The 71,829-nt window shown below is 52.9% G+C and overlaps 1 protein-coding gene across 2 annotated transcripts; it reads left to right on the forward strand.

Annotated features, from left to right (window-relative positions):
* The first annotated feature begins 5,508 nt into the window (after window positions 1–5,508).
* On the forward strand, window positions 5,509–34,441 carry LOC105696892 (POU domain protein CF1A). Of its 2 annotated transcripts, none has more exons than XM_012419702.1 (2): window positions 5,509–9,487; window positions 34,234–34,441. In XM_012419702.1, the coding sequence occupies exon 1, from the start codon at window positions 6,179–6,181 to the stop codon at window positions 7,538–7,540; it is 1,362 nt and encodes a 453-aa protein (XP_012275125.1). In that variant the 5' UTR covers window positions 5,509–6,178; the 3' UTR covers window positions 7,541–9,487; window positions 34,234–34,441. The 2 variants fall into 2 exon arrangements, with proteins under 2 accessions (XP_012275125.1, XP_012275126.1); XM_012419703.1 differs by having other exon boundaries at window positions 5,509–8,722.
* Window positions 34,442–71,829: the final 37,388 nt, after the last annotated feature.

Genomic DNA, 71,829 nt, shown 5'->3' on the forward strand with positions numbered 1-71,829 from the left:
GGGGGCCCCCTCGCAAAGCAATGGACCGGCGATACACTTCGGGCCCCGCGGCTCCCGGCCTTCGAAGTCGGGGGAGGGTTTACGGCGAGGAATGTCCCAGTGGCGATTTTCAGCCGTCGGGAATTTAGGCTCGTGAAATTAAACGATTTTCATTATTGGAATTCTTTTGCCGGCCATTCGACCGCTTAGCGATATGCCGTTACAAACGCCGTTGGTCGGGGACGATCGGATTTGCGGGCGTCGCACGACGTTTAAGTACGGAGGCCGGTGCCATTTACCGCGTACCATTTCTGGGATATTCGCCGTCGAAGCAGACGTTTCAATCAGCGATGTTAATGTAAACCGGTCCAAGTTTGCCCCTCCGCTCGATGCGCGGTTTTCGCGCCTCATCGGCCGCAACGTCCCGAAACCGCAGGTTCGATCTCAAACGCAAATTTGCGGGCGAACTTCTAAGAGGGGATGTTGCACCCGGGGCCATTAGATTCGACCCATAGATCTCTCTTTCCGGTAACGAATGCGGCGAGCCGAGTTAGGCCTCGTAGATGCTCCGGAACCGCAGTTTCCGGGGGTAACTTGGACGCTTTACAAATTCCTCGCTAGTTCGGGTAGTTCCTTGACAAACGTAGTTTCTATCCATCGGGGATACAATAAGAACCACGGTTCGATCCTTCCGCAAATATTTATTTAACCAGTGAATGATAATAATTAAGATTTTCAGTTACGCGTAATTGTAAATTCAACCGCAAGCTTCCCATCGCACCGATTCTTCTTCTCCATTCTGCATTTGAAAGTCTGAAAATCTGAAAATAATTGTCACATTCAATTTGAGGTAAGGTTACGAAGGGAGGAGCAAACCGAGCGATGCGTCTATGCGCGGTTCCTCCTTGTACCGACAGATGGCGCCACCGTGCCATGCGCCCTCTCGGACAATAATTCCGAGGGAAACCGAGACCGATCTTTTAGGGGTGGCGGAAAATAACTGCTCCACTGCCATCCGCTGCTGCCGCCTGGCGGCGAAGCCGCGTACTAGCGGGCGCTCTGCCCCCTCTCCCGCTTATAAGCTCTTCCCCCACCACCTCGGCGGCCCTCCCTCGGCGCCGTTCCCCCACTCCTCCGCCTGACCCCCACCACTGCCTCTTCCCTCGCGCCGTGTTGTGAATCGCGCGCGTTTCTTGCCATTCCACTCTCGGGCGCGGGAGTGGGGAGTTCGGGGTCGGGAGTGGGGAGCAGGAAGCTCGCGACTGCCAGACGGAGAGGGCAACGGAGAACCGAGAGAGGCACCTACAATAGGGAAAAGCTATAGGGCACCATAAAATCTCTCATAGCATATTTCGTATTAAAATATTAAAATATTCATTCCAGGCATAAAGGCGGTCAAATTACAACGGTTAACTCCCCATTCACGTACGGCAGGTTTTTATGGGTACCTTGCCCCGACCTACGCCACGTTCTAAATACCCGGTTTACTAAGTTTTCGGGCCACCCCGTAGGATCCTATCCGAGTTCCCTCGAACTTCCAATCTAACCTCTAAATTAAGAACGGACTTTTCTACTCAGGGGGTCCTCTTCCCAAAGGTACATGGCTCCCCTTATTTTCCTTAACATTTTTTTTTTTTCACAACTCATGCCATGGAGTCACTCACTCAAGCCATGGAGTACGCAGATTTTCTTTTCCGATTTCTCCATTTCTTTTTTGAAATTCTAGAAGGCGCCTCTCGTGGCTCTCTCTCTCTTTCTCTCTCTCGAGGAGAGGACCCGGCAGGTCTCGAGAGCGTTTTTGACTAATGTTTTCGTACCCTGAGGTCCCAAGAGCGCCACAAGGTGCAGAGGGTGCAAGGGTACACGTGTTCGGGGGAGCGAAATAGAGGAAGAGAGCCGGCCCGGGCCGGGTCGGGCCTTTAAATTATGCAAGCAAACGTTCAGGTAGTAAAGTGCGTTTCGAGCCGACGACCGCCGGCAAAAGTGCGCGCGCCGTCCTTAAGGCCGTTCCGAAATGCGCCCTCCGAGCAGCTGGCACCGTCCCGCACTTTCGCACCTATACGGCTGCGTGTATAATAACTGCTACCTGTCGGACCTAAACAAATATTCCGGACCGTTCTCTTAACCCGATCCGATTTCCCCGTATACCGACGTAACAGTTCCGAGGCACATGTAAATGTACATACACCGAGGAAAAGGGGTTACATCGAACCAGAGAAATATTTTATTAATTCTAAGGAGAATTATTTCACTCCAACGAACTCGAATGAAATTCCACGCAACGTTTCATCTTTCATTGCGACAGTTTATTTAACTTCATTTTAGGGAAATTATTGACGAAATATCTTTTTGGTGAATTTTCATTCTCACGCCTTGTTTTACTGGAGTACTCCCGTGCGCGGTATGTCTTCCGGAGAAGGATTTCGATCAGCTGATTTCTTTGTATTCATTTCGTGGAACATTGTACTGGAATATTTTTGTATTTTGGAATTATGGCAGTCGAGTGTTGACGCAATTAATATTAAAAGTTAATTTTTTTGTACGTCCTCGGTGGACATTTTAGGGCTTTGTCGATTCGATTCGATGCGACGGGGCTCGAGAAATCGAGTTGAAGACACGTCCAATGCGAGAACGACGAAACAACGTCTAACCAAACGGGGTGTTCGATATTTAAGATCGATTCGGGAGAAGGGAGAGACTAGACTTTAATAATTTATAGACATATGTAGAAATTATATTTCTTAACTTATGAACATGATAAAAATGGACACTTTATTTTTGGTATGAGAAAACACGAGAAAATTTTGTAATATTTTCGTTCCGCTAATTCATTATGGGAGCAAAGCGCGTGATTTTGATTTTAAATATTGTTAAACCCTTTATAATATATTCGGTAGATAATGTTAGAAAAAAAAAACATGTATTAAAGAGAAACGAAATGTTACGTATATCTGGTGGAGAAATATTATGAAAACACATGGAGCTAATATTATATAAGTATTATAGAGATAATATTCTAAAGTGAACGTTTTGCAAATATGTCAAATGTCTGTTAAATATTAAAAAAATGTAGGATATTCGTTAAATATATAGAAAATATAGGAGAAATATTTTGTGCTCTAGGAGGTATCGTTCGCCCTTAAGGACGAGTTATGCCCGTGGTGATTTTTTTATCCTCTCATATAGCGCCGATTCGATCCATGAATCGGTGGATTAATTAATGCAAATGTCTAATTCACTGCTCCGTGATGTATTTCCCATGGCCAGAGGTGCATACGGTTAAATAAAATATCGCTCCTTAGCATGCGAGACGTAAGAACAAACTATTTGCGCGCAATGGTCCGATTCATCCCTCTCCGGTGTTATACATCCGTATTCCACGGTGCACACAATGAGACTGCACGAAACACAATGGAAAATTGCTATTTTACATGTGAGATATGAAATTATACCACTCGGCCTTAACTGAGTGATTTATGAATCGGCATAATCAAAAGCAGGGAGGGGGGGGGGGGTATTAGTACAATAGGCACGCGATCGTCTAACTAGGTCCACGATAGTTTCTATTTACGCGCATTAATGCAAATGTATGGAGAAAAGCTGCATTATACAATGCACTTAAATCCGACACCTTGGCGCTAAGTTTTTCAGATCGCGGCTTCGTAACTTTTCACGCGACCCTTTTTATTCCGCAGTTCAGATCTCAGCATGTTCTAGATCCGATCCAATTAATCCGATTTCATGGGAACGCGACGGAAGGAAAAGCATCCCCTAAACGAAGAAACGAAGCAACGCCTAATGGCCACAAAACATTGGCATCCACGTTTCGTCCACGTAAATCTAGTTTAATTCCAAATTAAACGTTCACCCACCCAGGGTTTTTTTCTTTCTCAACATTAAATGTACATTTACAAGAAACGCCGATTTTACGCGTCACTTTAAGGTGACGTGAAAGTGACATCGAAGAGGCTTTGTTTATTAAACTTTTCTCCCAACTCGATTTACCGAATAGTTTGAAACTTTGCAACGTGAATGGGGAGACTATAAGGAAGGTCCTGAAACTCATGAAATTTCAATTCTTTTCAAATTTGTTTATAGGTATTTTAGAAATAGTTTATAAAAAATGAAATTTCCCGAGTTTCAGGACCTACCTTGGGGTCTCCGTATTCACGTTTTAAAGTATGAATCGATTTGAGACACCCAGTTCGTAGGAAAGTTTTATGAACGATTGAGCTTTCGGATGCCACTTTCACATCCCCTTAAGTCTCTGAGATTATTCGAGCAACATAGTATTGGAATTGAAGAGACATTTCTTCGGTACCGTTTGAAGAAATGTTCCTTTGGTTTAACGAGTTTCTTTTTTTTTTCTCGGCTATTTATCGGGGGTTGATTGTGTTTTTGGTGACCGGCCGGGGCAGGAGACGAACTTCCTGGATCCACGGCGATCCATGGATCGGCCGGAAGAGGGGTAGGTCGGTTTGGTACAAGGTAGCACCGGTAGGTGCGCGATCGTCTAACTCGCCCCCTCCTGGGGGATAGGAGGGGATGGCTGGCACGTACCGCATAATGCTGCTACCTGTGGCTCTCATTTAAATGTAGCAAGCTTCCCTCTCGCTCCATGCCCTCCGCTCGACCGTCTCTCCCTCTCTCTCGGTACCGCCGGACGAGACAAGTTTTTTATTTGGCCGTTTCTATTGATGCCGCTGCTACTGCTCAGCCGGCAATTAATCACCGGAATGAGTACCTGTTGCGCGGACACCTCGGCGAATTGCTCGGGAGCACCCGCGGAATTCCTGAAGAGGTCGAGGCCGGATCGAGCCAATCTGCATGCCCGACAGCGGTCCCGAGGGAGTCGCCCCCCTGGCCCGGCGACCCTTTCGATCCGCGTCGATCCACCCGATGAAACCGTGTCCGGAAATAAAACCGCCGCTAACTTTGTTCGCGGCCTGATTGGACAACCGACGGGTCCTCCGCGGGCCGGTTATCGGCTCGTATCACAGCTCTCCCCTCGTATTCGGCCCAGATTTCCATTCGACCTCTCGACCTGCCTTCTTCGATTCCCCGGATGACCGGATAATTCCGATACCGACCGCCACGTCCGGTCCTATTCCGTAATTCGAATGCCGTCACTTGTACCAGTAGGGACTACTGCTGGAAAAGAACATCCCGGAGATGTTAAAAGTTAGAGACTCTCGGGTGGAATCTCGAGAAAGGCGTCGCATGGGACGGAGAGCGGAGGCCGCAGTCGGGCCGGGGTCGGCGGCGGCGTGCCGGAGGCAGTCGGCCGGCGGTCGCGGTCGGCGGCGGGAAAAGCGAGCGAGGGGCAAAAAGCGAGCGGTGCGGCAGGAACCTCGGCAGGGAGCTCGACAGGGTGCGGCCACGGTTGGGTCCGCCCTCCGGTGACGTGGCGCCGACGGCCACCTTGCCGGGCCGGCCAATGGGGAGCGCGGCTCGGTTCTGGTGGGGTCCGGAGTCGGTGGAGGCGCGCATGACGACCTCGGGGCCTCTGGAAGTCGGGAAGCTCGGGCTAGCTGCGAGGCGAGGCAGTCAGTCGCTCTCAGCTACGACATGCATAACGCATGAGAGCCAGCCGATCTTTCCTCTCTCTCCTTCTCTCTCTTTCCCCCGGGTATCCGCGTGGTTTTCTCGCTCGCGCGGCGGGTCGTGGCAGCCGTCGCGGCCCCGTGGACGCGATCGCGATCGGCGCTCCCGGGTGGTGGCTCGACGTCGACGCGGCCAGTGCAACGAGCGCGGAGTTCCGCGGTGGACGAGAGTGAGTTCGCGCGGTAAGGTGGAGCCGAGGTGGTGAGAGAGAGGAGAGGAGCAGCGCGGCCCGAGTGCGGAGAGACCGGGATCCCGGTGGTCCGGTCGGTGGTCCGGTCGGCGGTCGACCGGTGCGTGGAGGCGCGCGCGCGCGCGCTGCAGCGCGGGCCGGATGTAGGGCCGCGACCCGCGCGATCGGGGGCTCCGGGACGATGGACAGTGAGACCGGGTACCCGGGAGTCGAGAGGACAAGAGGCGCGGCCCGCGGCCAGCGGGACTCGTCGCGGAAGAGGGCCTGAGAGGGTTCGACGGGAGCCACCCGTAGCCCCGAGCTCTCGAGTCGGGAGGGACAGAGGCGTCCGGGAAGCCGTCGAGAGGGCCGAGGCGCCGGACCGGGCCCGGAATCGCGAGATCCGGGGGTACCGCCAGGGAGTAAATGGCTGCTACCACGTACATGCCGGTTAGTACCGCGGTGTCGTCCGAGCTGGATGGTGGTTCGGGATCCGGAATCGGGATGAACATCGCCGTGGGCGGCTACTCCTCGGGCTCGCCCCGCAGCGCGGCGGACGCCGGCGAGATGAAGTACATGCCGGCTCCGCAGCACCATCACCATCACCACCACCACCATCAGGTGTCGTCGTCGCCGTCGCCGAACGGGCTCTCGCACCCGGCGAGCCTGTCCTCGGCGAACCCCTGGGTGAGCCTGCAGCCGGGCAGCGACCCCTGGGCGGCGTCCATGGGGATGCACCACACGACCCACCATCCGCACCATCACCCGCACCAGGGGAACGCGAGTCTGGACGTGAAGCCGCTGACGGCCGCGGCGGCGGCCACGGCGACGGACTCGGTCCAGGGTATGCACCACCGCGGACCTCATCAGTCCCCCGGGATGGCGTCGCCCCATTCGTGGCACGCGCCCGTGGTGCCGTCCGCCCACTACAACCCCAGCGGCGGCGCCGCCTCGCCGACGACGCTGCAGCAGTACCACGCGGCGATGAACGGGATGCTGCACCAGCACCCGCACCAGCACCCGCACCAGCTGCACAATCACCAGGCGGGGCTGCCGCACCACCTGAGGGACGCGCACAACCACAGCCCGCCGGCGGGCCACCCGCTGCACCCGGGCCACCCGCTGGACAGGGACCACAGCGCCGGGGAGGAGGACACGCCGACGTCCGACGACCTGGAGGCCTTCGCGAAGCAGTTCAAGCAGAGGCGCATCAAGCTGGGCTTCACCCAGGCCGACGTGGGTCTGGCCCTGGGCACCCTCTACGGGAACGTCTTCTCCCAGACGACGATATGCAGGTTCGAGGCGCTCCAGCTCTCCTTCAAGAACATGTGCAAGCTGAAGCCCCTCCTGCAGAAGTGGCTCGAGGAAGCCGACTCGACCACGGGCTCGCCGACGAGCATCGACAAGATCGCCGCCCAGGGGAGGAAGCGGAAAAAGCGCACGTCGATCGAGGTGTCCGTCAAGGGCGCCCTGGAGCAGCACTTCCACAAGCAGCCGAAGCCCTCCGCCCAGGAGATCACTTCGCTGGCGGACAGCCTCCAGCTGGAGAAGGAAGTGGTGCGAGTGTGGTTCTGCAACCGGCGGCAGAAGGAGAAGCGCATGACGCCCCCCAACACCCTGGGCGACGGGATGATGGAGGGCATGCCGCCGGGCCATCAGGGCCAGGCCGGCCTCCACCAGGGCTACCATCCCCAGGACCATCTCCACGGCTCGCCCATGGGGCACAGCCATAGCCCCCCCATGCTGAGCCCGCAAGGACTCACGGCACACTCTCTGGCGGCGCACTAGCGTTCGCCGGGGCCTCCCCCGTTAGGCCTCGCCATCACCTCGCAAGCTAACTCCTCCGCAGCCGCCGCAGCCGCCGCCGCCGCCGCCGTCGCTGCGGAAGGATTTCCGACCCTTTCCTACCACCACTACATACAGGCCAGGGCCAGTTACTCGACCTCCTAGCTGACGGACTCGTCCTCGGCCGGGGGCCTTGCGGGGTCCGAGCGAGGCCACGCCGCGGCCGCCGCGACTTGGGGAGGCTGCCGACGGCCGGTGTCCTCGGCGACATCGGCGGAACCCGTCGCGAGTTTTCGGGGCTGACTTCGGGCTCCACCCGGGGACCACCGTGGGTCCCCGAGGCGCCCGACGCGAATCGCGGGGGACCTCCTCCACGTTCCAAAGCTCTCTCCGGCGAGAATCGTCGGACTTTAACCCGGACGCGGATCCGGTGACCGTGACCGGGCTCGCTCCAGGAACCGCTCCATCCAAAACCTTGCGCCGGCGACCGGGACCCCACGTCCTGAGTTCAACGGCTGACCCGGAGATAGCGATAGATTTCCGTTACGTTGTTGGTGGGTCCCAGACTCTGGATGGACCTGGTGCGCCGTCGCGGCGACTCGATGGGCCGCGTCCGGAGGCGGATACCGCGCTATCCGTTGTGACTCTTCATCTTGCGTCCTCCTTGCGACCGCGACGCGGGTAGGATCCGAATGTTGCGGACTTTTGGTGCCGGATAGGAACCGCCACCCAGGGATCGGCTCGTGTTCCTAGGAAGGAGTGGCGACCTCTGGAGACGGACCATCGTCGCCGTCGCGAGACTCGAATTTCCACCTCGAAGTCGGCTCTGGTGACCGTGATAGAGATCTTGCCCGGAGTCCCGGCGTCCGGGGTCGTCCTCGCCGAGTCCACTAACCGTTGCCACTTGGTACAAATCTTCGTCTCGGACTCGAGTTACCGTGACGGGAACCAGCTCCGCGGACGCGTCGTCTCCCTCGCGACGGCCTCTCCTATGTCGAGGGATGTTAACCGGGGTGGCTGGAACAGTGGACACTTGGGGAAACGCACCGTCCGAAGCATCATCGAGAACCTCGTGGCGCGTCCGAGAAGAACGGGAATCGCCATCGCAGGGACCAGCTAGGATCCCGGGAGGGTCGCAGCAACCCGGAGTCGCCGTCGCGAATTACCAACCCCTTCGCAACCAGGGTAAGCCCGTGTTAATCACGGTTGCGATTACCTACAACTATGGGCCCCGTTTCGACCCCGCCATCGGGAGGTTCGCGGGCCGTCGATTCCTCGTTTTGACTCGGTTAATAGACTCGGCTGTCGGGAAAAGGGCCGCTCCCATAGATTCGATCGTTCCGCCGTCGGTGTCGCGAGATTCGGACCCCTTTGCCTTTGGGATTTTTGCCAACGGCCGCCACGGCGGGGCCCTCGCAGTCGGGACCAACCAGAACCACGGCCGAGCAGGCCCATCCCCGTCCATGGAGTCATAACCGGCCCCGGGGCCTGATCGCACCAGAGCCGGCCTGATACCATCGGGGATCACCGCCTCTGCCGAAGGATAACCACCAAACGAGTTCGCCGTGGAATTAAACCGATTTCCGTCGCGAGTGACGAGCACGCTCGCCGTCCTCGTCGCGCCACCCCTGCGCTCCGTGCGAGGGAAAGAGACGGCGCGGACGGGAGACGAGGCCGAAACGCTGGATCAACGGCGCAAGAGAAACGGGTCGGACGGAGGAAAGCGACGACGGAGCGACGAGGAGGACCGAAAAGGTTTCCCGAAATCCAGGGAGGGAGGGAGAGAGAGAGAGAGAGACACGAGCCACCGAACCAAGGAGAGGCCGGAGGAAGGAAGATGGAGAGACGCGCACCCGGAGAGGGAGAAAGAGAGAGAAAGAACGAGGAGGAGGAATACGCAAGCCTGCGGAATTTGCCCCGAGCAAACTACCCGCGAATGATGTAACATAAGTAAATATGGACTGTAAATAATGTACCAGATAAAGCTAGTAAGTTAAGTGAGCATGCGTCGTCGCGCGTCAACGATACGAGGGCGAGAGCGAGAGAGCGGGAGGGATGGATCAAGGAACGAGGCGAAAGGGAAAGAAAAAGGAATATATATATATATATATACACAGGGAGGTATATTTAAATACCTACATGTATACATATATATATATATGTATATGTACATTCGCGTATACGTACACGCACTTGCGGTTCGGCGTTGCGCGAGCGAACGGCGAACAGCAAGTCGGAGCGACAGAGAGAATGAGACGTGCGACATTAGCGACTGCGAACTTTCCTCCCACGAAAATAACCCTTCTGTATAAAGAGTAAGTATATATATATATATATGCATATATGTATACACGCGCAGGCGAAGGAAGACAAAGCTAGAGACGGCCGGTCTGAGACGTCGAGAAAGATTGTAGACTCTATTATTATCGTCGCGTTATTACCGTCGTTTATTAATTATTCTATATTATTGTATTAACATTATTAATACGGCCCCCGACGACTCGTCCGTCGACGATCCAAGGGGGTGGCCGACCCTCCTCCCCGTTTCGTTATTCGTTATATGGAAGACGCGATGGAGAGAGGTTATTCACTCTGGAAATCCTGGTTTTGGTATCCTCGAAGTAACGTGGAAATCGAGAACAAGAATTGCCGTAAATTGTTGGAAATCACGGAAACGCCGTAACGATTTTAAGGTCGTCATTTGTTATGGATTAACATTGCCGGTTGTCGTATGAAGTTAATGGGGAAAAGTTTGTAGAAAAAGGGAATGGTTTTTAATGATTGGTGGGAACAGCCCCTCGGGTTATTCACCCTGCAGATCGTGGATTTAAATCCCCGATGTCACGTGGAAAGGGGATGAACATCCCGAATGGAGAGTCGCTTGAAACGGTTCGGGAACACGGAAGCGTTGTCGGGATTTTAAGACCGATCGTCAATTGTTAGCGAATCGCATTGTTGTTCGTCGTATGGTGCCAAAGGTTGTCGAGAGGAATCGTTTCCACTGATTTCCGAGGGAATAGTCTCCGTTGTGACGGACTCTCGGCTTTCTCGGTGGCGACGGCCGCCATCTTTCTTCGCTCCCGTCCACGTCTCGCCCTCGTCCTTTCCGCGATCGCGCTCTTGTATGCATATTATTAGTTTCCGAGATGCGAGTATTATTGTACTTTGTTTCTCTCCCCGAGTCGTCGGTGCGGTTTGGGGGTGGCGAGGCTCTCGTCCAGGGGCTGTTCACTCGGGAAGTCCTGACTCTAATTCCTCGAGATCGCGCGTAAATCTGGATATCTGGAAATACGAAAGAAAAATCAAGGGTAATCAGTGGAGATCCTCGGAAATCCTTGGAAATCCCCGAAACAATGTCACGACTGTAAGGCCGAACGTCACTTGTCACCGAATCGCGTTCTCTGTCGTGTCCAATCAAAGGCGGTCGATTTCGGAAAGGAAGAAAGAAATCGCTTTTACCGACTTCCGAGTGAATAGCCTCTCGACTTATGTCCGGGTTCCTGTACATAGTAGGTTTAGCCGGGGCGTCGCGGGGGCGAGATCTCGGAAAGTCAGCGGGGGGTCCGTCTAAGGTGGACCGTTTGCGCGGTCGAGGTCGAAAAAGGGAGATATTTCTCATTGACATATATTATCTCTTTTTTTTTTTCAGTCACTTTCCCTGGAAGGCAGAATTAAAAAAAAAAAACATTCGCTCGTCCTTTTTCGACGTCGGCTATTTCCCCCGCGTGGGAGCGTTCCGTCGCCGCGGCCGGAAACGGGCGGAAGGTGGCCGGAAGTTGAGCGAGTCGCGCTCTCCTCGGATTTAGTGCAAAATGGTGCTCTTGGTTGATCTTTGTTCGTTTTTGTTCGTTGGGTCTAGGAGGTCGTCCGCGCCCTCGCTCTGTCTCGAGTCGCGATTTCCGCCGGCGGCAACTCGGCGATTGTGATATAGCACCGCCCTGCGGCGACGACGCGATTCCGCGTTATTATTTATTCCTAGACGCGGCCACGGCGGATCTTCCGGCTGGCCCTGACAGCCATTTCCTTATTCCGTACTCTTCCGGACGAAAGCGCGATCTCTCCCGGTCGTCGGCGGCGGTGTGACGCTCCGCGATCGAGCCGCGTCGCGTCTAAATCATCGAAATCACCGAGATCGTCAAAATCTTCGAAATCGCTACGCCTCGGAACTTTCGGAAATGCCGTCGGGTCGGGATTTTCAAAATCGCGTGGCACCTGGATTTTCCAAATTTTCAAAATCGCGTCGCACCTGGATTTTCAAAATCGCGTCGCACCTGGATTTTCGGGTCGCGACCCGGGGAACGGGGTCGGATGTTGCGGGGAGGGTGCACCGAGTCCACGAAGTCGACGTGTTTCTCGAATCGTTCGTTATTATTAATATTATTGCTTATACTTTGGTTTTTGTTATTTTAATGAAACGTGCGTCGAGGGGGCAGGGACATCGACGTTGCGCGTCAAGGGGGGCGAAATTCGGAAAAGTCGAGGAGCCTAGACGATGGTTCGGCTCGCGAGGAACCGAACGAGGATGATGCAGGGTAGGAAAGGAGGTGATAAACGAGGTGATAAGATTGCGCGGCAAAGTTTTCGGCTCGTTCCTCGTTGTCGGAAATTAGAAGCCTGTACAGCACCGGGACCGCGCCAAAGTGGAGGTACCGATACGACCCGTCGAAAGGGAAAAGGAAACGGAAAATGGAAAAGCGTAAGAACCCTTACGAGCGACGGAGGGCCAAATTTGAGATCGGTAGGGCGATTTTAGGACGAAGTGGCGGTGCCTCCAATTTGGTCGAGAGCGTCTCGTGGGCTTATAGGGTATCGTGGAATTTCCTAGGTATTTGCATGCTTAGTTGTCGCGCCCGTGCGAGCGGGCCGTCGATAGGCGAAAGGATACGGAATAGCTCGAGAGAATTGGGGAAATTTAGCGAGGGCAGCTGCGAGGAATTGGGGAAAATCTCCGAGATATATCGGCGGACCGCGCGAAGGGTTCTCGATTCGGCCCTCGTAAGGAGCGGCCTTAGGACGGAGGTGGCCGAGGGGGCGAGAAAAGGCGAAAGGATAGACACGTGGAAATCTTCCCGACCCCCCGATCCCCCGAATATTATTATATTAAATATTAATTATTATTAACGTAAAGGAGCAAAATAAAGGAGGACAAAGGAGGGAGGAATCTGGCGAGCGGTGACGTTTTATTAGAATGGCAGAAACTAAATTACTACTGAATTTTAATTAAATAAACAAGATGAAAGTATACAAAAGTAACATCGCCTGGAGTTCGCCTTTATTTCTTCACTTTCTCTCCTACACGCCCGGGTCGTCGCGCCTCTCTCTTAGAAATCTCTCCGAAACTCTTGCGTGGCATGAAATCCCCTAGAGGACTGACGGTCGCGACTTTCGATATTTCGATTCGAAATTTACCATTTATTCCTCTTCTTTTTTTTTTTTATCATCAAGAATGGCGGACTCGAAGCCGCCGCTCGGATGATCGTCACGTTAATTCCTTCCTGACTACTCGTTAATCTTGTTAGCTCGTGGTTACCGGTAATCGGTCTTTTTACTTACTCGATGATAGCCTGTTTCCTTTTACCGAGGAATCGCGGGGAATCGATTTAGATCGATTGAATTTACCCGGAATTATTTACCGCCTCCGATAATGGACTCGGTATCGGTGCGCAAGCTTGTCAGTCAATTACCGTGGTTTTAAATACCCTATTCTTCGCATCGTCGCCTCGACTTCCCTTATCCAGGTGGTCTGGACAGGTATTCGAGGGTTGCTCCCATAAGGACTAATCGGCAGATCTATATCCTGTCGTTTAAACGGTTATAGTAATTACACCCCATCAGCCGCGCTCTCTTGCTCCTCGTTTTCCCATACCATCGGCAAGAAAGCGAAAGACAGCCATCCTTTAATGGCTCGTACGCCTTCATACACCGAGAGAAAAAAGAAACATTTCATGGAACCAGAAAAATCTTTTTCTTAACAGTACCAAAGAAATACCACTTCAATGCATTTCGGAATTATTTTCAATAGACCCGAATTAATCCAACGCGACCTTTCTTCGGAATCGTAATAATTCAAGTTTGGGTGAAGTCATTATTTTTTAAGTAACAAAGTACTTTTTTTTTCTCTGTATACGAGTCAACCTGTCGTTTCGCATTTAACGTGATATGAATGTATGATATATACGGTACCAAAAAGTCAAGAAATATTGATAAAACTTTTCTCCAAACTGGGTGCATCGAATCATTTGAATATTCATCGCGAGACTCATGGAGACTCTAAGGAAGAACGCGATTTCATTTTCTCGCAAGAAGAAAAAAAAAAAATTTGTATCTATCTCGAAGAAGAACCAAAAGGGAAATTGTCTTTTCGTTGAAAAATGTAATTTCACCTAGGGCCTCCATAATGCACGTGTTAGAGTTTCAGATAATTCGGTGGAAGTTTGGAGGAAAGCTTTATACCTTCACGTTTTGATAAGTATAGAATTTCATATCACCTTAAGCCGGTGGATTTGCGAGATTTGCCGAAAGCGGAATTTCGAATCGGGACCCAAAATAAGTCCCCTTGAAAAAAAAAAAAAAAAAGAAAAGAAAACAAATCTCGAAGTTGGAAAACTTTCAAGAGAGCCGGTCAAAGAGACGAGCTCGACGTTCGAGTCGAAGATTCGAGGAGTCGACTCGAACTCTCGACCCCGGTTACCCTTGGCGAGGATTTTCGCGGCCCCGACCTTCGGTGGAAACGCTTCCGCGTGTCTCATAAATCGCGGCGGAACAAGGGCCCGGCGCATTATCCGCAGCGGAAAGTCCGCGGAAAGGAGCGGCTGCGAGGGGAGGACCCGATCGTTTACTGGACGGGTCGTCACTTCGGTTTTACGCGCGCCTCCGTACTTTACATGTCGTTAGGTACATATATAACCTGGTGGAACGAGAGGTCCGAACGAGCGGGTGTTACGATCGGAGGGTCTCACGCGACTCGAGACCGGAGAAGGCCCTCTCGACGGGCCCACTTCCACTCCGAAGACCCTTCCGATCCTCGGTCCCTTCTTTTCCGGGCCTTTTCGCGCCCTTCCCGGATTTGCGGGGCTATCCGGTAACGATTCCCTACCTCGAGGAGATACAAGCCCTTACGAGCGAGCCAGGTGAGCGGATTTCCCTGCGCGCCCTCGGAGGGGGTTTCGACCCCGAGATAACTGGGTATCATCGCACTGAGAAAAAAGAGGTCCCCGTATTCCTCGTTCCCCGATTTTCGGGGCTATTTGGTAACGATTCCCTACCGCGAGGAGATACAAGCCCTTACGAGCGAGCCAGGTGAGCGGATTTCCCTGCGCGCCCTCGGAGGGAGTTTCGACCCCGGGATAACTGGATATCATCGCACTGAGAAAAATGAGCTACTTGAAATCAAATAAATTTCGTCTAAATGGAAAATGTAGAAATAAGTGAAAGTCTACTAGGTTCATGTATGGATTTCCCTGCGCGCCCTCGGAGTGAGTTTCGACCTCGAGATAACTGGATATCGTCGCACTGAGAAAAATGAAGTACTTGAAATCAAAGAAATGTGCCTATTTAAATATCGTAAAGCTGACTCAAGTGACATTTTCAACGGTTCTAATAATTATTTCTTTACGGGAATTGAATGTTAAATACTTTCGACTAAACGGAAAATGTATAAATAAGTGAAATTCTATTAAATCATGTATGGATTTCCTTACGCCCCCACCGGAGGGAGTTTCGACCCCGGGATAACTGGATATCATCGCACTGAGAAAAATGAGCTACTTGAAATCAAATAAATTTCGTCTAAATGGAAAATGTAGAAATAAGTGAAAGTCTACTAGGTTCATGTATGGATTTCCCTGCGCGCCCTCGGAGTGAGTTTCGATCTCGAGATAACTGGATATCGTCGCACTGGGAAAAATGAAGTACTTGAAATCAAAGAAATGTGCCTATTTAAATATCGTAAAGCTGACTCAAGTGACATTTTCAACGGTTCTAATAACTATTTCTTTACGGGAATTGAAAGTGAAATACTTGCGACTAAACGGAAAATGTAGAGATAAGTGAAAGGCTACTAGGTTCATGTATGACTTAACCCTTTGCGGACGAGACTTGCCCGAGAGAAATGTAAAATTTTTCTTGAAAAATGAAATACCACGAGCCTCCATAATGACATGTTAAAGTACCGGATAATTCGTTGCATCCAGTTTTGAGGAAAGATTTATCAATATGTTAAATTTTTGGTACGTATATATACATCACACTTTCATATCACCTTAAGAGGATTTCATTTTCCGGATCTGAATTTCTCTTTTTTCTCTCTCAGCCAGGTTTCTATTCGTTGTCATGTTTCTTCGTATACTTTTCCGAGTAGGTGGACGGTCTTTTTTTTTTCTCTATTTAATCGTGGGTGCGCGTTATCGCGCTAACGAGCCCATTCGGGGCGTCGCGACGCTCGGCGGGGAAGTAAAAGGAGAAACGAGTCGCCAGGTGCCAGCAGGAAATCGTCAGACGGTTTCCCCTGGCCGGTGCGTGACACGTGCGAACAATGAGGCACCGAGCTAGTCGCGTCCGAATGGCGAGTGAAGGGCCGGGTCGAAGAGACGGCGTGAGGCGGTCGAAGGGGTGGCGGCGCGCGCAGGCCTCGATCAACCCCTTCGTTTTCGCGACCTGCGCGTTGGGACGATATCTCTGTCTCTGACGATATCCCTGTCTCTCTTTTCCTCTTCCTTCCGACCCCCTGGCTCGCCCTCCTGCCGTATGCACCTCCGCCAGTCGTCTCTCTCCCCCAAAATACGCCTTTCTCCTGGGCGTCCCGGTGCCGCTGCCTCCCTTCCTCTCTACTCTCGCATCTCGTTTATTCCCTTCCTGTGCACCCCCTCCGGATACTTGTCGCGATCGGATACATAGTTCGCACCTATCCTCAGTCGAGTCTAGTCTAAAAGACACCTCCTGGCCGATAAAAATAGAAAATTATCATTTTCCCCCTTAGAAAAAAGAATTACCCGATCGAACGTGGATACCTGATAATGATGGATAACTGCGAGATGGTTATTTCGTTGAGAAGAAAAATTCATGTCATTTTAAACTTTGATCTTAGGATTCTGCCCTTGGGATATATGCATGGGAAAAAGAGTAGAATGGGTTCTTTGGGTGAAATTTCTTTTTTTATGCGCGATGAGATGTTGGATTTCGTTGGGCTGTGTCGTTCGTGGGAGTGCGTAGAGAAATCGCATTCGAGACTTAAGGTCGCTTATTCGCTCCGAATCGATATATTCGGGAATATCGCGGTAGATTAATAGGCTCGAAGGAGCAAGGGAGATGGCTATATCCACGGAGGGTACGTGGGACAAGGAGGCGTATCGTTATAGGCTCTGAAACATTTCGGGCCGCGAGTTCCGTATACACGTCGTTAACTTTAAAGGGCATTAAATCCCAAACCGACCAATGATAAATCATCCTTTGTCGCTTAACGATCGTTAAAATTAATGATTCGGGCATGAAACAGGAGCGATTGATGATCGCTAGACGATGTTGCGCAAGCGATTACGTCCGCCATTAGGACTTTACGATTCCTACCGTCATCCGTCTACCGTCGAGGAGGTCATTTTTGTTCGCGGGTATAGTCTCGGTGATAAAGAGGCAGGCTCGTCCTGATTATAAATCGGGGCATGGGGATGGGTGGTGGCGACCATGGGGCGAAACTCTGTCGATACTGCAAACGCGAGGAACATTTTATTTCTCAAGGTTTTCCGGTGATTTTTAATGATTTCCAATTTCTGCAATATTCAGACTGCCACGTGAGTTTTAAAATCCATAATTTCCTGAGTGAAATAATTCTTCATACGAAGGGAAGCGATATAACTTCTTTAATGGGAAAAGCCGCATCTCCTGTGGTCGATTTCTTTCAGCCATATTGGCGAGGCGCGAACGGTCTAAAAATTCAGAGAATGTTGCAATGATTTCCAATATCTACAATATCCAGATTGTCACTTGAGTTTTTAAATCCATAATTTCCTGAGTGAAATAATTCTTCGTATAAAGGGAAACGATATAACTTCCTTAATGGGAAAAGCCACATCTCCAGTGGTCGATTTTTTCCGCCATATTGGCGAGGCACGGACGGCCTTAAAATTCAGAGAATGTTGCAATGATTTCCAATATCTACAATATCCAGATTGTCACGTGAGTTTTAAAATCCATAATTTCCTGAGTGAAATAATTCTTCATATAAGGAAAAAACGATATAACTTCCTTAATGGGAAAAGCCACATCTCCAGTGGTCGATTTTTTCCGCCATATTGGCGAGGCGCGAACGGCCTTAAAATTCAGAGAATGTTGCAATGATTTCCAATATCTACAATTTCCAGATTGCCACGTGAGTTTTAAAATCCATCATTTGCTGAGTGAAATAATTTTTCATACGAAGGAAAGCGATATAACTTCCTTAATGGTAAAAGCCGCACTCGATTTTTTCGGCCATATTGGCGAGCCGCGGACGGCCTTAAAATTCAGAGAATTCAGGTGATTCCCGGCGATTTCCGATACCCATTTGCGATATCACACGATTTCGAGCATTAAACATAAGAATCTGCCGGGTGAAAAATGTCCAGAGGGTCCATCGGGGGGCTCGGGCGCGGTCGTGCTTCCTTCGTCGGAAAAGCCGCGTCTCCGCGTTGGCCGACCTTCTCGGCCATATTAGCGAGGCGTGAACGGATCCCGACACCGGCGCATTGATTTAATGGCCGATGCCCACACTAGGAGCTGCCAGCAGACGGACGCGTGGACGCGCATAGGTACGCGTCTCTTGCGGCACGCTGGCGCGGAGGAAACGATTCAGCGCCGTCCTCCGTCTCCTCTCTTCCTCTCTTCCTCCCTGCCCCGCCACCTCCGCTCGCCCCGTCTCTCTCTGGCTGAAGCTTAATAAGCACCGCTACCTACATTCCATTTCCGGTGAGCTGACGTCACTTGACACTCCGACCACGAGATCTCGCTTCGACGTTTCCTTCGTTGCGCCTAGCGACGACCTTTTCAAAGGTTTCCACGTGACTTTCAATTGGAATTTGAATTTCCCGCCCGAAATCGGCCCGGCGGTTTTCCGAGTTCCTGAGGAACGCGAGGATATGTACATGTACATATATGTATACGTGCGGAAAATCCCGGAAGTCGGTGGCTAAAAGTTACGAAACGATCCGCGTAGAGTACCCAGCTTCGGGATAAATAATTACGGGATGCAACTGGATACCTCGTTAGCTCGCTAACTCGTAATGCAATTGCTTGACTTGCCGCGGTACAAAGTGGAAGGGCGTTAAGTCGTAAACCCGTGCGTATGTAAAGTGGCCCGTAACTACCACATCCTCGAGGTGGCAACTTCGCGTACCTTTCTCGCGAGCGAGATTTCGAGGCGAGGTAATCTTTATCTAAGACACGTGCCGTTCAAACGGCTGCCAACGGCGTTACGAGATTCGTACCACTGAACGCGAGATCCGAGAAAAGCAAAGTGACGACTCTGCCTCTACGGATTTTAGGCCGGATTGTCCTCTCCACCTGCTATTTCGTTCTGAAATTATTTCGAAAATAGACCGGCATCCACCTGAGGAGACTCTTTAAGGTGATATGAAAGCAATGACATGACGTTCCTTACTCTCCTTCTAACCGAGTATACCGAATAGTTTCATGCTTTACAACGCGAATACGTCGGTCACGAGGTTCACACTTATGAAATTTCATTTTCGTCGGAAATTTCAGACACATCCGTGAGAAATTTCATTTATGGCGCTCGTTATGACGTTCGCCAAACTTTTCTCCGAACCCGGTATACCGAATCATTTCATACTTTACAGCGCGATTACATCGGTCACAAGATTCACACGTATGAAATCTCATTTATGGATTTTAATTCTGGAAGTAGGCAGTATACTGCCATCATCTTATACTCTTCTAGTATTCCTGGAGTGATAAGGATTAATTTTATACAAAATCAAAGGCGATCGACGGAGAGAAATCATTTTCACGGAATTTCTTGGGGTACTTCATCGAAGGGAGGGCATATTACCCCTTATCACTCCAACCATCAGTATACTGCCAACTTCTTATACTCTTCTAATATTCTTGGAGTGATAAGGATTAATTTTATACAAAATCAAAGGCGATCGACGGAGAGAAATCATTTTCACGGAATTTCTTGGGGTACTTCATCGAAGGGAGGGCATATTACCCCTTATCACTCCAGCCGTCAGTATCCTACGAACTTCTTATACTCTTCTAATATACCTGGAGTGATAAGGATTAATTTTATACAAAATCAAAGGCCACGACGGAAGGAATTCGTTTTCACGGAATTTTTTTGGGGACTCCATCGAAGGGAGGACATATTACCCCTTATCACTCCAACCGTCAGTATGCTACGAACTTCATATACTCTTCCAATATTCTTGTAATGATAAGAGTTAAGGTCTCTTTAGACGGAGTCTTGAAAGTGCCCTCGTCGAGGGTTTTGCAAGGGAGGGTAATGCCTGGGGACGACATCGCCGACCCGGTGGCATCGGCAGGCGCCAAGATTCTGATCTCGGAGCATCTCGGAGCCTCCAGATCGGGCGATGGTCGTCCGAGTGACCAGTCCTTGAGTGGCCGAGCGGACCCACGCGCGCCTCCACCAGTCTTGCCTATATACGCCCGAGCAGCACTCCCAGCCAAGCGAGAGACGGATAAATAACTCGGTTATGGCGTTGGCTAAGTAAACGAGACCGTCGGCGCATGCGCGCGCACCTGCGAGTACGCGTCGCGCGAAGAGGTGTGGGAGAGGGCGCCCGCGCATGCGCAGGCTCTAGGCCAGGGATCGTGAAGCAACTCCTCGGTAGCTCTCCTCGTCCGCACCGTGGCGTCGGATGGCGTCGCGACGCCCTGGGATAGAACGGGTCTTTCGAGTCCAGAGGCCCGTTGCGATGGTTCGGCAGGAGAGGCTCGACCTCCGGGAGTTTAGCCAGAATTGAGATTTGACGTACGTCGCGCCGCGCGGCCGGGCATTGCGCGATGCCAACCGAGTGAACGTGTGCGGAGCGACGAACGTACGGGTGCACGCCTCCTTACTCACTTATGAAGTTAATTGAGGGCAAACGTCCACCTCGGCCATTACTGTCTAAACCGCAAACATCGGTTCCTTTCTGTCGAAAACCATCGGACCGGGTTAAGAGTGCATTCCTAGGGAGTCGGGATAGGGTGGAGGGAAGGTGGGAAATGGGAGGTCACTTGATGGTACTGGGGTTTTTGGGGAATATCGATTGGCAGTCGTCGATTTCCAGTGCTGCACACCTGGTATTCGGGTCTTGGGTGGATCTTGTCCTCGGGTACGAGATCGACGACGCGTCTTCGACGTCGGCTTTCTCTCTCCGGTGGCTCGGCCAAAGAGTCGCTCCGTCTCCCTCCTACTCGCCGACAAATTGACGAATAGACGTGACCCGGGATAGGCGGCGATAAATTATAGTAATAGCGTGACATGCTACAAATATTGAATCTAATTATGGTAATACACGGCCAATCTATTTGCATTGCTAAATAATTGGAGAACGCAGGTGGCACGGAAAGATCCCGCCCTGGTGCAGCACGAGCGACGGGGAAGAGGAGGGGCGCCGAAAGTGGAGGCTAGGATCCCGAGGAGGAGACGGGAGAGACTCGTTTCGAGAGAAAGAACGCATACGCGAACTTATGTCTATTCCGTCTCGAGCTACTCGAGATCTACTAAATGAATCGCCTTTTTGCCACGCTCTCGCGGGCTCGCGTTTCTCTTCCAGCCTTACGCACGAGTAACCGCAGCGGACCTGCGGATTCCGCTCGTCATCCGCTACCCCGTGGACCCCTAGACAGGAGTCGCCGATTAATTTATTCATTTTCGAAGGAAAAGACAATCCACCCTTCGAGAATCTCCGGCTTAAGGGGGTGTAAAAGTCGCGTTTGAGAGGTGCGGTCGGTCGTGAAACTTTTCCCTGAACTGGGTGTACCGAATCGTTTCAAATTTTACAACGTTAATCATACCTATGAGGAAATTAAAAAAAGGAAGAATTGAAATTTCATGAGTGTCAGGACCTTCCATAGAATTTGCATATTCCCGTGGGGAAATTTGAAACGACTCGGTGAAGTGGGTTCGGAAAAAAGTTTCATGAACCTTTGGGAAGCTTTCGTATCGGCTTAAAGGGATGTCGTTATCCCCGAGGGGGTGTCCTTCGTTCTTCTGCCGGAAAAGGGCACCATCTACGTTTCTCTTCCTCGTTTCCTCGAAAGTGGGTGGTTTCGGGTGTGGTTTCGGGTGCGGTTTCGGTATCCAAGCCGAAGGCTCGTGTTTGCGGACACGCGCGGAGGCTGATTTGGTAACGATCCGGGACACGGGTCCAGAGAGCGTTGGATCCGCTTTGGGATCAGGGGCCGTTTGTTCTCTTCAGGGAAAAGTCGAGCGTTTCCGCAGCGCGGAAAAACGCCACAATGCACCGTCTCCGGTTTCGACGACCGGCCGGCGTCTATTCAGATTTTCCCTCGAGTTTCGGTAGAACGAGGCTCGGGGCAGCCATTACCTCATAAACGACTCGCAGCTAACTCGGATGTAAAAAGTGCATAAACTCTCGAATATTGGGTTTCCCTCAGCGAGTGGAGGCGCGCAAAGTCGGGCAAGCACGCGCGACGACCCCGCGGTGGATTTCGGTAGGACGATAAAACATATGCAAATTGAAACGTTTTATCTGGCCCGCCGTCCGAAAAGTGTCAAGCTTTCGTTTCCACTCGCGAGCCGTAATTCGACCTAACCGATGGGATCGATTACCCGAGTGGGAGAGCCACGGTGGGGAAATTTATTAGTAAATACGATTCCGTGGAGGTTCCCTGTCGAAAGAGGGCGCCAGGTTTCGGGCGGAGGCGCCAAAAGCCAGCGGGGAAAGAAAAAGAGAGAAAAAAAAAAGACAAGAAGGATGAGAAAAAACGGACGCATACTCGTACACCTGATTCGGGGTCCGACGATCGCGGGATTCCAGGCTCGACGAGTGCTCGTGTATACGCCCGTGTAAATTCGAGAGAGCACGTGTGTACGCGCGTAACGCGTCCCGTGCTGAATGCACATTCCGCATGCCGCGGGAGGGCGATAAAACGTATGCAGATTAAAACATTTTATTTGAATGATAATATAACACTTGTTGATGCAAGCGCGTTGGCCTAGGTTAGCATAATAAACATTATGTAGATCTCTCTAGACACTCGGTGCGCTATTCGCTCCCGGTGTACGTACCTACGAGCCGGCGCGCATGCGTGTGGGGGGCCTCGACACGCGTACGTACACGCGTCTCCCTCTCCTCCGCTGCTCCTTCGGCGCCTCCTCTTCGGCCCCTCCAACTGTCCCTTGCCGCATTCACGAGACGTCGTTCATTCATTAAAACCCGTGCGCGTGCATTCTCAATTTTATAGAGGCGCCGATTCACTTTCGTCTCCTCGTCTCGCGCCTCTTCCGCCTCTGACTCGCCCTTGTCGCTCCGATTCGTGTAAACGGCATCTCGGACTCGACTCACGGCTTCAATTTGTGTAAACGGCGTTTTCGACTTGACTCACGGCACTTTGGACTCGACTCACGGCTCCAATTCGTGTAAACGGCATTTTCGACTTGACTTACGCCATCTTGGACTCAACTTACGGCTACAATTCGTGTAAACGGCATTTTTGACTTGACTCACGGCTTCAATTCGTGTAAACGGCATCTTCGACTTGACTCACGTCATCTTGGACTCGACTCACGGCTCCAATTCGTGTAAACGGCATTTTCGACTTGACTCACGGCATCTTGGACTGATCTCACGGCTCCAATTTGTGTAAACGGCATTTTCGACTTGACTCACGGCTTCAATTCGTGTAAACGTCATTTTCGACTTGACTTACGCCATCTTGGACTCAACTTACGGCTACAATTCGTGATAACGGCATTTTCGACTTGACTCACGGCATCTTGGACTCAACTTACGGCTACAATTCGTGTAAACGGCATTTTCGACTCGACTCACGGCTTCAATTCGTGTAAACGGCATCTTCGACTGGACTCACGCCGCCGACCCGGTTCGCGGCCTCAGGATCGCTACGGCGAGAGATTGGCCAATCTCTCGGCTAAAAATAGCTCCGATTCGGATGTAACTACATCCCCGACCCTGACCCTCGGGTGCTGTCCGCTTCCACGTCGAGTTTCGCTGCAATCGGATGTAAATGCCATGCAAATGGCCGCCGCACACCCCCGCCGCCCCCGGCCGCCCGCCTCGCTCGGTGCCCGGAAGGCCAAAGGGCTGATTTTGATGCCTGGCCGTTCCTCGGTCTTGCGTTTACGAATCGATGCCTCTATAGGACTCTTTATGCCTCTATTTTACAGAGTCTAAGTAGATCCGTGACCCATTGACGAGGGAAGTGTACAATACGCGAGTGTTTCCGGGATTTCCCCTGGATCCCGGCATTTCCCCTAGATCCAATGGCGGCCAATGACCGCTACCGCCGCCCACGCGGGCCCGTTACGTTGAAAACGAAGACCCCACGTTTTTCGGCCTAACGGGACCTAAGACCCGTTTCCATAGTCGTCGGGCCCGCTCCGAAGGCATCGGGTGGTGACTATCGCCCGGACAGGAGGCCCGCCCAATTTCATTGAATTTTTTCTTTCATTCTAAAGTCAGCGAAACTCATACCACAATATCGCTCTCGATCCAACCAAGGGTGCACTAATACGGCAACTACCCAATACTCTTAATACATTGCATATTAATACATTTTCTAATTTTTCTCTTATTTCATCGTGTTACGTTTTTCAGTTACGAGGGGTGTAAAGATGTAGGTAAATTTCCCTGGATTTCGATCAGGGTCGCGACCTCCGGGGTGGGTCCCGATCTAGGGAAAGCCTGGCACCCTGTCTGGGTTTACGAAAGAGAGAGAGAAAAACCCCCTAGAATATCCGCACGTGGACAAATAGTAACGGGTGGCCTATTAGCGAAGGGACGTCTCACCTCCCTCGACACCATGGCCGGGTGATCGAGTATTTTCGGCGGCGTTTTTGGGGCGATTTCGTATGGTCCGCCAAACGTGGGACGTGCGATCGCCATTGTGGGACCTCGTCACAATGTGGCATTGTAGGGAGCCCATAGTCTTTTGGTAGCACGGCTTTTTGTTCAGCCGTGGCACACACGGGCCGGTGTCTCGGTGTCCATGTGTCGGTGCACATGGGGCACGGGTACAGGGAAGGTGCACGAGCTGGGACGTGGGGTCGGGAGATCGGCAGCTGTCCAGGTCGCCCAGCATCCGCTGGGTCGCGCAGAGGGTCGAGAAATGGTCCCGGGTCATGGGCAACTTATTAATCCCCTCCGATCGCAGAAATCGGGGATTCGTCATCGGGCCATGGACGTTCGACGCTAGTCCTTCCTGGCCCTTCTCGTCCTTATCGGGATTCGTCCTAACCGATCGCGATTAAAATCCCCGATTAATGACCAACCTCCGTTTGCACGGTTTAGTCTTGGTCAAGCTAGACCGTGCGATCGGTCCGAGGCATAATTGCATAGGTGGAGGTGAGGCTTAAAGGAACGGAGGCGAGATGCCTTTAGGAATATATAGCCACTAACATGATAATTGCCGCCATTACGTTCTGGCGCGTCGTATTTAACCCGCTAAACGCCTACTTGGACTGGTAATCGCAGAAAATTCTGCCGATCGGATCGACCGGTCGTGGTTCTCTTCTCCCCACGCTCTGCGGCCAGATCCTGCCGATCCTGTCGATCCTGCCGATCCTGTCGCCTTCCGTCTCGAGATCGAGAGATCGCTTAGCGTTCGCTCTCGTTACCTCACGACCGGCTCAGATCGAGTGACACGATACCGATATGTCGCCGGTATGTCGAGGTCGCCGTGTAACGCCGAGAATTTTCCGTTCCATTACGTGGAACTCCAGGAAAAGTTGAAATTGGACGTGCCAACGATTTCTGTTCCGGATTTCCAGCTGACACTAGTTTATTCCCTTTTTGTTCTCCTGATTACCAGGATTGAAATCCAGAATATCAGGGCGCAACTCCTCGGGACGAGGCGCCGGAAGACGAGGGTTTAATCTCCAGCTTCGCTCCCGGAAGTCGCCTCGTTACGTCCCAATAAACGCAGAAGAAATGGGCTTACGTCCTCGAAGAATCGCGGTAATCTTAGGAGTAAATGGGTTTAGAGTACCCAAAGGGGGTTGAGTTTCGGTGGGGTGTCCTTTGGTAATGGGGGCCCGGGTCCTGGTGATCCTGTAAGCGCCCCTTAGTACGCTCCGCGTGCCCCATTGTGGCTCGATCTTAACTTTTTCGGATCATAAGCCGTGTTTTTTCCACTTTTCCCGAATCGGTGTTTGCCCCCCTTCCTGGTCGTCCTTCCGGAGGATTCGGTAACGGCGCGCGCCGCGGGGTGACGGGACATTTCTAAAAGGCCGCTCTTGTGTCTTCTTTTGCCGACCGGCCCCCCCGTTGGGCATCGCCCGATGAAATAGAGGTCCTCCTTCCATCTATCGGGAGAAACGGCCGTTAATGTCGGCCATCGGGCGGCCCAGGGTCCGAGGAAAAAAAAAAAAAAAAAAAAAAAATAGAAAACATCCGAGAAATCCTTCCTCGACTCCTCGCGGTTGCGCAAGGACCCGCGTCCTCCTTAGAGTCTCTAGAAAACCAAGGCGTCGTTTAATTGCCGGCCGAAGGTGCCGTTGATTAATCGAACCGGATTCCAAAATGTCAAGACCTCCCGCGAGTTTGGTGACATCGCGACCGAGGAAGAAGACGAGATCGCATTGGGTTACCAGCTTTCGGAAGACTTTCTCTCCAGATCGTTTTCGTTCGAAGCTTAAGGTGATATGAAAGAGTCATTCTATATATCGAAACGTCAGAGTGTTCATAAAACTTTTGACCTCAAACCGGGTGCGCCGAATCGTTTGAAACTTCAGCAAGTTGATGAGGAAGGCCCTAAGGAAGGACGCGATGCACGTGACATTTCATTCTTCGAAAAATAATGCCTTTTGTCGTCTTTCTCCGAGATAAATGGAGATTCTTCCGCGAGAAATGAAATCTCACGAGCATTGCGTTCTTCCTTAGGGCCTCCACGATCTAGCGATGAAGTTTCAAATGACTCGGTGGCCCCACTTTGGCGAAAAGTTTTCTAATTATTTAGATATTCTATATATACAGATTGACCCTTTAATGTCACCTTAAGGCGATGGGAAAATGACTTCGAAGAGGTCTTGTCCATGAAACTTCCCCAAATCGGGTGTACCGAATCATACCATGAATACGGAGGTCGGAAGGAAAGTCCCGACGCCCATGAAATTAGAACTTCCTTTTCTCATTTTTTTCTGCAGGCATTTTTTAGTAATTTTTCATAACGATCGATGTAGTTATTTAATCCAGACTCGAGGACGTTTCGACTCCTCTTCATGGCAAGGAGGTCCTTCCGGAGTTTGTTGAAGGGAGAGCCCGTTTTCACCTACTTCTTAGGTTCCTACGAATTCCGCAGTTTAGGGAGGTTTTCCTCCTTCGGTTTTTTCCATGGCTCTCGATTACCGATTACCTCTGAGAACCACTGAGAGGATTACTCCAACGTGCCCGGCTCGTATAAGGCGCGGTGCCATGGACTCTCTCGGCGGGTTCAAAGGGAGCGCCCCCGCTCTGGTCTCAGGCCGCACGTTTTACCGAAAGGTCCATTCCTCGCGAGGAAACGGGCTACGCGGAGGAGGGAGCGAGAGGGAAACACCCCGAGAGGTGATTTCTGGACAAGGTGGAGCGAGGTGAGGCGAGCCAGCTTCGGGTCTTCGTCGAGGTCAGGGGAATGTAATCCCTCGGCCGTGGCACCGGGCACGGCACCTCTCTCGGATGCTGCGAACATCTCCACGGGTTGGACACGTTCTAATGCCCGAGGAATCTCGCCAGGGTCCTGCCCCCTTCTGCCTTTATTTCGCCAGCAAGGCTCTCTCGACTTTTGGGGCAAGACATGGGAACTCGTCTCCCTGCGTCCCGGATTTCCAGTCCAGGAACGTCGAAGAGGCGACGCCTCTTCTTCATCTTAAGGGGGTGCGAAAGTGCCATCCTAGGAGTCGATCGTCCGATACTTTCCTCCAAACTGCTGATCTACCTTGGACGATGATCCAATGAATCCATTGGAAGGGTGATTTCCGATGGATCGAAATCGAATCGAAAATCATCTTAAGGGTGTGCGAAAGTGCCATCCTAGGAGTCGATCGTTCGATACTTTCCTCCAAACTGCTGATCTACCTTGGACAATGATCTCTGAAAGGGTGACCCGATAGATCGAAATCGTCGGTATCTGGACTCGGGATTTTCGGTGGAGGGATGCATCATCCGCATGCATCCTTTCTGGAATCCCAGGGTGCTCGAGTAATTCTCAGCGTGACACGCCCTTCTCACGCCCGCTGATTTCGAAGGGGAGTGCCGATACAAATGGTGACGGATCGATCGTCCGAACGATTTCGCGCGATTCCGTAATCGATCCCAGCGGGCTGCCCAACTACCGTCTGTCGCGTGTGCCGACCTAACCGGAAAGGGTGTCACACCAGTTCGTCGAGTCACGTGGCGTTCCCTTTCCCGTCGTCGCAACGGTTTGATTCGCGGTGAGAAAAGGTAAATTGGGGCGACGACGAAAAACCGAAACCAGATTCATAAACCCGCGAGAAACGTACCAAGCGAGCAGTCCAGCGTGCGTTTCGCTTATGCAAATCGAGACAACGCATCCTCCAACGACACCCGATGCGTCTTCTCAGCCTTAAGGGGAAATTTCATTTGTATGAAAAATTTAAGTTTAGTTAAATTTCAGTAGGACCTCCATATTAGCGCGATATCATTTCTAATGGTTCGGTACATCCAGTTCAGAGAGAAGTTTCACGACTGACTAGACGCCACTTTCGTATCACCTTAAGTCATCCATGTGTACCTGCCGTGGACATGTTGGCCTACCTAGGCATAAGGCTCATCCGACGAGTAGTTTCTCATTAAACACCATTTGTAACAGCAATACGTCTCATCGAGCGTAACCATTGCATCGCTCTTGCAGATTATGCCTACCGGGATGTCATCACTCTTCCTTCGGGCAACATCGTCCGTATGCGCATACCCACCCGGTTATTTCCTACCAATCTCGGACCATTGTTTGCGCGAACGAGAATAACCCAGGCCGTCGTTACTGCGTTATTGAGAGCGAAAACGGGCAGGTTTGATCACCGGAGAGATTTCCTGCAGATTTCCTGGAGAAAGATGACGCGTCTTTCGTACAAACGAGCCGGATCACCTTGCTCCGAATCTCTTTTTGCGTCGTCCTTCCTTTAGCCTTGCAGGCGACCACTGAAGTTGGCGTTCCTAGCTGAAACGAATTCACGTCGCGTTTCGCAGGATAGTTTCTGTGGGGTAGCCTACAGTTAAAGTCCCCTTTCGTGAATCGAGATAAACGCCACGAAGGCGTACGTCACTCGGCTCCAGTTTCGAGCAAGTCCTCCGAGGATCCTGGAGAATTTGTCAAATCGGCACCAGGACCCTCTTTCGGTACCTAGACACTCGATTCGTCCAGTCGGTGCCCATTTCGATAGGCTTGGCTCGGTCAGGCATTAAGTTTGGATAGTTTCAGGAACGAGGAGAGAGAGAGAGAGAGAGAAATAAAAAAGGTGACCAGGTAGATAGTCGAGGCTGGACTGGCCAGCGGGTGCTCTCGATCCGACTCGACCGGTTTTCCCTGAATTCCCTAGGAGTTCTAGCCTTTGGGACTCGGGGAGTCTCTCCTTCTCCGTTGTTGGTCACCGGTTACTGGTCACTGGTCACCGGTCACTTCGGAACCAACCGGACCAGCGTGGCCTCACCTCTTCTCCCATTAAACTAGCCTCACCTCTCCTCCTATTAAACTAGCCTCACCTCGAGCGTTTTCTCCTGTCTTCTCCGAGAACGGGCACTCCAGCAACGATTTAATCAGCGAACGATTTCGGTCGTGGATCCGCTACTTCGAGCGCCGTTCTCCCTGGACATCGATGATGGGTCCTTGGAGTCCTTTTTCACGTCTCCGGCCGTGAGAAACTCGGAAGAAGGGTGAGATCTCGATGTTCCCCGGAAGGGATCAGCCTGGAGACCCGATTGGCGTGGACTCTCCGACACGTTCCTTCTCTTCCTCGAGGAATTCCCGATCTCTTGCTTACGGGACTGAAATCCAGTTTTCAGCGTCTGGCTCCCTTGCCAACAAACGGTCCAGACTCGAGGACGGCTGCTGGCTTCTCGGTACCAGTCCGAGAGGAACGAGGAGAACGCTTGAGAGCAACGGTCTCTGGGTTTTGTGTTTCTCACGTCGTATCTAACCCTAACAGAGAATCCAATTTTGAAACTACTCGGCGAATCTCTGGCAAAGTGAAACGAAATCGATGATTCCTGGCGTTGAGTCGCCTTAATGGCTGGCCGTCGTCCAGGATCTTTGGGCAGGACTAGCAGGCGGTTTAATTCTCGTCGGACAACCGGGTTCCATCCTTGGACATCGTCCTGACTAGTGTCGAAATGGAAAGTTCGGGTTATTTTGAATATTCATGGGACGTTTAGTAACGGGGAAGAGATATCTAGCTCGATGGGTTTGCAACGGTCGGCTTGCCTACGTCCGCTGGAGTAAGTGGTCCAGAATCTACGGTGGCTGCTGCAACTTTGTTGGAGGGAGAGTGCAAGACCGAGGGAGAGGAAAGAGGCGAACGCGTTAGAGCAATGGTCGCGGGGTTTTGTATTTTCCTGTCCTGTCAAACTGGACCGGAGAGAAGCTGATTTCAAAGTCGCTGCGACGGGTTTTCGAGAGGCTCCTGGAGGGGTGTTCCGCAGCCGGAAGAGACGCATCCTCTTCTTGGATGGCGAAGACCAACGGTAGAAATTGGAGCCTTTCAGCAATTCATCATACCCTGGTTACTCCTCTGAAAGCTCGGTAACCCTTTATCGGCTTCTTCGAATCTCGCGCGACTGACTAACTTCTACAAGCAGCTCCATTCCCATCGGCAGGAAACTGGTGACTCTCAATTAGTGCTCAGGGAAGCTGCAGAACGTACGAGTCTCTATGACTTCTGATGTGTTCATCGTTAATCCCATCCGATGGATCCTCTTTCAGCGCCTTCTTCCGATCTTCGTTCTGGGTTGAGGCAAGAACGAGTTCCCTGACGTTTCGAGGTAGCTTCGATGTCATCGGGGTACTCGATCTCCTGGATCGATCCAACCTAGGGATCGAAGGGATCGTTAGCGTTCTCAAGATCCACGGCAAAGGGTTCACGAATGTCGGGCGGATCGAACGCTCATCGATGGGGTCGTTAAGGGAAACGATCGCGATCATTAAGCCTTGGAGACGCCATTAAGGCGGCACTAAACACTTATTAAACCGTTCATATAGGGAGAACCTCCTAGGGAAAGATTTCTTTCCCTCGATGAAGTTCTTTTTCTTAGAGCCTAGCCTTCGCCAGGATGTCCTGCGGATTCGGATCGATCGAGTCGCAGCTGGAGGCGATTTAATGAAATCGTCCATCGCGAATCCAGAGCTGATGATGCCGTCAGGCTGTCAGCGATCCCAGGCCAATTATTCCCTGGATCGGGACGCGTAAACCCGACAGGATCTCCTATCGCGGACATTATTCCCTGGATAATCGGCCAAGGATCTGGAAGTCCGTTCCCAGCTGCTGAGGTGGCTCTAATGGCCGCGATGCCAATCTTGAGATCTGTTGCAAGGTGCAGGTGCCGATTACGACGTGTCGGGATTTTTCCTCGCATTCCTGCCGGTCCACTCTTGCCCGCGCTTTCCGCTTTCCGCAGGCAAGTTAATTCCGCCCGAGAATAAACTTTGCAACGTGTGTCGCATATTACCAAGGACGAAATCGGTACGACTAGATTAGAATCGATAGTAGGCGTCGCCGAACCTTCAGCTCAGTTACCAGATTCTACTTCATCTCGATATTCTCGAGAGTTTCGCTTACGAAAAAATCCTGGATCCAAGGAATCCCGAAATCCAACAATTTTTCACCTCTAGAGTTAAGGCGGGACGAAAGTGCCGTCGAGGAGGTCTCGTATCTGACTCTCCTCCGAACTGGGGGTACCGAATCGTTTCAGACTTCATAACGTGAACATGGAGGCTATGAGGAAGGTCCTGACACCTGTGAAATTTCATACAAAATTTCAAAAATATCTATAAATAAATTTTTAAACCATTGCAATTTTATGGGTATCAGGTCCTTACTTATAGCCTCCATATTGACGCTGTTCAGTTTGAAACGTTTCGGTGCACCCAGCTCGGGGAAGTGTTTCATGAACGAGACCTCTTTGACTTCGTCTTCCACTTTCAGACCACCTTAATGCCTTTGCGGGTCGAGACCTGGGATTTGTGAATTCCCTCGACCTCGACTTACTCCGAGATGGAGGCTGGGTCGGTGCAGCAGCGATGCACCGCCAGTGCACCGGAGAAGTTCGCTCGGCAGAGGGGCAGCGCATAATGATATTAATCAGGGCGGCGTTCAGCTTCCTTAAAATTGCCGGCAGGCTCAATTTCTCACTTAAAATCTAATTAGACCTTCCTTCGAACCTGAGCTCTGCCAGAGCCGGCCTCTCTCTTTCTCGGCCTCCTCCCTCGTCTCCTGGGCCAACGATCCGTACGCGCGCGTAACGGGGAATAAAGCCAGGGCGGATTCGACCTCAGGATAAAAAGATCAAATCCGCGCAGTCCGCGAGATTGCCGTTTCCTCGATTATCAAATTGCCGCGTGATCGCGTAAGGGGACGGCCGCAATTCCCCGTGATGAGCGTTCGTCGCCTCGTCCCTTTAGCTGGAGTATCGTACCGAGATCTATTTTCCCAATTTAGCAAGATTAATTGGTCACGGAATTGGTAAGCCGTAGGTTTATATCAAATCTGAGGATCCGTTTAAAGTGATCCCCAGGGGGAGCAGTTTCCTCAAGGGCCTCAAGAGATGCGAAAACGGTCACCGAAGAGACTCTTTCCGTCCACGGGCCGAAGAGGCGGCCGCGACAGACGCTGCAAAAAGCAGCGTCGATCGTTAGCGGGGTACAAATTTCGCCATTTGCCGCAATAAACCTTCGAATCCGGCTTGTAACTTCTTCTTATGGTGGGCATGAGTAATCGCCTTGTTAGCCCTTACGGCCTATAGCTCCGGCTCGTACTCACTTCGGTGGTGGTGGAGGAAACGAGAGGAAGGGAGGAGAAAAAGGCCGGAGCATTACACGATACGCCATCGACACGGCGTAGGTCCGAGGTAAATTAAATGCCCGACCTCACCGAGGTCCGAGCTGGATACGAGCTCGATAAAGAACAATCATAATAAAGAAAAAGTACATATCCAGCCGATACAAGGCTTAATCGCCGGACCCAGGGGCCCGGAATTGAATTATGCCTCCGGACACATCAGGGACGTTGTCAACCTCTCGACTCGGAAATTGACCTCTTATCATTCGAGGCCCCTTCGGTCGACTTTTGCCCTAGTCAGCGATTCAAAGAGGATTTCCGTATTTGGGCGGGTCTGGGGTGGAATTATAGCCCGGTATCAGGCCTGATACCATGTCACCGTGATGCCTCCCTGACGGTCACCCATCCGAGGAGGAGCCGCACCTCGTGTTGCTTAACTTCGGGGATTTTATAGGAATCGGGGTATCAACGCGCTTGGGCTTTTACGGTTCAAAGCGAGGGCGGTACTACCCCGGAAATCGGTGGAAACGATTCCCGGGGGAATACCGCCGATTTCATTCTGTGGCAACCGATTTGCCTTTGACGTCACACGACGTAGAATTTGCGACGTCGACCTCGGTTCCGCCAATTGCGAGATTCGACCCGACCCGACATCGGGGACGTCTCGAGTCTCCATCCGGGCGAAAAGAGAGGAAGGGAAAAACGCATTCCGCGGCTCGGCTAATGCGCGAACACGCATACGGATGCGTCGAGAAGTCGCGTGGCCCCATATCTTAAGGAACCGGAGGGGGTCCTCGGCGATCCGCCCGATGGGGACTAACACCGTTTTATCGTGTAGCCAATTAATAAGCCTCTCCTCTCTTTTCCTCCCCGTCGCCTCCCCTGCCCCGGAGATCGCCTCTCTAAGATATCCCCCAGGAGCGAGATCCCCGAAGAACCCTCCAGCATCCGGAGCCAAACCGAGGATCTCTCTCGGTCTTCATCTTCCCACTGCTTTCCTAACCTCCACGCCTCGTTTTGGAAAAAGCTAAATCCAATCGAGCGTCGAAAAAAGAATGTTACAATTTTATAACATTTTTCTTCAAAGTTATACTCGGGCATGGTATTCTATTGTCACCTTGTTGACTAAAAGTCCGTGGATTTTATCAATATTTCGAGTGTCGCGCCAAATCCAAATCCGCCTCCCGGGGTCGATTAAGGCATCAAATTTATAATTTTACTGCAATCTTATGTACTATCAGTGTATGAATTTTTTTTTTTTTAAACGGGGCGTACTGTCATCTTGTCGACTAAAAGTGCATGGATTTGATGAATATTTGGATTTAAGGTGTGACGTAGTTAGGATGTAGGTAACGAGTAGTTCGACGGCGTGCGAAATCCTCGCCACGTTGGCGACCTTGTCGGCCATTTTCCCTCCGATAGTCGACCGAAGGCTCTATATCATAGTTACGCTCGACTCGGTCGACTATGAATATTTATCTGTGCGTTTTCTACTTTTTGTTCGCAGGTTGCGGCATTAGTGGACGGCACGCCGGGCTAATCCAGGAGCGAGATTAGCGTTTCCCTCCCTCCCTCCGGCGAGGAGGCCGAGCATTACGCCAGTGCGAAACTATTATGATTACCCGTAGTGGATAATACGATCGAGTTGTAATTAAATCAATGTTAAACGTTGTAGCCGAGTAAGTGGGTAGTAATAAAGACTCCTATTTTATGTACCAGACTCGCCATTATGTAGTTCACATCGGGGCCCGTTTACGCGGCAGTTTCCACCGAGCCGGAGGATCTCGCCTCTCTCTCCGCCCCGCGACCCCCGCCCTCGAGCTGTCTCTTTCTGGCTCCGTAATGACGCCTTGTCTTCCTTTTTCTCGGAACCAGGGCGTAATGTCCACGGAAAGAGTTACGGGGCCGCTTTTCCGCATTGTTGGGCATCGACGAGCCGAGAACCCGAGGGTGGAAACGCAGCGTCGGGAACGAGGAACCCGACTTTACGGGGGCATAAAGGGGGCAAACTTTGTCAGGGGGAAAAATTAGCTCGTCCCATGGTGGCGGGACAAGGGAAGGCCCTAGGTTCTTCCTGGCAACATCGGTAAGGTTCTAGACACCCTTCCGGTCCCGATGGAGACTTCCTTGCACAGTGGAAACGGCCGACAGTCGGATTAACTAAGCAGCCATAGACAAATCATCCAGTCTGTTGAAATATCGCTTGAAAATAGACCGTGGAGCGGGAAAGAAAAACTTAAAGAAAGAGTGCTGGGCCGGCAAATGGACGCCGTTGTTCGCATCTGCGATCCGCAATTAACGCGGAAGGGTTGAAGTTTACCCGGCAGGGGCCGAAGGACCTCGCGACGTTGGGTTGACAGTTTAGCTTGATTTACTTCCGAGATTCGTTTTTTAATTCCAGGCCGAGCTCCCGGGAGCTTTCCCAACCCTCGAGTGCTGTAAAAGTCCTGGGCAACGGCTGCTGCAGATTTCTGCACCGACCCTGGAGACTCCCCACAGACGGAGAGCGCGCAATGTCGACATAATGGATAAATCGTGGCAAGTTGGTACGTTATCGCGGTAGTTGGAAAAAATATCGATGCAATGAGTAAACTTGCAAGAATGTGAGAGTATAAGGTAGGGGGAAGAGGGTGGGAATTGCTGAAGCGAAGCAGATATCGTTCAAAGGGTCACACCTTGGATAGCGATGGAGCGACAAGTGGGCGCGAATCTTCGGAAACGATTTCTCGAATTTCCAGGGAAATATCGGAAGGGCCAATGGGCGATCCCGGGGAAATGGGGTTTCCGACGTCCTCGTCGACGTCGTTGTCACCCCTGCGAGGACCGCATCCCTCGCGCCCCCGTAATCGGCAGACCATGGGGTGGAAGTGCAACCCCGGTCGCGCGTTACGCCCTCGTACCCCTTTGCGCAATCTAAAGCAAGCCTCTGATCTACCATAAAGTCATTTCATAACCCATCCCGAGGGTTAACTACCCCCGAGTCCCAAATCCCGAGTTAAGTGTGAGGCGACCAGTCCTGCGTCCCATGACACCCTCGGCCTCCCGCTTCTCGGTTCTACCCTTCCCGGCCCCAGAAATCAACCCCCCATGGTTCGACGTTGCGTTCTCGGTCACCATCGAACACAACCGACTAGGAATTCCTCCATTTTCAAAACGCGTCCCTTGTCGTTCGGCGATTTCGATAAAGAGCGAAGAAATCAACCCCTCATAGGTCGACGTTGCGATCACGGCTGGTATAGAGCCACGTTGACGAGTTCCTGCGTTCCCCGTCGTTTCGTGGATTTAAACGGATTCGGCGATCGAACGGGGTCGATGATGCTGTGCTTGGATCGCTTTGAGCACCCCTGAGTAATTTCAGCTCGCTCGGGGTGGCTAAAGCCACGGCGGCGCGGGGTAGGTGGTCGGTGGTATGCCCAGTAGCCAATTCCCGGCTCCAGGCTCGACTCGGCGGGTCCATTCATCGAGCACTACGTGACCGGTTTACCGATCCACCGCATCGCGTATCCATCCTCGTGGCTGTAGGCACGGCGTCGAAGGAGGCGACGACCACCGTTACCTGCCCACCGCGCAACGAACAACCCCCTACAAAGAACACAGGATAACTAGGCAGTTACCCCTCGGCCCTCAAATCAGACCAAAAAAGCCCTGGAAAAGTTCCGAACTTGACTCGAATCGAGTCTTCCGACGAGCAACCGATGCACCACGTGTATCCTTCGCGTGGCTGTAGGCACGGCGACGAAGGAGGCGAGGACGACCGTTACTTGCCCTCCGCGCAACGAACAACCCCCTACAAAGAACACAGGATAACTAGACAGTTACCCCTCGGCCCTCAAATCAGACCAAAAAGCCCTGGAAACGTCCCGAATTTGACTCGAATCGAGTCTTCTGACGAGCAACCGATGCACCACGTGTATCCTTTGCGTGGCTGTAGACACGGCGCCGAAGGAGGCGAGGACGACCGTTACTTGCCCTCCGTGCAACGAACAACCCCCTACAAACGACACCGGATAACTAGACAGTTACCCCAGGTGTCAGCGTCTCAAATCGGCCCAAAAAAGTCCTGGAAAAGTTCCGAATTTGAGTATTCCGGCGAGGAAACTCGAATCGAGTCCGAGCAAACTCGGGAAGAAGGATGATGGGCCGGATCGTGGGGGTCCTTCGTCTTCTGGCCAGGACCTTGGTCCCGTCGATCGCTCACGGTTACGGCCGATGACACCTTAATGTATGAGCACGTGGTACTCGTGGGTTAAGCGAGACCATATACATAAATGTCCGTAGGGGGTGCCAGGGAACGTGCCGGAGATGGTGCTCGACGGGGAACGGTGTCGGGGCACCGTTCGCGATTGGTGGATGGTACAACCATATACCGGCGGTACCGAAACCGGCGTCGCCGTTGAAATTATTCCGATACCACGTAGCCATGGTCGATGTCTCCAGCGCGGCATTCCTACGCTGAAGAAGGAGAAACGATGTCGGAGAGGATAGGAGGAGAACGTTGCGTCTGGAGAGAAAGAGTGGCAAAAGAGGGCGCCCCGGGTGGACCCGCGTAGTCATTGTCGCCCTGCCTTCTTCATCTGCATACAATGAGCCGAGGGACACTTTTGCTCCTCGGGGACCTCGTATCATTGGAGTATCGTTAATATGGCGGCGCGTCAAAATTACCAAAAGAGAAACTCCCCGTGATCCTAGACGTCGTTCCAGCCTCGAGGTCATGATCGATGGTCAAGCGACGTGGTATCAGAAACCTCCGTTTCTCTGGTTATAGGTTTTTCCGTAAGGAAATTAGCGATTTAGCGTTCAGAGATCGATATAGATCCGAAGGTGGAGGTCGAGAAGCGGTGATAAGAAGCAGAGAGCACGAGGTCTGCGTTATATCGGTCGAAAAGGCGAGCCAAAAGCTGACTAGGAGTTCAGGAGCTTCCCTTCGCCGGTAATCCACCCTTAAATTGAGAAACGCCCGAGGGGTGCGGGGTAGGTTCCGAAATGGAATGGAGCATAACGGTTAGTGCCGGAGGACCGAATAGAGGCAACAGTTGCGGTTTATGAAATTAAATCGGTCGCGACGAACGCATTTGGTCTCCCCCTTCTGGCAGTCGCGGGGACGTTTTAAAGAGTCGCCCGAAATTAATCCACCCCTCGCGAGATTTACCGATTTCCCGAGGCGGGGCGAATTTTGGGTGAATTTCGGGGCTTTCGGGCGTCCCGAGGAACCTTGGAGCCTGATTCAGGGGAGGGACTGTTTAGGGGGAGGTGGTCGAATCGTTAATTCCACGGAGACCTGTAGGAGCGTCCCCTGCTGCGAATATTATACCCGACTCTCGGTCGCAGTCACTTTTATCTCCTCTATTAACCCCCACGAGGTTATTAAATTAAATGATTCACGGGCCCTCGATCATCCGCCACTGGGCGTCCATTTGCGAGGAGGCGCACGTGCCCGAGTCAAAATGTACAATCCCCTCCCCCAAGTATTCTAATCGGACGTTCCCTTTCGCTCCATTCTGCCCCTTTGGCCGGCTATTTGCCTCTCGTTTGGACGCCCGAGATCCGTGGGCAGGCGATCGATTCCCGGGATCGCGGCCAGGAATCGAGCGTCTTCCCGTATATGCGAGAAGCACCCGCGGAGACGCGAAAAGAGGAACGCGAAGTTCTACATCTCACCGCTGGAGGTCCTCGCTCCTGGCAGCTCGTCTCCACGAGGGGTTTGGTGCGTTCATCCCGCCTTCCCATCCAACGTCGGGTGGAGGGCTGCCCCAGGAGCTCCCTCGGGAGCCGCGTACCATTTTGCATAAATCGCGAGACACCCCGTCGCAGCGGAACCTCGGGGAGATTCCGGAATAGGTCGGGAACCCTGTAGCTGTGCGATCTCCTTGCCGGAGAGGGACGGAGGCGAGGAAGCCAATAAAAAAATCACTATGTTCGCCGGGCGCGTATTCCTTTCCCCGGCAGGAACACCTCCGCTTTCCCGTTCCTCGAGTCGAGTCCCAGAAGTGTACCTTCGCCTCCTTCCTAAAAGGATTTCGTCCCGATACCCTGCAACCCGGCTCGTTCGACAGGGCGTTCCGACCACTGTCAATCCATCGTATCCGTCGTCCAAAGGCTCGAGACTCGAATTTCAGGACTTCCGATCGCCTGGTGCACGGTTAGAGGCAGGATGTCCAGAAGTTGGCCCATTGGGTGGGGTTTAACCGGCGTAAACGCGAAGGGAGCTGATGGCATTGGGCAGCGGGCGAGGATCTAGATGATGGTCGGCGGTTAAGGAACTCCGGTTTCCACGGTAAACCGGAGAAACATCGAACCAGCCGGTCGGCCTGCTGGAGCTTAAGCTTAACAATAACCGCAATATGCTCTCTCTCTCTGGGTAACAGGGCCGTATTGTTTTATAGCCGACATGATAACTTCTACGCTCGGGATCCTGCGCGGGGATGTAAGGCGGGGGTTGCTCGGGGAACGAAACGAAACGGAACAATAGCTCAGGGTGTAGTTAATGCCCCTGCTTTCCTGGCTCGTTCCCGACTTCGGGAGCCGCCGAGCCTGCACCTGGGAAGCTCACACCACGTTTCGACGTCGACCTCAACGACGATTACCGCCTTCGGGATTACTTCTAAGGATACAGCTGGTTACGTTTCACGGTGGCAGACTTTTCCCTGGAGGTGCACTGGCGCGGCAAGGTGATCGAGTGTAATTGTAGTCCAACGTGTTAAGGAATTCCAGAACCATGAGATACGTTATCGGTATGAGCGAAGGAGCCGTTGAACGTAGTCGAGGGCGACTCGGCAGAGATCGACGATCCCAGTGATAGGGAATCGTTCCGTTTATCGTCCACGGCATGGAGGTCGCTGGTTACCCGGGAAGGACCCTTTGGCCCCGGGATTAGAGATTTCGTCTCGGCTGGTCCCCACCAGCCAAAATTTCAGAAACGAGAGGTTACGACAGACCGCGCTATAACTCGAGGTACGTAAACGGCGATTCAGGAGTGCCAACCGGAGTTACGACTCGAGAGTAGAACCCGAAGACGAGGGCAAGGCGGCCGAAAGGAGCCGGTGCCCCATTCTGACTGGCTTACGCAAGCCTCGTTCCTATAAGTAGAGATTAACCTTGCTTAGTCTCTCTCTCTTTCCCTCCGACAACCGGTAGGCGTGTATGGACCGTTGTCCTTGTCCTTTGGCCAGGAACCGGCGACTACCCAAGACCTGGGTCCAGTCGTAACGAACGAGGACGTTCGACGGGATGAATCCGTGTCCAGTTTGGTAATCGAGACTGGCCACCGATCGCCCAAGGCTTGGTCAGCGAAGACCCTTGGCTTGGAGAAAATAGGCAAAGTGGAAAGAAGAAGAGACTCGGAGAGATCGGTGCTCATGACCAGAAATAAAGTCTTCCGCGGATTTCTCTTTTCACGAAGGATCCACATAGGCGAACTTCGAAACACGGGGAGACCCGAGGTTTGCAGCTACTTCGCTTTTCGATGCACAAGAGACGTCGTGCCGCGAATGGCAATTGGGTCCCGAGTTCATCGAACGGCGGAGTCGAGTCCCAGAAAGGGAGAGAAAAGGGACGAGGGAAATTAAAAGAAAAATTCCGTGGCAGGACCGAGCGAAACTCCAACCATGGCGCGCCTTCCATCCTGGGCCTTTCATAAAGTTGCATACATTGGCTCTCTCTCTGGGCATGCCATAAATACACCGCGGCCATAACCGCCTGCATCCGGCGATCCCGCGATCCGCAGGGGCAGCCCCGATGATCGATAGGGCCTCTTCGGGATATCGATCCCGGCAGGGACCCGATCCACCTGACGTCGCCCTAACCGGTACCCAACGATCGCTGATTGGCTCTCCTTCAGCGGTTATGGCAGAGTACCGACATCGGAACCGACCCGAGACGCGGCCGAGACGCCGCGGAACCCCCGTGAACCCATTATCCGGAGGTGGCCAGGGGCTATCGACGGTCCTCATCTCCGCGTGGGTGTCTCTCTGGGCGTCGAGACGCCCGGGGACCCCATAAGTCGAGGAGGCCAGCCACCCCGCGGAGAAATCCGCCCAAAGTCTATGGCACATCCGCCATAGACACCTCCTTAGAGGAACACCCTTTCAATTTCCTATACGCCTCGATAATCATCTCCGGTTCTGCCCTTCGCCCGGGGTGGCGGGGGTTGTCTCGGGCCATCTTCCCCCGGGGCTGCATTAGGCGGTGGAATCCTCTAACCGGAGTGACGAGGGCAATTCCAGAAAGGACTCCGCCACCTCTTGACGCCTCTTATTTTCCGACAATTTCTGGCCCGGGACCACCCACCCCTTTCGACGGGATAATCGAGTCGCATCTCTTGTCCCCGATCAAGATGGGCGCTTTGCTCTGGAGTACTCCGAAAGTCGATCCTCCAGACTGCTCTAAACAGCTGATGCTGGGTACATCACTAGGAGCGGTTCCAACGTATATTCGAGGCAAGAGTTTGGGCCAAAGACGCGTTCAGAAAAGCGTTCTTCGGTAACGGTCGGGTCCAACCATCCGAAACGCAACAATGGCGGGCAAGGCGTCGCCTTTGCCTACGGTCTCTCATTGTTTCGCCCATGGTGGGTAATCTATAGCACTTAAATTTTCTAAAGTACCCAATCACTCTGTATTTTTATGCAAAGCCGGTCCCCGATCGTCCGTTTCGCTCTCGCCCTCTCTTGCTCTTGATGCACGGGGTCCTCGGTGTCGTACCTTAAGCCGCATACAATAAACCGTGACGTATGAATTGACGGACGGAATAAACTTTGCACGCATATCATTAGACGCAAGGATCCCTGAGAATTATTGGCGACCTCACGGGACGCCCAGCCTCCGGGGCCTCGTATTGTTTACACTTTTCCAAATTTATAAGCCGAAAAAACGTTCCACCATCTCGAAGCTCTTAAGGTGATATGAAAGTGTCATATGTACGTACCGAAAAGTCAAAATGTTGATAAAAGTTTTCTCCTAATCGGGCGCATCCCATCATTTGGAACCTCATCACGAGATTATGGAGGCCCTAAGGAAGGACGCGATGTAAAATTTCATTTCTCGCAATTGAAAATTTGTATCTATCTCGAGGAAGAACCAAAAGGGACATTTTTTTTTTCTTGAAAAATGTCATTTTACGAGTATCGCGTTCTTCCTTAGGGCCTCCATAATCACGTGTTAAACTTTCAGATCATTCGGTGCACCCAGTTTGGAGAAAAGTTTTATCCATATTTTCACATTTATATATATAATAAAAATATATATATATATATAAAATGACCCTTTCATGTCACTTTAATTCTTGCGGAGAGTCGCGGTTACGGAAACGAGGAGGACCCAGGACGTCGCGTCTAAGATTTTGGGCGCTCAATGACGCTCGTTGGAGACCCTTCGAGGAAAGTAAGAGTCGTTCCATATTCCGAACGTCCTCCTTCGGAGATAGGTGGAATTAGGCCCAGGAATAGCCTGAAAAAATCGTCCTTGGATCGGTCCCGGAGCGAAGTCCTCCACAATCAGAGTCCGTCATTTCGGATGATGCCTCGTGTCGGACCTTCCCCGGAGCCCGTCGGGCCCCAGGCTGGGGCCCGTCTGGGCCCGAGTATGTCGTGAATATGGAAACGGCGTGGCGTGTAAACTGTCCAATAAGTAAGGCCCCGAACACGGGCCCCCACTTGTACCGGAGCCAGTTGGCCTCTCGTACTTCGTACAGGCCGCTTTTGCGTACATAACGTACAGCCGAATGGGGGGCCCACTGTCGGGGCCCGCCAGGGGCACAGGGTCTGCTATAAAGAATATCCGTGAGGCAAGAATAAAGCCGGGTTGACTTATTCGAGCCACCATCTTGGCGGAGTGTAGAGCTCACCATGGGCCCTCGTTGGTGGTTTCGGGCCCTGAACGGACCCCGTCCGGAAGCGCTGCGGAACCGATCGCTCCTCCACCCTCTGACCCGAACGGACCTCGAGAACTTCCTTGGTCCCGTTTCGGGAAAAGCTTTCAATAGGACCCATTGAAATTTCCTTCGCTAGCTTGGCCATGGGACTAGTTAGATCGCAGCTTCGGATTCGTCGAAAGCTAGGGGGCCGTTTCCCTGCAGCTTGTTTAACCGGAGAAGTTAATAGGTGATAAAAGATGTGATTTTTCACGCTAGCGATGAGGACTATTTTTAGCGACTATCTCACGTCGTTACGAGTTACTCATAAAAACCTCGTAGCGAGTGCCGAAGGCGAACGGTAACGTCGAGATACGTTTTCCTGGACCCACGGTCTCGGAGCTCCACATGACCGTCGATACCGAAGATAATCGGAAAAGAGCCCGAGAAGAATCTCTGCCTTTCCAGGCGATAATTATTGTTTCCTTTGTATGTAGGTGACGGGAGTTCGGGAAAAAGATGTAAACAAAAAAGAAAAAGAAAGAAACGCACCTCACAATACGTCCAGCCTTGGCCCGTCTTACGGCGACTTCGTCGCTGAGGTTAACATCGGTTGCACTTGCAGCGTCTTCTACTTTTTCTTTTTTTATGGCGAGAGTCCCCCCGTTTTCGGGTCATCCATCCATCCACCCGATCGGTAATTAAATTCGTCGATGAACAATTTCGTCGTATCGGGAAATAAGCGTGGAGGATTCGCGGAGGAAAGGGGAATAAGTGGCGACACCAACGGAAGACTCGGCGAAGGAGCGGGACAGGCAACACAGTGGACCCTTTCAGAAGCAAAAATATTTATCCACGCAATATTTGCCCCTACCGGTACGCACGGCCGGCGAGCCTGAACGCCGGGATTTGTTTAATTTGTTAAGTGTTAATTTTATATAATTCGAAAGGCAAACACGGCCGCGTCGCTTGGCGTCGCGCCGCCGAGGTGGAGGCGCGGCACCTAGGGCCCAGGCCCACAGCGTCGCCTAAATAGCTGGGCAAACAAGCGCGAAGAATCCGCCTCGAAACTCGTCCCCGAGACTCCGGGTCTCCTTCCCCGCATCAATTCTCTAGACATCTCGATCCCGATCCCAAGAACCGTCGAAAATCCCGTCCGATTCCGCGCAATCAGTCCTAAATACGCCCCTCCGTAAAAAACCGCGATCGCAACAGGGTCCAAGATTTCACAGGGAATTCCACCCAATAAACCGCCTTTATCGCGCACCCGAGTGGCCTGATTAACCCATCATCTAATTCTGCCAAACCAGTCGGGACGTTCCAGTTTAATCGTGAAACCCAATCGACAGGGATTTATCTCCGCGTTCCCATTTGCTTACGGCGAGGCGTAAGCTTTTCCCCTTTCCCTCCTCCTGGAATTAATTCCCAGGAAGGGGGAATTAATTCCCCCCTCCTGGGAATTAATTCCCCTGGTAGGTGTTTCCTTAAAGAATTGCCTCGGCCGGGCGATGCGTGCACGCGTGTAGTTACACGGGGAGCAAAGGTGGTCGCGGAGCGCCAAAGTTAAAGTCCCGCCGCTCGGGCCCGGAGTGGGAGTAGGGGCCCGACGTGGTGGGGGAGCCGAGTTTCAGCTGGCCCCGGGGCTACAGACGATCATCAGCCTAGGCTGACCCATACACGCGAGGACCTAGCTGACCTAGCTTCGTCGGGTACGCACACGCGTGCGCCTGGCTCCGCACCTGCAGGCCCAGTAGGTAGTCGCGAGGGGCCCGAAGACACGCGTGGCCTTCGCGCCGCTTCTCCAAAGTGTTTGCGCGATCTTCGGCCCTCGGACCGCTTTGGCCCCTGGTCTTCTGGTTCCTGTGCCAACGTGGGAACGTCTTCTCCTTTGGGGTCCCCTCCGATTTCTCGACACCCGTAATGGGTGTTGCGTCGGTACCGGGAGTAATCCATAACCTCCGATTCCGAGTCGCGCGCCCCTGACGGCTCGTGTACAGGAGGCTTAAATATCCTGGCATAAATAACCGACTACACTATTTAACGCTAATGAGTCGGTTACACGCTCGTACCTCCGCGGCGGAAAGCGTAATCCGCGCAAAAAGTTGAAATAGTACATGGGTAAGTGCAAGACCGGACGCATCCTCCGCGCGTAAATCATACCCTCGAGGCAGCTACCGCTCGTATATGTTGGATGCAAATAATAAATCCGCTAATTAACATCCGTACGATTACCTTCTTGCCTTGTCCTTTTAAAGAGACACTTTGTACGGTGGCTCGGGATGTCGTTCCGCGGTGTAGATGGAATTCAACGAGAAGGAAAGCGGTCAAAGTGCGGACGATCTAATGCGTCTAGGTGTTAAAGTCCTCGGCGGGCGTACGAGAAGGAATGGATAATGAATTTGCCAGTTAACACCTAGGAGTCAATTACGTACGCTCTCCTCCGGAAACCTTAATCGGTACAAGAAGTTGAAACGCCAGAGGAAAACTGGGAATCATTAATCCCCGGCTATTACATCCTTGCCGAGTAAATCATACCCTGGCGAGGTGGCGATAACGCCTGAAATTATAAATAACAGGAGGAGGTGTAAATAACGAATTCACTTCCACAGTTATATCCATCCTCTGGGTAACAAGCCGTAGGTAATGACCGCGAAAGCGGGGAGATCCAGAAAGAACGTTGCCTTCGCTTCTCCATTGAGAAGAGAATTTCATCGAACTAGGGAAATATTTCCTCGAAAAGTGGCAATTATTAATTCGAAGAATCTGACTGGAATAAATCGGATCCAACGTTCCCTCGAAATTCTGACAATTTGTTTTTCACTTCTGAAACGACCATTCATTGAATTAAAGTATCTTTTTGGTGCTGTTTATTGAAATGTTCCTTCGATTCCATGAATACTTATTTTCTCAATGCGGTATTCCTTTGCTTTGAGCTTTCTTAAAAAGTGTTCTCCATGGCGGAAATTGAAGGAAGACCATGGTCGACCTCAATCGGTCCGTTCTAAGCAGGGTCCAGAGACATAGTCTCCAGGAGAGGAGACGAGTGGCTTCCGCGGTCCTTATCTTTCCTGATAAGTCTCCAAGACTTGATTTTTTCAAGAAGTGTTCCCCATAGCGGAAATTGAAGGAAGACCATGGTCGACCTTAGTCGGTCCGTTCTAAGCAGGGTCCAGAGACATAGTCTCCAGGAGAGGAGACGAGTGGCTTCCGCGGTCCTTATCTTTCCTGATAAGTCTCGAAGACTCGACCGGATAGTCGTGGCGGTGCAAGAAGAGGAATTAATTCCCAGGTGCGCACTTGCGCAAGCGCAACGGCATCGAGACGACAAGTTGGCGGCAACATTAGCATAGCTCGGCATGAGCCGCAACATCGGCGTCATAGGTTGGTCGGCACGCGACTACAAGGGGAACGGACGAGGAGGAGACTTCGGGAACTTCTTTCCAAGGATCCACGCAAACGTGCGAGTGCGTGCCGTTAGGTCGGTCCGGCCTTTAAGCGGCTCTAATGACATGCAAGGATTCCTGGTGCGGGGCCTAACGCGAGCGAGAGTGGTGGTCCTCGCCCGCGACCTTCCTAGGGTGCTCGTCCGCTTTCTCTCTCTCTCCTCGGTATACTAATGAGCCAGGAACGAGATGGGTATGTGGCTTTCCGTTCCGTCAGGTGAGGCGGAGTACCCCGACTCGCACCTGTGCGGACGGCGAGGTTTGAATTCCGGGCAAAAAACGGAATGCAATTAGGCCTCCCGATGCAACAGGTGACGAGGTCTGGGTGCATGATTTTTTTACCGTCAAACGATGGAAGAACGACCTCGGGATGACCAAAGATCACCTGAGGTCGCTGAGACTTTCCTATCGATACGTATCAGGGTGGCGTTAGTCGGTTCGAGTCGAACCCAAAGAAGGTTTCATGGGGTCCTCGAAACGCGGGATTTAACCAACGATTAGCGGTCGATTAAGCACTTAGCACGTCCAAAGCCCACAGAGTCCTCCCAGAATGAAGTCTCCAGGACGCCGGATCTCCATCCTGGCTCCACTTTGGCCGGCAGCCGTTAAAAAGGTGGATCCTGCGAGAGCATCGTCCCACGTCCTTTGGCCGCCTCGCTACCCGAAGTAACGTACGTCGAAACGTGAAAAAAGACCGACGGTTGAGAAAAACTCGCGAGGGCACGCGCGAGGTGCCGTTTTGCGTGACAATGGGGCAGAGCGAGACGGAACTATAGGAGGTTACTTTGGAGGAGGGAGACGGAAAACCTGGTGGGTCGTCATCGGATATGCACGGCCCAGGATCGGGCAGGATCGCGGTATGAGAATCCAGGGACAGACGCTCGGAGGCTTTTTACGCTTTGCCGATTGTCTCGGGCCGGTGGGCTAGGAAGAGGAAGGAAGTCGGGAGGGGAAGGGGTCCTGCGCGTCTTTCGCCTGGAAGGATAGGACCATCTATCTACGGGGCATGATCTCTCTCGCGGAGGCAAGGGTCGCGATGGTTTGCATACACTTTCCCATAGGGATGACACCGGCCCTCTCCCTCCGGTGCCTTCCCCTCCCCACCTGGACCTTTAAACGCTCCAACGTGCGCCGGGATAACGTATGGAGATGTATGCAAAATCGCACTTACCTGAGGTGCAAGCCGGAGCCGAGAAGGATCCGCGCCACCGGCCAGGGCCGAGGCCACGGGGTAGCTCTCCCTTTATTGTTCCAGATCGAAGAAGGGTTGCGCCCGGAGGACCCCTAATTTAAATATGCAACGCGGACCCGTGCTGCCGGCTATATTCAAATGGGGGGAGAGAGACGGGGCATTACCTGCGGCTCTTCCTATTCAAACGTTCGACCTGGACCGGCTGATCATCCGCGGGTTTCTATGAGACGGGGCCCGCCGCGACACCTTGCCGCCGGGACGTGGGAAAGTCGGCAGGGGATAGCTGCTTTGCCTATCAGGACCCTGGGGGGAGCCTCCTTCCGCCTGGATGTTCCGCCGAATCGAACCTTTCCCAGAGAGTTCCGTGTCCGAGAGGAAGGACGGTTGCGGAGATAATTGCCCAACGGATTTTCGCTCGTTTCAACCCTTCTCCCGGGGTAGATCCATCTTGGCGAGGCAGCGTCGAGCGACTCAGCCCGCTGCGCCTTCCCCGAGAGCGCCCAAAGGCGAGCAGGGCTCGAATCGATGGACTCGGGACTCATTTCGCGATTCCATTCCCGAAGGAACACTAGGGCAGACGCCGAGGGACGCGAGGTACGCGACCAACCACGTGGGCAATGTTTTGCTCCTTCCGTAATTGGATGCCGAGGTCGCAATCCCGCTTGTCGCGCGGGATCAAAAATTAATGCGATGCACCGGGGCGTCGCGTGGACGGCTACCATAATGTCGGGACTAGACGTAATATGCAAATCTGGCCGGCGCGCTCGGCCAGAGGACCGGAGGAAGGATCCTTCGCCACTCGGAGAAAAGGACCACCTTTCGATGGTACACTTGTAGGCCGCCCGTTTGTTTCTCGCTCGCCTTTTTTTCTCCTGCCGTCTCGCTCCGGCCGCGTTTCCCTCGTCTCGGCACGCGCGCTTCACCCGGACAAATAAATAATTCATCGCGGCTTTATAATGATTATGCTAATCCGAGATATGAACCTGTTACGCGCGCCGCGACGCCACCGTCCGGCCGAATGCGCCCTCGAGATGGACCTCGGGTGATCCCGACGGGACTTCCGGTTTCCGTCGACCGATCGCACGCACTTATCCCGCGACTCTCCCCGGGAATTAGGCAGGCTTTTTCCTCGCTCCATTATCGACCGACCTCCACCGATTGTCTGCACTTTTTCACCTCGGAGCCCCGGGCTCCTTGCCGATGATTTCATGAAAGGAAACGCGGGAGGTTCAGTGATTTACGAGGCAGTTCTGGTCTGAATATTTAGCGACTGATGTCTATTTGAATGTTAGAATATTCAATGGCTATTCAATTTGCCTAACCGGTTGCTCTTTAGGTGTCAGTACTCGTGACAATGCCTTAATTCACGGAGGGAGACGCTCCGTGCAATCGGCACTATCTCACCTGTGCATCGGCTAGTCGCGCATGCGCGACCGAAATATTGCTTGGGGTGTTTACGCGTGAAGGAGTCACGGGACGCGTTCGAGTGACCCAGTGAACGAGAAAAGGAGAATCCAGCATTACGGGAGAGGGACGTATTTCGAAACGACGCGGTCGGAAAGGTGCACTTTTAGGGACCGAGTCGGGGAGAAAGAGGCACACAGGTGCCAGACAAGGAGCGCCATTCGAGGGGTCTGTCCTTTTCTCGAAATGTGAGAAAATTCGAAAACCTGCCGTTTGGAAATCCCGGAGGAACGGGTCGGGTCTAGGCCCCAGGGCTCGGTACTTGCGCGTCCTTAAAAAAAAGGAAAGAAATTCCAAAAAGGACGAACGATCGCCTGGGTCGTCCTTTTCGAGTCTCTGGGTGTCGCAACGTGTCCAGTGTCCCATGAGTCGAGTTGGAAAATCGGCGAAACGCGGGCGTGCCCAGGGACTGGTTTCTGCGGGCGTCCTTCTCGCGGCATCCTTGGGCACGCCGAGTGTGACGAGTCGTCGAATAAGTGGTGACACCGGTGCGGAGGTGGCGACCATGGTGGCGGAGGCAGAAGAGGCCAAGAGAAGGGAGAGGGAAGAAGAGAAGAGAGACGGTCGTACGCGGGCCACGCGAGCGTCCACATTCCTGACGGTTGGCCTCACCGGGACTCTCGCGGGCCGCTCTAACCGTTAACGCACACCTTGCCACACGCACGCACCCACTTACGCGCCCGCTCCTCCGGCCGGGACCAATTTATTAGACGCCAGGGGATAACCACCAGGGCCAATAACTGGCGGAGAGTCATCGCGATAGCCGATCCCTCCACAAGGAGGCTTCCTGGTGCGGAGCTTTCCACTTTGATTCCTCGCGAATCGAGCGACTCAACCTCGTGGCCGACGGGCAGCCGTAGAAATTCCTGGAATCGCGAGGACGCAGAAGCCGGTTGATTCCTGGAGGGAAATCCAGGTTTCCGGATATTGGGACGGCTCTCAAGGGGAGGGGATGCAACGATCGAGGTCATCGGCCGTGATACTCGACTCCGGATTTTTATCCAACGCAGGGTGCATCCAGGGGATAACCACCAGGGCCAATAACTGGCAGAGAGTCATCGCGATAGCCGATCCCTCCACAAGGAGGCTTCCTGGTGCGGAGCTTTCCACTTTGATTCCTCGCGAATCGAGCGACTCAACCTCGTGGCCGACGGGCAGCCGTAGAAATTCCTGGAATCGCGAGGACGCAGAAGCCGGTCGATTCCTGGAGGGAAATCCAGGTTTCCCGATATTGGGACGGCTCTCAAGGGGAGGGGATGCAACGATCGAGGTCATCGGCCGTGATACTCGACTCCCGATTTTTATCCAACGCAGGGTGCATCCCCTCCAAGCGCACCCCTGGAGGCGCAGCCCTTTCGGTACAACAGGTAGAGCAGGTAGACCACTACCCGGGTCACCCAAAGTACCCCTTTCGCCCCTTCGCACCTTCCGTCCGCGTCGGACCGGGTCCGGATGAACCCTTTCGGGCATGGCCCGCTCTTCCTGCCGCCCCCCGATGGGGCCCCCCGAGTCCCTGGGAGACCCCGACCGGGCCCCGGCGGAGCCGCCCCACCGGGACCCACCTCCTACCACGGAATACGCATCCGCCACCCAAGGCAGCAGCCGCGGTTAATGTGTTTCTTTTATTATGCAATATTCAAACCAGCCAGACCTGACCCCGCGGGCCCGGAACCGTTTAGGGAAATTTTTCAATGTTATTCAAACGAGGGTCCAACCGAAAACGCACCCATCCGCTCGTTCGGTGCATCTGCGAGTGCGAGGTCGCGGCCAACTTAATATCGATCGTTCTTCGATCAGTCAATGCGCGAACGAGAAAAACCCTTTCGTCGCGGTGAGTTCCAACGGTTTCCGGGTGCCGTTGACGAAAGCTAGCTAAGGATATCCTTAAAGGTACCAATGGTCGCATGGGTGTCGACGGGATAGGAGTCGCGGGCTCAGGATGCTCGATCTTGGATTCGTCGAAGATCCAACACCTAGACGGCAACCCTTCGGGATGAAGGACCTCCCTCGGGGGTGGCGGTCGTACACGGGCCCTGTAAACTCATTACGGAGGGGTTCCCGTTAAATGAGCGCCATTCATCGTCGGTCGTTCGGCGCGTGGGCGCGTGCCAAATAATGCTATCTCGAATTCGCTTATGCCACCGCACACGCACGTTGGTGCGTGCGGGTTGCGGGCGTCTCGACGCCACTCGGCGAATCCCGTAGACGGCATTCCGTGCTGTTTGTGTGTCGAGAAGTAAATTACAATAATTGAATAGACCACTAATTTCCCGGGCCCTGCTCCAGCTCGAGCGCCACCAACACGTGGACGCCGCCATGGACACCAGAAGATATCGGGCCATGGGGTGCGGCTAGCCGCTAACCGCCCACGCACTTTTGCGCCTCGTGCTCGTATTAGCTCGATTCGTTCGGAGCGAGATCTCGAAGATGGAGGCCCTTCCCTACGGGGCTCTAAAACCACGATTGGCGAAGGAATTGGTCGGTGGCCCTGGAAAAGTGGGACGCAGCGTACCTCGATGAAGATGGGACGGAAGAGTGCGTGAACGGAACGATATTTAACTTACTAGTCGAGAACTCCGGTTCGGCCGTTCTCCGTGGTCTTGGGTATTGTACACAAGTTGTAGAAGCTGAGTTGTGGGTAGAAGAGAAGTTCGACGGAGAGGCAGAGGGAGAGAGAGAGAGAGGCGGGCGGAGAGAGAGGTTGAGGTTGAGGTGAGCAAGCTTCGTGCCACGCACGGTACTCTTTCCACACACGCTTGGGCATGCCTCCTCCGTTGTAGGAGAGAAAAAGATGACCGGCCGCCGCGAAGACGGAGATTCGTCTCAACTTCCACGTATTCGTTATTTGTTTGCTCGACACTCCCGAGGCCTCGACTATTTTACGCGGCCTCGTCGGCCCGACTCGACGCTTTGGTCGGCTTGAGACCTCTAACCGTCATCAGGAATCAGGAATTATTCCGTTTGATCCTGGAAGGACCAGCAAAATCGTGTAAACGCGCAATTCGTTCCGCTGGAACCCGAAAGGACGAAGGAGACGCGAGGTTGCTTGGAAGAAGGTTGGTCTGTCCGACTCGACGCGTTTTTCGGCTTGAGGCCTCTAACCATCATCAGGAATCAGGAATTATTCCGTTTGTTCCTGGAGGGACCAGCAAAATCGGGTAAACGCGCAATTCGTTTGGCTGGAACCCGAAAGGACGAAGGAGACGCGAGGTTGGTTGGAAGAAGGCTGGCCTATCCGATGTCTGGACGTCGGAATTCCTGCAAACTAGGACCTCCTCGAGTCCTATCCTTCGAGATCGAGTTAACCTCTCCCGTCGACGTCGGGACGGGCAGGGGAGAATAAAAATGACAAAATAGCGTCGAGGAATTCTCCTTCGCCAGGGGCTAGCCCAGGGTCCATCTCTGGGCGATTCGCCAGCCTCGGGGTACGCGCTTAGCTGGGAGGAACAGGCGATTATAAAGAAGAGTAAAAAAGGAAGCTGAGAGGAACGGAGTGTAGCCATCGTCGTTGGCTGCGCTTAAAAAACCAGTTGTGCGAGCCGAGTCGACGGAGTCGCGACGAGCCTTGCCAGCCCGAGGAGCTCCTCCAAGAAGGAGCGAGCAGGACGCACAGAGGCCGAACGAGAAGAGTTTGCGTGGGCAGCACGTGGATCCCGATGGAACCGGGACGCATTCGGGATCGTCCCGATTTTGAACAAGGACTTTGATCCCCCGAACGCCTATCCGACGAAGAAACAAATCGGGTAAATCGGCATCGACACAATTGTCAACGACGAATCGCACCTTTCGGCTAAAATCCTGTCTTTGGATTTAGTAATCAGGATCCCAGGTCGTCGCTTCCCCGTAACCCAGATTCCACTTACGATTCGAGCTTCGGGAATAATTCCTCGAAGCAAAGAAGTATCCCGTCAAATCTTCTCGACTCCAAAGAGACGACTCATCCAATTAATTCCGGTTTTAGTGGAATATCTTCAACTATATATATGTTTTTCCACCACCAACCCTACATTTCGACTCGTCCTAGTTTTGGGGCAGGACCTCCACCGGACGTGGCCCACGTGGGACCCGAAGCGTGCGGTACCAGTGACGTCACCCCCGTGTCGGAGCCCGGAACCTCGAGTAGGTGCATCCGAAATTATGCAAATACCATGCAAATCCTGCCGCGCCGTGACGCTAATCCGCGTCACAATATTGGAGGTAATTGGCCGCGAGACGCGCCTACTATGCCGATGCACCGGGGGCCGAGAAAAAGGTGACTTCCCTTTTCCTATCATGTCCTTTGAAGGATCCAGATAACGAGGAATTCCCGATTCGTGGTCGAGGCGAATGGAGATCCAGAACGAGAGTCCCTTCCAGCCTTGGTATTCCCGTAGTAAAGTGTAAAACGATTCGGTACCCCCAATTCGGAGAGAAGTGTCACGATCGACTCCTCGGATGGCACTTTTGCACCCCCTTAAAGCCTAAAACGAGTCCTCGGCCGAGAAAAGGGTGACTTCCCTTTCCCTATCATGTCCTTTGGAAGGATCGAAATAACGATGCATTCACGTGGCGAACCGAAATCCAGAACGAGAGTTTCTTCCAGACTTCGTATTCCCGTAGTAAAGTGTAAAACGATCCGGTACCCCAATTCGAAGAGACGTGTCACGATCTCTCGCACCCCCTTAACGCTTTTGACGATAATCTAGCTTCCTAGCCCTAATATTTTGACATTCTAGAGAAATTATTTTGTGTTCTGCCATGTTTTCAATGATACCACGTAGAAAGTAAATGAAAAGTAATTTCATTAAATCAATAAAAACTGTATTTATTTCTTCCTTTTAGCTATACGAATAGAATTAGTTATAAAATATATTCATGTAGAATGTCAAAATATTGGTGGTAGAAAGCTAGGTTATCGTCAAAAGCGTTGATGGGCTACTACCGGGTCGCGAGATATCTCGCCAAAAGCGTTGATCGGCCAGTATTGGGTCGCGAGATATCTCGTCCAAGGTAACGAAAGGGTTAAAGCCCAAAACAAATCCTCGGCTGCAGCGAAAGTAACCCCCGGAGCGGTCGTCGGGTTCGTCGAGTCGAGTTCATTCATGGAGCTGGGTGAGCGAGTACGGTGCACCGTGACGGAGCATTATCTCTCTCTCTTATCGCGGACCTTGTGTGGCTGGTCGAAAGGTAAGCCAGGGAGAGAAAGACGCGGGGTCCGAGGGAGCCAGAGGGAGATGGAGGGTCACTTCTATTGGTGCATCGGGACTCGGTTACACGGGCGGCGTGTGCAGTTGCAGTCGGGCGCGGTGGGGTTGATGAATGATGGGCGGTCAGCCGCGACTCGGTTAAAGTTATCATTGGGTAATCTGAGAGAGAGGACGTGGGTCACCGGCGTCTTGCCGGCGGCAGGCCTTATTACATGCTCGTTCCTACTCGGCAAGGGCGAGGTCGGCCGAGAGTTAAGGCCTGGTAACGAGACTGGGTCAAGTCGGTTGCATCAGACCCGAGTAGCTCACCAATGGACGGTGCTTTTCTTTTAAGACCGGGGCCTTGACCTGCATCCCGCGCGAATCGCTCCCACACGGTGGAGGTCGACAGGCCCCTCCGCCATCCTGGGACCAAAGTCCTCGATAAGGGTGACTTGGTCCTGGGGTATCGCGTCATGGACCCTTCCGAGTCTTTCGGGGCCAGACGACCGGCGATTCGAGATTTCGCTCCACAGTCGAAATTTACCAACGAGCAGCTCCGTTTATCACCATCGAGTCCGCTACGCCTCCACGACGGGTTAAGGTGGGGTGAAAGTAGCGTCAAAGAGGTCCCGTTTGCGAAACTTTTTGTCCGAACTGATTATACTAAATCGTTCCAAACTTTGCAATATTAATACCGAGGGAATAAGGGAGGCCCCGAAACCCATGAAATTTGAATTTCTTCAAAATTTCTTTACCGGTATTTTAAGCGTTCGTTATAAAAAATGAAGTTTCATGAGGGTCAAGGCCTTCCATAAGGTCTTTACAGTTACTTTGTGAAGTTTGAGACGATTAGGTACACCCAGTTCGGATAAAAGCTTCATGAACGATCGACTCTTCGGATGACACTTTCACATCCCCTTACGATGGGGTGAAAGTAGCGTCAAAGAGGGCCCGTTTGCGAAACTTTTCTCCAAACTGATTATACTAAATCGTTCCAAACTTTGCAATATTAATACCGAGGGAATAAGGGAGGTCCCGAAACCCATGAAATTTGAATTTATTAAAAATTTCTTTATAGGCATTTTAAACATTCGTTATAAAAAATGAAATTTCATGAGGCTTTCCTTACAGTCTTTACATTTACTTTGTAAAGTTTGAGACGATTAGGTACACCCAGTTCGGATAAAAGCTTCATGAACGACCGACTCTTCGGATGCTACTATCACATCTCCTTACGGTGGGGCGAAAGTAGCGTCAAAGAGGTCATCTTTGGGGAAAATTTCCTCCGGGGGTACCGGATCGTTTTCCAGTGTACCCCGTGATAATGGAGGCTGAAGGGAGGTCCTAGGACCCAGTTACAATTTTCTTTTTTCTTCGAATCCGCTCACAGACAGATTTCCGACTTCTAGGCGAGAACCGGACTCGCGGCGGCGAAAAGTGAGGAAACGTTCTCCGAACGGTAGGTAAAACCTGTCGAGCCGTCCGTAGAAACTTAACCTGGCGAGGTTAGGCAAGCTTTGGAGGTGCCCAAGCGAGACAGGCTGCTGACGCTCGTGGGCGAACCTACGACTTTTAAGGTTCGCCTCGTCGTCGACACCGTTCATGGCCTACCGGTATCTCGAAGCTCGCCTCGCGGAGAAATTTTCCTTTCCTCGCTAGGAGAAATGAAGACCCGCCGATCGACAAAACTCGGCCGTGGCGACATCTTTGGGTCCCCGGAGCCTAGTCCTAGGACCCGCTGGGAGGATCGGTAAAATCAGGGTCGAGACTCGGGTTAGGAATTCGCACCGACTCGGCAGATGTTCCGAGTCCCTGGTAACCTCTCGGTAAAGAGGAAGCCGGTTAAGATGAAAGGGTAGTTTCGGAAGGGGCGACCATATACCCCTTCGCATCCCGCCCGCCATTTTGAATCGACGCCAAGGCTCTCCGCCGGTCGAATGTTCCTTTTAAAAAGGATCGTCACCTCCCGACCGGCTAACTTTCCGCCGCGGTACCGTTTCCGCCGTCCTCGAAGACGTCCGAAGTGACGCGGGACCTGTGTCGCAATCACGTGGCAAGCTTTTCCCGTCTCGTCGGAGAAGGTTGGCAAAAAGTGCGGCAGACCAGGCAGCGTTAAGAAGTTACGTGCATCCACTTATAAGGAGGTCAGGCGGAAAAGGGGGGGCCTGAAAAAAGTCCCTTGCAAGCCTTGACGTCACGACGTCTTCTCGAGGGAATTCGTTGTTTTTCCCGAAGGAGGCTGCGGACTGTGTCGAAAATATTTCCAACGGACGTCGCGGAAAATCACCGGAATCCGGCCACTGGGGTACGACGCGCTACCGAACGAACGATACCGTCCCGTTCTCGGGACCGAACGAAAGGACAAAATCGAGGGGGAAAAAAAAAAAGAAATAACCAACCGCGAGAAGAAATCGATCGAAGAGAAAATAAAGGCCCGGAAGACGTCCCCCGCGTCGCGATTGGGCCTCCTTTTCCGTCGATAGCCGTATCCTTCTCGGATAAACGGCGAAACCGCGAGGTGGCTTTTTTACCCGGGCAAAGAGTACACCTCTGGGCCTTTTTAGAAGAGGCCGATCGGTTTCTACGTAGAGACAGAGAGAGGGCCCGTCCAAAGCGGACTTAACGCCAGCCACGTAGCCAGCTGAACCGTCCGGGGCCCGGCAGGAATGCCGCGTGTTAAAATGCCCGAGCCACACGCGTGCGTCGAGTCGTGCGTGCGCCTGTACGCGCGGGATGCGTCGATGTGCGTCGCGCTCCTCGTGCTCGGGGCCCAGCATCACCTGTCTTCCCTCTCCCGGGGACCGGCACCCCTTTCCCGCTCAAAACATCCGAGGAGGGCCGGCCCGCCCGCCCGCACGCACGTACTCACGCACGCACGCACAGGGCCCACGCACCGGCCCCGACTGGACGCAGGGCCCACTTCAAGTGATCCACTTATCGACGCTCTTCTCGAGGGGAATCTTCGAATTTTTGCATTTTCACATTTTCATATTTTCGCATTTTCGCATTTTCACATTTCCGGATTTTCGCATTTTCGCATTTTCATATTTTCATATTTTCGCATTTTCACATTTTCATATTTTTCTCGACATCGTTATTTTCTACAAGGGGAACTTCCCGATCGTCGGGGGCGGAACTAGAGCGCCGACGACGGAGACGAAGACGGAGCCGAGGGCGAAGACCAGGGTCAAGACGAAGAGGAAGAACCGGAAGAGCCGGTCCTTCGGAAGAGGCACGCGGGGAGCCCATCCTCGCGGAATGTACGCACTCGAGAGCGCGTCGCAAATCGCGTGTCTCGCGTACCGCGGGAATTACGACATTACTATGGCGCCCTATGTTGGCAAGTCGAATTGACTCGTGGGCCTCCTCTTCCACGAGGCACCTAAGACCCCGCTAATGGCCGGGGAAGCGATCGTCCCGCTCTTCCGCCTTCGATCTTTACTCCTCCGCCTTCTCCTCCTCATTATACGCCTCGTTATTTTCTCTTATTCGGCGGTTCCGTGTTTTACGACGGCGTTTCTTGTACCCGGGCCGCTGGTCGGCCGACTGACTCCCCGTAGTGGCCCCCACGTCGGAGGAGAATCCTCGCGGAGAGAGGAGAATCTTCGCGGAATCCGGGAAATCCTGCATCTCGGGATAAAGGAAGGTTTCTGAGATTACGTAACGAGAGGTCGTGGGAGGAGGAGGACGAGGGCGGTCGGGGGAATTTCTATGTCCACTTTGGGTGGATTTCGATGGACAATTCGGTCACTTGGAGAATTGTTGCCTATCGTAGGCAATCAATGGCGATCGGGTCTCAAGGAAAATCGGCTTTCCACTGATTTCCCGAGTTTTTTTATGTGTACCTGCCGGCGGAAACGCGGCCCAGGGGCCGCGACAGATTTCCGCGGCTGCGGGAGCCGCACGTAAGTGACGCGTCCGCGCGGGGAGTGTCCGACGTTTAACGGGGTGCAGTTTTGCGGTTTTGCGGTTTCGCGGTTTCGCGGCGGGGATGCTTCTTCCGCGCTACGGTAGACGCAAGGGCGTAGACGCTGTTATTAACGCCACTTTCTTCTCTCGGCAGATCACCGTCTCCCGACGGCTGTGCCAACCTGGTGTCCAGTTTGAGGCACAAACAAAATCGACAGGCTTATTGGAACGTTTCCGTGATGTAGTCGTTTGTGCCATGTTAAGTCTTCTCTGTGGCACTTCATTTTTTCACAAAAACCAGAGCTGTTAAAAAGAAAATAAACAAATTCCAAAAGTCACAATGTGAATGTTTTCGAGGTTCTGGGAGGCTCTGAATTTTCCTAACGTCGGAGAAGCGATTAGAGTCGAAGAATCCAAATTTCCACGATTGCGGAATTGGTTTTTTTTAACAGCTCTGGTTTTTGTCGAAAAGGAAAGAGAACATGCCAGAAACAAAACTCAACACGACGCAAACGTCTACATCACGGAAACATTCGAATAAGCCTGTTCATTTTGTTTGTGCCTCAAACTGGATTCCAGGTTAACACAGCCTCTCCCGACCGCATCCGTCCCACCTCCGGAAACCGTATCTCGTCGATCCCCATTCGCGTATATTAAAACCCCGATATCTTCCGTCATCCCGATCCATCCCGACCGGTCTCACCGACAGAAAGGGCCTCCTCCACAAAAAGGAACCCAAAGTCGAGGCCCCAGAATCTTTTACCCTATTGCGGTAGGTACTTCCGTCGAGGATTGCTGATAATCAGTTAAAAATCGGATACAGTGCCAGGAGGAAGAAAAAATGATTCCATCATGGGTGTCACCCATTTAGACCGATATCGCAGGATGGTTATCGCAACGGAAGATGAATTAGAGATGTCCAGTCCCATAACCACCCTGGACTTCTTGGGGCGACCCTTTTCCGCTCTTACGATGCCTCCACGTCGTAAAGGGTTCGACGCGAACGTGCGTTCCGTAAGCTAATAATCAGGTAATTATGAATGAGCCGCTCTTAACGAGTTGGCACGAGGCACGTAAGATCGCTCGTTAACCGCAGCGATGATTACGGAGCGAAGTAGAACCCAGACCACTTACGAGGTCCACTTTTCCCATGAGCGAGTCCGCGACTTCCTTCCGAGGTCGGCGGTCGACCGATCGTTGACCTCCCCTCCCGAAGCCGCTTCGAAGTCCTGGAGGACTCGTCAGTGGGCCAGAGTCCCAGGACTCGCCGGTGGCGCGCTCTGGCGGCGCGGGCGCGAGTCGCCGTTTGGGCCCGTCCTCGCCGGTCAGGAGGCGAAGGGCCCTCGGGGGCCAAGGGCCACCAGGCTCACGGACTTCCACTTCTTCTCGAGCAGCGCCTTTCTCGTACCCTTGACCGAGCGATCCTCGTCTTCCCGTCTCCTCGACGTCGACTTTACGTCCCGACCGAGGAAATCAGTGAAGATGAATTCCTTATCTGATAACCGATTGCCTTTGATTTTACGCGACAAGCAATGCAATTCGGGGATCGGATTCGATCAGACATCGACTACGACCGAGGTAGACAGGGCCTCATGTAGGTCCGATAAGGTCCGTTCGGCACGGATAATGGCAAGTTTCTTAGGATGCGATCACGGAAAGTGCGCCCTTGGAGGAGAGGTCCAGGGGAAGGCGCCCTAAATCCTGGAACACGATTACGTGGTTGGGCCCACGGCGGTAAGCGCGACTAAGTTATGGTGCGTCCGTGGCCGGAGCTCTTCCTTGTTTGGTCTTTATGCCTCGAAACCTTCAGCGGCCTTCGGGCCCCGTTTGCCCGAGTCAAGGGGCCCGGTAAGACCCGGGATTTATCGACGATTTTGCCCGAATCTCTCATCCGGACCCATTCGAGGAGAGAGGGTGGTCTAACGAACGCAATGGGCATCGAGTGGCGTTCCCCTGGGTCGTAGGACCCAATTGAACGAGAGGAGACGAATCGGGCCCAGGGTCCGATCCCATCGGGGGATCTCGAAGAAGGGTTGATCGGCGCGTCGGGTGAAATTCCGGCGAGGATCGATTCGGGTCCCGATTCGGGGCCCGAGGCGGTAAGGCCCCGCGGACTCCCCATCGCGAACGGTGGCGAGTTATCCTCTTCTGGGACGTAATTCACGTCTGCCTATCTGGTCGGCTATTCGGGCGCTCTTCCTTCCTTCTCTCTCCCTTAGTTTCTCGGGGACTGGTGCCCCCCTCTCTGTTTATTCCGTGGCGGCGAGGCGCATTGTCCCGCTGGTGCCGGCCTCCTCTCTTCGCTCTCGGAGGAAGGCCCGAGTCCTTTGAGGCGCGCGGGAGCTCCCGCATTCTGCGTAGCGTCACTTTATAATATTTACAGCCCTCCGCCAAATTCCTCCTGCGCCATTTTATCCCGGTGGACGGTGGGACGGGAGGGGCCCCGGGGCCTCACCCCGGTGCCCCTCGCCGCGGCGCGCCGGCCAGCTTTTGCTCGGTTTTCTCCTTTTGCGTCTGACTCCGCAGGCGCGTATGTGTGCCGAGGGGCCCGTGGGCCCCTCGAAAGGTGGAGGCATCCTCTATTTGTTAGAGGAGCCGCCGACTTCTAGACCCGCCACCCCGGCTGGCCCATCAGCCCCCGCGGGCCCCGATCGGGACACATGAAAGCCCCCCGAACGCCGAAACTGTCGTTGATCTAGTGCCACGGCCCCACGTTAACTAGGGCCCGATACCTTCGGATGAGCTACACCCCCGTCCCCTCCACGATCGACGACCTTCTCTACCCCGCACTCGTCATCCTCTGGGCACGCTCTCTTCGTTGAATTCCACCGGATACTCCTTTCCCCCTGATCTATATACTAACCGGATAGCCGATACCTATTTGTTCTATACGGAGAGGACTGAGACGAATTCAAAGCACCCCAGCGCAAACTACATATTGACAGCGGAACTAAAGAAGTAACGTCTGCACATGTGCCAAAGTTTTCCACTGTCAATTCCCCACGGTAAACGTCTAAGGTATAAAGGACGGAAAAGACATAATTCTCGGATAAAATGGTGCGTTCTAAATATCGTGAGAAAGCTTAGACTAAAAGAAAACGGTTACGTTTCATCTCGTATGTACTTCGATAGAAATGGCACGCGCAAGTACTGCAATATTGCAATTACTGCAAAACGACACGCCATTTCGTAGGACATCAGCTATACAGTTAGTTAATGGATCAGGGTCTTTTTCTCTCCATTTTTAACGATACTCTCGTGCTCCAAGGAATACTTGATACCTATGATCGTTTATATGACGTGGTTGACATTTTTCGAAGGATTTCCATTCTTGAGACGAGGAACTCGATGACGGTACCACGGAGCAGAGCTTCCAGTCGTTGGCAAAGAGCCGAGACTCAAAGGATCCGTGTTGCAACGTTCTTCTTCAAGGTTCCGGGACTACGGCCATCGGCGTCCCGTAGGCGTTAAGCGTTAAACGCATTCCTTCATAGAGGTTATTGCGAAACTAAGAGAACGAGCGTGCGTGCGCTCGAGCGAGCTCCGTCCACCGAGGCGAGATCGGTCTCGTTGGTCGCAACCTGCGAGCTCTTGGTTCCGAGTTCTTGGCCTTCTTCGGGGAACCCGAGAGGGAGGATACGAAACCGAGCCAGAGGAGGATCGGCGTGTTCAGGGTCTAGCCGATCCTAGGAACGTGGGACGCGGAACCGATATCCTCCTCCCAGAGGCTTCTCTTTCGACCCTCCGATTCGTCCAGGCGGTTTTCTCACCGGGTCCAATTATGCTTACTTACGCGTGTTTTACCCAACTCGACGATCATCCTCCCTAGGATATCCGAGCGTTGGAAAGGAGCGGGTTAAAAAATCCGGCGCGAGGGATCACCGGCAACTGCCAGACGAAGGCCGTAAAAAGAGTCCAGAGGTGGACGTAACCTCCATATGGGAGAGACGCACCTGCATAATTCTGGTAAGGTAACATTAGCCGGGAGAAAAAGTGCTGCCCGAACGGCAGTGACTTAGAAAAGGAAGACACTCGACTTAGAGAACCAGGTATCCCATTTTGCAATTTCTAATTTCCGGGCCCAGCAAGCTCCGAAGTACGTCCGACTACCCTGCTCTCGAGATTCACCTTTTCCTGCAGCTGGACGTCGCCCTTTTCGTCTCTTTTCGACCGGGGAAGAGCTTTGCCGTTCTTTCTTTTATCGGCCTTGGGTGTTCCCTTTCGGCCGTGGCTTTGATAGTGGAAATAAATTTTATCACATTTAAAGGTGATGTCAAAGTGGCGTCAAAGTGGTTTCGTTTATGAAACTTTTCCTTCAAACTGGGTTTACCGAATCGCTTCGAACATTAGAACGTGAATGTGGAGGTTATAAGAAAGGTCCTGCCGCCCGTAAAATTAGTTTTCTTTTCCTTTTAATTTGTTTATTGATATCTTCAACATTTTTTGTGTAAAAGAAATGAAATTTCATCAGGGTCAGGAGGTTCCTTCTAGCCTCCATGTTCACTTTGTCAAGTTCGAAACGATTCGGTACACCCGGTTCGTAAAAAGTTTCATGAACGATTGAGCTTTCGGATGCCACTTTTTACATGTCCTTAATGCAGTTTATTCGCGGGAGTTCCGCCTCCTCGATGATACGTCGGGATCCCGTCAATAGAAGAAGATCTGCTTCTTTTAGGATCTTTGAACGGCAAAGCAGGGTCCATCGGAACTTCCAATTAACGCCGCTGAGTGTCGTTGCCGCATCCGTTCGATTCCTGAAAAAAACGAGGAGACGCGTGGCGACGCGCTCGACTGTCCCCGGAGCGACGTCCAAAGTGTCTGCAAATTCCCACTCGTTCGGTCGTCCAACCTTTGTACTTAGTCCCAAGTGCACTTGGACACCTTTCAACAACAGTGCGAACGCAATATCGTCGAACGATTACGCACTGACTCTGGATTCGACATCCAAAGTCCTCGATCCAGCTCGCGGGGCAATTCATTCGAAAATCAAAGAAAACGAATTCCTTCAATGTTTAATTTCTCGTGATAAACGGCAAAGTGATTCGATAACCAAGACGATCCTCCCTTAAAATTGAGAACGTTTCGTAGGTTGAGTTAGAACGACGGGTTTGCGCTCGGCAGGAAGGAGGACGTTTTCCCAGGAATCGAGCGCCTGCTCGAGGATCGTTATCCCCGGGGCATCTAGAAGAGTCCGGGAAGAATTCGGCGCCTCCGCCATCCGGCTCGCGACCTGTCGCACTTTGTACCTACTACCTCGAGCTGTACGTGTCAGAGGAGGACACCTTCTTACGCACTTCTCGCGACATTTAGCCGCGACGCAAAGTCGCGGCCGACTCGTTTCGAGCCGCCTCGGTTCGGTCGTACGCAGGTTCATTGCGTAATTCCGAAGGCGAGCGGGACGGCAGTCCGGTCGATGTATTTTTTTTCCTCCGTCGCCACTCGTTCCACGTAATACACTTCCGATCGCTACTCTCCGTCCCTCTCTCTTTCTGGCCGGCTCGGTCTCTCGCTCTTTTTCGAGATTCCGCTCGCTCGCTCGCCTTTTGCGCGGCTTGGAAATTTCCAGCCGACCATCTTGGGCGCCACTGGGTGTCTCGTAATCGAGAGAGACCCGTCCTAGGTGACATTTCGCGTCGGGTGCCCGGACTAATTACCGCCGAGGGGACTCGACTCGTTGGGAGGCGTCGGGACGCCGGGCGTCCTCGCGCCCATCTCCGATCCCGCGTTGTTTTCGCCGACTCGAGGCGACTCGATCCGCCGATCGGTATCTTTTGGGACCTCGCAAAGCGTCCGAGACGCTCGAGGAATCGACGTCCCGAGAGATGTCGAGAGATACATCGGGAGTTCCGCGGAAACGGCCGCGGCGACTCGCGCCTGCATTTCAATTCCCGATCGAGCCGATGCTTTATTCAGGCCGATCGGACGGTCCGGGATTGCGCGCCGGTCGACGCGCAGTTTCGAGACGGAAAGGTCGAGTTTTGTCGCGCTTAGAATCTCGGACTAGGAAGATCTCTCTCGTTCTCGAGTCGCGAGAGAAACTCCGCTGATCGGATCGACGTCCATCCTGGTAACTTCGACTTTCTCGAAATCGGTTGCGTCGGATCGATTCCTGATCCAGGAGCGTCCGGGATGCCTCGCATCGCGGCTAATTTCCATCTATCTTTTCCGCGGAGGTTGGAAAACCTCCGGTCGTCCCGGCGAGGGCATTCTCCAGCGGAATGTCTTCGCCGAGAAATTCTAAGCCCCACCGCACAAACGGCTGAAAGTCGAAGGCCGGTCTCTCGACGTTAATAAAACAAACATAGCGTTTGACGCAACGCTTTTGCATCATCCTCCGCGCCTCTCGCCGCGTCCGCTTCGGACAGGTCCAGGACGGGTGCGACGCGTCTTGGAAACCAGGAAACGACTCTTGGCACACTTTCGAAAGCCAATCTCAAAGACCGGGCCTCCGAGAGCTCGTTCCAATTAGCTAAGATCAATATTCCTGCGACCCCATCGATGACCCATCAAGACCAACTCCTGTCCGTTTTCAATTTTCCAATTTTCACGGGGAAATTCGATGGAACCGATCGAAAGGCATCACCATTCGATGCCTTAACTTAAGGGGATGTGAGAAAGTGGCCACACAGAGGTTCATGAAACTTTTCTCCAAACCGAGTGCACCGAATCGATTCAAACCTTTCAATATAAATATAGCGGGTATAGGGAAGATTCCGAAACTCATGAGGCATCAATTCCTTCATATTTGTTCACGGATATTTTGATAATTTTTTAGAAAAAAGGAAGTGAAACTTCATGAGTGTCGGGACCTTCCTCGTAGCCTCCACATATACATTGTAAAGTTTGAAACGATTCAGCGCGCTCAGGAAAAGTCTCATGAACGATTGACTCTTCGGATGCCACTTTCACGTGCCCTTAGTCTTCCAGTGGAGGCAAGTCGGTAAGACTAGCGACAAGAATTCCCATCCTTGATCCAAAGGTGACCAGGGATCATCGATCGGGCTTCAGAAATTCTAGAAATTTGCGAGGAGGAATAGATTCGCTGATGTGAGTCCGATTGTAAGATTCGACATTTCGATCCAAGGGTGGTAATAAGGGGTCCAGATCGGATTCCAGTCCGATTCGTCGATTCTTAGGCATTTTCCACCTGCTTCGGAGAACGGCTCGAGGCAGAGGCGCGACTCCAGGCCTTTACATGGCAGTTAGGCTCGTGCCACACTACGTTATTATCCAATGCATTCGTAATGGATACCGCACTCTCCGCTCCTCGTCCACTCGGGCCGCTAATGAATAGCTTAGCGAGGGCACGAGACGTTCGTACCTGCACGGCCACAGGAGCGAGTCGTCTCTTAGTCACGAGCGTTCAAGAGACCCCCCTCGTCCCGACTTGATTCTTATTATCACGTGTCCATATTGGACACGATCGGTCGGATCTGCCACGACCACCCCTCGCCAGCCTCCACTTCGCATCTACCCCATGGACCGATGGCCACGGGGCCTCTTTCCAGGATTTCGAGGGCTCCAAACCCCATAGTGATAAGAAATACACCCCCCGAACACCGAGTCACACTTGCGATATGTACCTGTGGCTGAAAAAATCGGAGGAAAAGATAGGGAAGAAAAATCTCCCTTGTTCTCCATCTCCGAATTTCATAGCTGAATCTACATCAGGGGTCCATACATTCTATGTCCATGTCTAAGCCACGTGGAAAGAAAAAAAATGGATAAAATACGAGAGACGATGACGGGTAGCCTTCATCGAGTGCGCCAATCAGAGGAGTTTTCCTCGTTAAGAGTATTAGGCAACCGAAATTTAATTGGAGATCGGCGCGTCTAGCTCGACGTTGCCTCGGGCAATTGCGGGCCAGTAATTGCCAGGAAACATGCGACGTCGCATGTTTTGCGATAACTCCGAATTGGAACGTTGGGTTCCTAATTCTATCGGCAATTTCCCTCCCATAATCGAGGTTTTTCCCGGTCGAGATTCGGTTTCTTTCGATGGGTCGCGCGATCGCGCAATGGAGGACCGACGTTCGGTGACGTCGACGCGTGGAGGTTGCGACACGACGGTTGCCGTGTAACTTGTAAAGGCGGCCATCCTTGACTGCTGGTGGCCAGCAGAGCTCATGGCTCGTGGCTTATGGCTCGTGGCTCGTGCGTGAGTTCCGTAAAACTCCTCTGCGGACGAGCGAGAACACGACAGCACGCAGTGGCGTCAAACCCGGTTCATCCGGATGAATGGAGGTAAGTCAAAACTCGCTTCGATCGGAGGCAGACCGAAAACCGTCGACCTCGACCCTCCACTTAGACATTGCGTCCATTAAGGACGAACTTTAAGGACGATAATTGTCCTTTAGGGTGAAGACGCGAGATGTGTCCAATGGGGTCGGGATTGCGAGGAGGCGCCTACATGGACGGTCGTCGGGTCGACCGTTCGGTCGATACCGCTCGATCGGCCTATCGCTTATTGCTATCGATCCTGCGCCAATGTGCAACCGAGCCAACGAGGCCTCGGTGACAAAGTGAGCCTTGGGTGCGCCGAGGTGCTCGGCCGCCTCTCGTCCCACCTGTATTCACGTAATACACCTCTCGAGCACTCGACCAGCTACCGAGAGCGAGGATCGGCGTCGAAAGGACCGGTCGTCCACCAAGCTCGGAGGGGGGGACCGATCCAGGAATTTCTAATCCAGCAGCCGATCGATTTCGGTCGGTCACCGGGCGCCGGCGTCCACCGATCGACGCGGGGAAGAAAGAAAAAGGAGAGAACAAAGCGTTAAGGGGACGCGAAAGTGCCATCCGAGGGTCAATCGTTCATGGGACTTTTCTCCGAACTGGGTGTACCGGATAGTTTGAGACTTTAGTCCAGGAATATGAAGGCTGCAAGGAAGGTCCCGACAGCCATGAAACTTCATATTTTGGAAGAAATGAGTAAAACGTCTATAAACAAATTCGGAAGTTCGGGGAAAGGTGATGAACTGTGTTGAAGATTCGTCGACGGAAACCCGCGGAATATGGACATGGTCCTCCTAAACGGCGAATTGGATGGGAATGGTCGATAGTATTGCGGACGGTTAGCCGAATTCTTTTTTCCATCGGTCGGATTGCTTTTTTATGCCTCGGGTCCACTCGGATGACAATGCTCTCCTCTGCGTCCCTCTTTCTCCCTTTCTCTCTCGATATCGCTCGGCCGATCCGCTCTTGGAATCCGCCCGGCCACGGCCTGCGGTCACGGCTTAATCGGCGGATTAATTATTTATGAGGCGTGTTTCATTCATTCATTAAAACCGAAGATCATTATGACGTGATAATGTCTTAATTAACGGCGGTTAATGAATCCCTATCTCTCGGATCGTTGCACCGCTTGTGCTGCACCAGGCCGTGGCTAACCCCCACGACTAACCCTGTCATCCTGCAGGGAATCTAAACCTCGAATTAACTCGCGATTAACATAAACGAGCTGCGCGCTACATCGTGCTCCTAACACGCTCCTAGAACTGCCGGATGCGACGATACGATTGCACGATAGAAGTGCCTCGCGAAATGGACCTCTCAGAGGTCTAACTCGTCCCTTTAAGGGGGTTCAACCTCGGGCCCAGATCACCGACCTCTAGGCTAGGAGTTAGTACAGGAAACGTCCCGAAACGCCGAAATAATTCCTTCCTTTTTAGCGAAAAGTCCTCTGAATTTTTTCCATCGCCTCCAAGAATCGGCCTCTTCTCCTCCGTGGGAAGCACCGAGAGGGATCGGTTTCCGGGCCCCCTTTCGCCTCGATAATTCGATTATGCACGCCCTAATGTGCAATTAAACGATCACTTAGCGCCGACGTAGCGCCTAGTCACGATGTCTTATTAAGGCTGCTGCTCGGCTTGCAACGGGGAACCCGCTGCTACAGGAAGTGCTGCTCTTGCGGCGAACCGATCCGTTTATGCTCCCAAGCCCGATTCGGTTTCAATCGGGAGGCGTATCTTTAATAAAAGCATCCCGTGTTCGACGCTCCTTGAAAATAAGAAGACGCCGCACAGGTGGATCGCGATATCTGGGCCTGGTGCAGGAAGTCGTTCCTTGTACTCCAGTACCCGACGTCGACGTTCGGCACGCAAAGTCGCGATTGACGCTTAGCATCATCCACGGGACCCAGAACTCTGGTTTTCGAAAACAGGCGCTAGTTGGAAGTGGATTAGGATTTTCGTGGCTGTAGTCGACTGGTTTTATAAACTCCGGAACGACCTTGTGGCTCCATGGCCGGGGCACTTATCCGCTGATCCCTATTCCCACCTACGCGTTGACGGTTTTCCATCTCGGCCCATACAGTCCGTGAATTTATCGAGATTGGCTCGTTTAGCGGAGGATTGAAACCGGTCCCTGACGTTAATTCGAGACTTAACAAAATGGACTGCCCCTGCGAGGATTTCTTCCTTTTCGTTCCCCGAGCTCCCTTCCCCAAATCTCGAGGACGAGCCGGGAAGGACCACCGGAACCGGAGAGCGGACCCAACGGGTTCCAATCGATGACGTTCCATCGGTGAACGATATTCCCAGCGATTCTTCGTCCTTCGACCATTCCCTAGGAAATCGGGATAGGTGTTCAATATTGGGTGGAGGCGTTTGGATCAATCAGAAGGCAGGCGCCTCCAAAGGTCCCACATCAAAGCCTAAGATCCTGCGCGTTGAGCCGATGGCTCGTAAAGCGATCTTCCTTTTCGATCTATCGATTTGACTTTCCTCGATCCTGGGCAGGACGAGGCCGATCCAGCGGAGGATCCTAGGCCCTACATCGAACAGGGCCCGGTCGATGATATTTCAGGGTTAATTGCGAGCGATATCTACCGGCAACTCCTAATCTCGGGTTCATTAGGGGACTCGGGGAACACCGAACTACTTTCGGCCGGGCCAACGTAAAGGACTGTCGACCGGTCCACGAATGGACCCCCGCACGCGGGGAAGTTCCGCGTGTGCGGCACCTCGTCCTTTAATACACGCGTGTGCACCGATTCGAGGGAAGAAGCGACAAGAAGACCGGACTCCCTGCGTCGGGAGAGAGGAGGACCATCCTCGATTTCCATTTTAATTGAACTCAACGCAACATCATACTTAATGCCAGAAACGCGTCAGAGGACCCTTGAATTAAATCCCGCCGATCCTCGTGCTCCACCGCGAACCGTCGGGTGTATCAAAGGGTCCAACGATTCTACCCACCATCCTGGGATTAACCTTCCGTCGTCCACCAACCCTCACACGGCGCCATTTTTTCGAACCCGCCTCCGCGAACCTAGGTACAGATAATATACGACTGAAATTCATCCCGCATTCCCCCCATGTTCCCGAACTACCGGAAAAACTAGTACCAACAACGCAAGGTCTCGTTTTTCCATTCCGTTCGGTGGCAGAGATCGCGGATGGGCGCGACTACGAGATCTCCTTCTTCGGACACCTACGACCCATCGTGGATCTTCGCGTTGATACAAAGGACCAGCGGGAAGGGAAGAAAAAGGTCCGGAAAGGGAATTGTTTTCGCGAAGTCCCCTTCTATCCGTCTCACTCTTTCTCCGTCGAGGGCAGAGATGGCGACGCGTCTCGATGGGATGTTTTTCTGGAGGTCGGCGGCGCGGCGCGGCGGTATGAATAAGGAAGCAGGGAGCGGTGCGGCGTCGCGCGTTGCGGTGCCGCAGCGGCAGAACTGCCGAGGCCGCCCCGCCGAGGAACGGACTTGATTTATTGACAGGAAAATCTAGTCGGTGGTTCGACTCGGTTCGGGCTTACCTCACCGCGATACGCCGTGTTGGCCTTCGGAAAGACCGGCGGCGGCCTGTCGCAGAAAACCGCGACACCGATGCGCGGGACCCGTCCCATAAGGAACCGGTCGGAAACCAGGAAAACCGCGGATTATGCCTCCTTCGTGGAAATCACCGGCCCCTTGGCGGTTTCGCATTTTCGCATTTTCGCATTTTCGCATTTTCGCTTTTCTCATTTTCGCATTTTCGCTTTTCTCATTTTCGCATTTTCTCATTTTCGCGTTTCTCATTTTCCATCAGCCATACTCTCGGTCCCTCGTTAGGCCACCGCGTATCGTCCGTCAGGCTCGCTTCCTCGTGACGTACGTCTCGTTGCGTACTCCAGTTTCCCGAGTCGCAAGTTTCTCACGACGGTCGCGATTCCGTCGAGTGATGCCTCTGGGCTTCGCGAGAAAGTCACCGGTCGGAGTCAAGAAGCCGATCTGGAACGTTAGCACGTCCCGTGGCCCGTGGTCGCGATGCTCATTAGGCGAACACGTTCCACGCGGGCGACACGGGGTGGGTTAGAAGGCGCGAGGGCGCCGGCGATCCACCGAACCCGAAACAAACACAATTCCCTTAATTTAATTCCTCATAATCCAGTTAAGCCGACCATTAGCGAGGCGCGGCCCCATCCGACCAGTTCCTCTTTCTCTCTTTCTCCGGAGCTGGCTCTTTATCTTCCTCCGCGGGCCGCTGCCTCCGAGTTTTCTGACCGGCGTGTCGCCGGAATCGTGGTTACACCGACGGGTCTAATGGACTTTTCGGATTGAAACGCTCCGTCGGGTGATCAATGATAACCCGGTTGGACACGGGGAATTTCTTTGGGCGCCGACGATTTCCCAAACGGGGTTCGCTCTCGGCTCCGCCGAGGAAGTTGGAGTTACGATAGAATCCTGGACCGTTCCTTGATCCAGCCGTGGAAACGACTACCAGCGGGTGCGTGGATTCTCGCATGACGGATCAGAAGACAACGCCGCCGAAGGCTACCGGTGTTGTCCGGCTCCCAGGGTCGGGGGCGCCGATAGTCCCCGGGGACTCCCCAGGGCCTTAAGGTTCGCCCGCGGCTCCGGGCCCCTCGAGGTCGAGACCCAAGATGAGGCCCTGAATCTCTCCGACTCTCCTCCCGGCTTTCCTCTCTCGCTCGTGGCGGACCGAAGGCATTGAGATGCAGAGAGCGTGGTGCTACCGTGCGATGGTCCCGATACCGCCTAATGGACCGTCCCGCCCTTTTCCCCTTCGTCCGAAGTCGGTCCACCTCGGCCTCCGACGCAGCATCCCGAGCCCTGTACCCTCCATCACGTACTACCTTCTTCCTCCCGGCGATACACGAGAGGAGAGGGAACGAGAGGAGGGGACGCGCAGGAGACGGAGGTCGATCAAACCTCCTACCTTTGTCAAGAGTGACGGTATTCCATCGATCCCTCGGACTTTTTATCGATATTCTACCTGGGACAGAACATCGGGCATCGTCTTGTCAAGGGTCAACGCGGAGGGATGGTCATGATTGACCCTTGGCACTTCTATGTCGCCGACGAATCTTTAATAGGGATTTACGAAGTCCAGGAATCTACCGGCTACTGTGCGACAACTAGTCGGCCTGGTTTCGAATGATACCCTGGGCACCTATCGGGCCCCATTCCTCTATATAGGCCCTCCTCTGGAGCAGCGTTTACGCACGCACGCACCGGCACACGGTAGCGGCTATAACCGCGTCGCGGCATCATTTATATTTACGAGACACTGGTGCGAGTCGGGCGTGCAGCGCCGCGGCATTGTTACGGGCTCGAGTCTGGCGGGCGTCCTGGGCCTTATAGGGCCCGGCCAGGATCTCCGCAGCGGGCCCGCCGCAAGGCCCGGTCCGCAGATCGGAGCTTTGCGATTCGGCAGGCGAGGCTCCTTCCTTCTCGACCCGGCCAATCTCGATTGATCGAATCCACTGTGTCGGAACGACGCCGCCAGTGGCAAAGTCCGCTCAGGAACCTTGGGCCCATAATTGGGCTAAAACTGTCTAATGGGCCGCCTCCAGCAGGACCCGGACCCCGACCCAAGATCTTGGTCCGACTCCTCCGTCAGAATGAAACGAAACGTACCCATGGATTAATCTCCCTACCCACATTTCACGGCCTCAAACGATATTTCCCCCTTTTGCATAATCAATTGTCATCCGCGTCCATGATTTCCGCATTAAAAGGAAATATCAGGGGCCCGAAATAAATATTCACTGTTGCCTGAATCATGGATAATCGCGAGAAACAATTGTTTCGTCGAGAAGAAAAATTGATGTCGATATAAACGAATTTTGTTGTCGCG

This window comes from Orussus abietinus, unplaced genomic scaffold (assembly GCF_000612105.2).
Source record: "Orussus abietinus isolate OABI.00-Male unplaced genomic scaffold, Oabi_2.0 scaffold75, whole genome shotgun sequence".
NCBI classification, from domain to species: Eukaryota; Metazoa; Arthropoda; class Insecta; order Hymenoptera; family Orussidae; genus Orussus; species Orussus abietinus.

Coding starts and splice junctions, on each gene's coding strand:
- LOC105696892 (XM_012419702.1), top strand. CDS start 6,179: ATGGCTGCTACCACGTACATGCCGGTTAGTACCGCGGTGTCGTCCGAG.